Source organism: Hydra vulgaris, chromosome 15 (genome assembly GCF_038396675.1).
Source record: "Hydra vulgaris chromosome 15, alternate assembly HydraT2T_AEP".
NCBI classification, from domain to species: Eukaryota; Metazoa; Cnidaria; class Hydrozoa; order Anthoathecata; family Hydridae; genus Hydra; species Hydra vulgaris.
Window position 1 is genome coordinate 23,290,931 of NC_088934.1, and position 72,089 is coordinate 23,363,019.

General features: G+C 27.1%; 4 protein-coding genes across 5 annotated transcripts in view; 3 read left to right on the forward strand and 1 right to left on the reverse strand.

The window, feature by feature from the left end:
• LOC136072006 (dynein axonemal heavy chain 8-like) overlaps positions 1-15,801 on the forward strand; it is a 135,890-nt gene extending 120,089 nt beyond the window's left edge. For both annotated transcript variants that reach the window (XM_065819355.1, XM_065819356.1), the window contains 14 exons: positions 2,129-2,319; positions 2,757-2,878; positions 3,055-3,173; positions 3,281-3,557; positions 4,819-4,971; positions 12,865-13,020; positions 13,173-13,286; positions 13,492-13,593; positions 13,701-13,861; positions 13,957-14,113; positions 14,203-14,355; positions 14,443-14,502; positions 14,741-14,992; positions 15,458-15,801. In XM_065819355.1, the coding sequence (XP_065675427.1) occupies positions 2,129-2,319; positions 2,757-2,878; positions 3,055-3,173; positions 3,281-3,557; positions 4,819-4,971; positions 12,865-13,020; positions 13,173-13,286; positions 13,492-13,593; positions 13,701-13,861; positions 13,957-14,113; positions 14,203-14,355; positions 14,443-14,502; positions 14,741-14,992; positions 15,458-15,745 (2,305 nt within the window). In that variant the 3' untranslated portion in view covers positions 15,746-15,801. The remainder of the gene's footprint in view (positions 1-2,128; positions 2,320-2,756; positions 2,879-3,054; positions 3,174-3,280; positions 3,558-4,818; positions 4,972-12,864; positions 13,021-13,172; positions 13,287-13,491; positions 13,594-13,700; positions 13,862-13,956; positions 14,114-14,202; positions 14,356-14,442; positions 14,503-14,740; positions 14,993-15,457) is intronic.
• Positions 15,802-19,382: 3,581 nt separating this feature from the next.
• LOC136092392 (coiled-coil domain-containing protein 102B-like) lies at positions 19,383-26,842 on the reverse strand. The gene is made up of 5 exons (XM_065820535.1): positions 26,315-26,842; positions 26,058-26,172; positions 25,558-25,737; positions 25,345-25,473; positions 19,383-19,607 (listed from the first exon to the last, which is right to left on the reverse strand). Exons 1-5 carry the CDS (start codon positions 26,770-26,772, stop codon positions 19,521-19,523), a joined length of 969 nt encoding a protein of 322 aa, XP_065676607.1. The 5' UTR covers positions 26,773-26,842; the 3' UTR covers positions 19,383-19,520.
• A 17,911-nt stretch (positions 26,843-44,753) lies between these two features.
• LOC136092369 (glycoprotein-N-acetylgalactosamine 3-beta-galactosyltransferase 1-like) lies at positions 44,754-51,357 on the forward strand. The gene is made up of 2 exons (XM_065820457.1): positions 44,754-45,262; positions 50,026-51,357. The coding sequence occupies exons 1-2, from the start codon at positions 44,809-44,811 to the stop codon at positions 50,616-50,618; spliced, it is 1,047 nt and encodes a 348-aa protein (XP_065676529.1). The 5' UTR covers positions 44,754-44,808; the 3' UTR covers positions 50,619-51,357.
• Positions 51,358-54,456: 3,099 nt separating this feature from the next.
• The window catches only part of LOC136092370 (transmembrane protein 143-like), a 30,886-nt gene continuing 13,253 nt past the window's right edge, over positions 54,457-72,089 (forward strand). Inside the window, exons 1-2 of the mRNA XM_065820458.1 lie at positions 54,457-54,888; positions 66,889-67,663. Of these exons, the coding sequence (XP_065676530.1) occupies positions 54,550-54,888; positions 66,889-67,663 (1,114 nt within the window). The 5' untranslated portion in view covers positions 54,457-54,549. The remainder of the gene's footprint in view (positions 54,889-66,888; positions 67,664-72,089) is intronic.

The window sequence follows — 72,089 nt, forward strand, 5'->3', positions numbered from 1 at the left end:
AATATTTTTTGATAAAAGTATTCATAATTATGAAAGATTTTATTAAAACAAACTAAGAAACTAAAACATATATATATATATGTGTATGTATGCATGTATATATATATATATATATATATATATATATATATATATATATATATATATATATATATATATATATACATATATATATATATATATATATATATATATATATATATATATATATATATATATTTATTTATATATATACACACACACACACACACACACACACACACACACACACACACACACACACACACACACACACACACACACTGCCTCCAAAAAGTATTAGTGCACTCATATTTTTTTATCTCAGTGAACTTAAAATGAGTTTTATTCGAAAACAATGAAAGGCTGTTTGATAATTTTTTTTTAACTTATAAAGTAAAATAGAATTACTAATTGTCAAATGTATCAAAGTATTTCTTTATTATTATTATTTCAAATTTAATTAGAATACAATAAGAGTGATAAACAATATTAAAAATGTGTCCAAGAGTATTAGCGCTCTTACAATTTTTTTAAGATTCTAAAAAAATTTAATTTCCTATATATGACCACTTTTGTTTTTAAGGCATACCAAGACTGTACACAGCATAGAATATATAAGTTTTTAAATTAAATCTTGTGGTATGGTATTCCACAACACTTGCATTTGCGTTTTGAGCTGCACCAAGTTAGTAGGCTTGTTTTTTTGTAATTTGCAGTCCATCCAACTCCAAAGATTTTTAATAGGATTTAAATCAGGTGAGCAAATGGGCCAAGGCATCAGATTTAACCCTTTTTTCTACATGTATTGCTTAATTGAGCATGCTGTGTGGCAATTAGCATTATTTTATCGAAATTGTCAAGTGGAATCAGCTTTGAAAATGTCAATTGAAGGCTTTAAATAATCTTCTGATATCTCTCTCTATACCAATGTTGATTAAGACAATAAGTGTAAAATTGCTAGATCTAGCGATACAGCCCCAAATGCAAATTGAACTTCCTCCTCCTTGAACTCTTGACATGATAAAACAAGGATTATGTTTTTCATTTTTGTATCTCCTCATGACAGCCCTTTTCTTGTGATTAATAAGTTTAAAGTTTGACTCGTCCAAGAAAATTACTTTTATCCATTGCTCTAAAGTCCATGCAGCTCTCTCTTTGCACCAATTTCTTTGTTCGAGATAGTATTTGATGCTTAGTAGTGGCTTCATTGTTGCAAGGCATGAATTAAGTTGTTTTTTCTTCATCAGCTTGCTAATTCTTGATCAGCTAACTTGATGTTCACCCATTGCTGTATTCAGGTCTAAGGCAATTTTGGCTATGCGCATGTTCGAGTTGCATCTAGCAAGCATAATTGCTTTATTTTCATCCCTTTCTGACATTTTTTTGGGATGACCAGAGCAACCTTTGTCTTCAACTGTTCTAAATCCATTATAGTTTTTGAGCGTTGTTCTAATGCTGCGTTCACTGATCTTAAGTTGATGTCCGATTTCTCAATTGCTGAGACCACTTTTGTGCAGGCTTGCCACTTTATTCAGTTGATATGCTCTTTAAACCCATATTTTTGTTGTTGCAATTTTGAAGTTTTAACTGACTATATTTTATATATTTTCGTCACTTCAATTTATGCTTCTTATACTTTTTTATTGACTTTTTTTAATCAGCAGTGAGTAATTAACAAAAATTGACAAAAAAAAACTTTTGCATGCTTAATTTTACACATTTTTTCAAGTAGACATGAAACTTCTAATTAGTTCATCAAAAAAACAGACAGGTTGACAAATATTTGACATTGTAATTAAATTTAATCAGTTTTACCTTTAATTAAAAAAAAATCTATTTCGAAATTAAACGAAATTCAAATTCAAACTCTTATACAAATTCAAATTATTTAAAAACATATTATAATTGAATAACTTAAAATGAATATTTCCTCCATTCCCTATAATTTGGTACACAATAGAAGGCGAGAAGATCAACATTTCAACATTCAAAACTCATTATAGCCCAACTTTGGACATACAATGTTTTAGAATTAACCCATCGATACATATATACTGTTACTATTAAGTTAAAACAGGAAAAACTTCAACTCTGTTCACCATTTCAGATCTGAGAAATCCCCAATTCCTGCAAAGCGTATTTCAAATATTACTGAATTTCTTACATTTGAAGTTTACAAATTTGCTGTTCGTGGATTGTATGAAAAAGACAAGTTTATGTTTACTTTGTTGTTGTCATTGAAAATTGACATTGGAAAAGGAAGTGTTAAAACAGAAGAATTTTCTTGCTTTATTAAAGGTTTTTAATAGTTTTTATTATTTAAAGGTTTGTTAAACAAATTGTCTTGACTTATTTAATATAACTTATCAGTTATACTTACTTATATAACTTATCAGTTTTGCAGTCTTCTTAGATTTTTTAATTACAGTAGTTTTTTTATCACCTTTTTTTTTTTTCAAGTTTGTTTATTTAAAAAAGTTTGATGAAAGCATATTCTTTTTGTATATTAATTTTTTTTTTTTTAATTTTGTAAGTTTGTAAAGTTTTTTAGATAATATGTTTCACATTAGTTGCAAACTTTTTTAATACCAATGAATAATATTTTCTGAAACTGCTTAGGAGTATTAACTAATAAAAGTTTTAATCTTTTATGAAAAATTTATTTTGAAAACGTATGAAAAATAGTTATATGAGTTCTACATATAACTTTTTTTCGCCATATTTTTCATTAACAGGGGGTGCTGCCTTAGATTTAAAATCAGTTCAGCCTAAACCTTACAAGTGGATTTCTGATATGACCTGGCTTAATTTAGTACAACTTAGTAAGCTTCCAACATTTTCAGGGATCTTAGATCAGGTTAGAATAGGAAGATTTTATGAGTTAGCTATAAATAGTTTTTTTCTTTCTTTTCTAAAAGGCATGTTTTAGAACAAAAGTATAGTTATTAAGCTGTATGCTCATAGAAATAGTATAAAAAAATAAACAAACTCATTCTGTTTCAAAGTAAAAAACAAGTTTTGCTTTATAACAAGGTTTCACGAAATGAGTCAGCTTGGAAAAGTTGGTTGGATAAAGACAATCCTGAAGAACACCCTATACCAGATGGTTACCAGACTTCACTTGACACATTTAAAAAACTCTTACTAATACGGTTTGTTTTTTTGTATTAGTTTTGTCTTATTGCATTAGTTTATGAAATAATAATATATTATGAAGTAAAAATAGTTGTTTCATGGTTTCAGCTATCATTTTCTTTAGATCTTGGTGCCCAGACCGCACTTTATCACAAGCTCGCAACTATATTTCAGAATCAATGGGAGAAAAATATGCTGAAGGAGTCATATTTAATATTGAAACTTTATGGGAAGAAAGTGATATCAAAACACCTTTGATCTGTTTGCTATCAATGGGCTCTGATCCAACAAGTGCAATTGAAGGACTTGCAAAACGCTTTAATATAGAGTGCAGAGCAATATCCATGGGACAAGGTCAAGATGTACATGCAAGAAAGTTGCTCCAACAGTCTTCAGTCAGTGTATGTGTTTACTAATTCTCTTTGTGTATATATATAACAGGAGTCGAAATAAATGCCAGATAATGGCACCTTTCTGACAGTTTTTGAAATCTGTCTGAAGGGAGCAACCAACAATTGTTTATTTTTTCTGACAAAATCATTTCTCTTCTCTTGTGGGTCTTCAGAATGGTCCAAAGGGCAGCGGTGTATGGAACCTATTTTGACTCCTGCATTATGTGTATATGTATTACATATGTACTTAAGTATCATTTTTTCACATTATTATTAGCTTTGCATGTTATATAGCACACTGTATTGAGTACTCTTACTTGAAATGTTGACTTAATTTCTACAACATGTATGCACATACATTAATTGACTGTGTCTATCTAGGAAAAGACACAGTGGAGCGTACAAACATAATAGACACAGTGGAGTGTACAAACATAATAGACACAGTAAAGTGTATAAATATAATAGACACAGTGGAGTGTACAAACATTAACTAAGAGTTTTGATTTGGGCAGGCAATCTAATAATTTAAAGAAAAATTGTTCGTTTAAAATTTCTATTCTTTTTTTTTTGTGAACTTTTTAAAAAAAACGCAAAGTTTACAGTATATGGGAAAAGTTTAAGTCACATATATTTTTGTATGTAACATATATGTTTGTATAAATGTATTTTTTTTTTGTTTTGTTTTGTTTTATTAAATTTTAAAAATTTTCATAAATATACAAAAGTTTTGAAAATCGAATCACTAATATTATACATCTAAATGTATGCAAACAATAACAAAATAGTTAAGAGTATCAATAATAAGAGTATCATCATCATATTAATTAGTCTATGTAGCATAATTTTTAAATGTTTTTGATAACTTTATTATAAGTCCTATGATGGCTATAACAACTTAATTGTTGCAGCCATCATGGGAGTTGTAATATTGTGATTTTGGCACGAAATTAGAGGGGATTTGAAAACGTTCTTTTCTTATAAGTTCTATTGTATTTTACTTTAGGTTTAATAAGATTTAATATACCAAATATGTTAAAAAGTATTGTTAAAGAGTAAAATGATGAAAGCAAGATGAACATTTCATAACTAATTAAGGTGCATCATTAGATCTTAGAATTACTGTTCAACCATTGAATAAGAGAACCTACCTCTGTGCATTGGGATAAACATATTGTTACTGCAACCAAATTAAATTTTTTTCCACTGGTGCAAAATAATCAGTAAATAGATAAACAAATTATTTTTATTTCTTATTAACATTTTTTAGGGTGGTTGGGTGTTGTTGCAGAATTGTCATCTTGGTTTGGATTTTACAGATGAGTTGTTAGAATATATGCTCTCCATAGAAACAGCACATTCTACATTTAGATTATGGATAACAACAGAGGAGCATGCAAAGTTTCCTATTGGTCTTCTTCAGGTATCATTTTTTCATTTTTCATTTGAATCATAAATTGTTTAGAAAATAGAGAACACATAGATAGTATATAGAATATAGTATAGGGGAGAGTGCGGCACCATGAAACATTACAATTGTGGAAGCATTTTAGGAGTTGTGACAACCACTTTCATATAGTGAAACAGTTACTACTAGCTATATATGTTAGTTACAATTAGTTATATATTATATATTTACACACTAGTTACTACTAGTTATATATTATATATTTTGTCAAAACGTAGCTATGTTTTGACAAAAAAAATCATATCATTTGATGTCAACTTGATACAGTATTTGTAGGGAGCCCTAAAACTGAAGAATAGTACTTTTGAACTGAAGAATACTCCATTGTGTTATTAGCAATCCTAAAAATCATTTCTTTTAATATTTACACTCAATTTTTAGGAGACTCTACATAAGTAAAATACTAGGAGATCCAATTTCAATGCAAAACCTTTGTTTATTGACGCTTAAAAATGACATTTAAAACAATATATTATCTGGATTCCTAAAATGTGATTTGAACTATTGGATGGGTTTTTTGGGTTTTATTTATTAATTTGTTTGTCCAGAAGAAAAGACTCCTGTTTGCTACATCTCATATTGACTGGAATGTACAGAAATGGCGAACTGTCCTGTTCAGTGATGAATCGAAGTTCAACATCATTGGGAGCGATGGCATTTGCCGTGTACGTCGACCGGCCGGAAAATGCCTCGATTTACTTTACTGCCATAAGACCGTGAAGCATTGTGGAGGTAATGTAATGGTCTGAGGGTGTTTTTCTGCTAACGGTCTAGGTCCAATACATCGAAACGATGGAATAATGGACCGTTTCATGTATAAAAATATCCTGAAAGATGTTATGTTACCTCATGCTGAATGGAATATGCCAATAAAATGGGTTTTTCAGCAAGACAATGATCCGAAACACACTGCAAAAGTAGTCAAGCAGCGGTTTCAAGACAACCACCTATCGGTGATGGATTGGCCGCCTCAATCTCTCAATCTCAACCCTATCGAGAACCTGTGGGAGATCGTCAACCGCAGAATTAATCGTGTAGGTGTAGGTAATAAGGATCAACTGTTTGAACAAATCCAAAAAGCCTGGGCAGCGATTCCACAAAGTTTCATTGATCACCTGATCGAATCTATGCCTCGAAGATGCAAGGCTGTGATCGACAACAAAGGATTTGCCACGAAATATTGATAGCGAAATAAGCTTGGTCAACATTTTGTTGAGTTGCACTTGTTTTGTCCAGAAGGAAATCAACTTTTTTTAATTCTTTTTATTAATTTATTAATTTTCGTGTACAAATAATGAACTTTGTGATGAATAAAACTTGAAGAACTTTGTCTCTAAACAGTTACATAGTTATTTCTCTAAATTGAAAAAATGCAGCACTTTTATATAAAGAAACTAAATTAGCATTATTTGGTTGCACTCGTTTTGTCCGATACTGTATATATATATATATATATATATATATATATATATATATATTAGGGATATGACTTTTTTGCAACCTACTAGGCCTGTATCGTAATTCAATGAACTTTTATGTTAAAAGAACGAATAGATGTTTCATTTTGACATATTTTGAAAAAAGGTCACCCCAAAACCAAAAAATCGAATTTTCAATAGGTACACTTTTGTACAGTAAATGAATATTAAAGGCTGAAGATGTTGTAAGAGTCATACTCCTGTTGTTATTTTATTTATTTATGCAACATGTACTGTGATATAACAAAAAACATTATGTGATATATAATTATACAAGTATTACAAAATTAACAGTATCAAAGCGTCTAGTACAACAATATACATAACTGTCTGTGTCTATAGGCCTACTGTGTTTAGTACATGGGTCACATGATGCTCACGTCTCATAAAGAGTCTAGCGCTTATTACTTAGAATGAATCGAAGTTGCAGTTTGTCTTTCTTTCTGCAGGAAGCATACAGGTCTTGCATCACCTTGATTGCACGTTCAGCTATCTGATTACTTCGTGGTATGTCGATGACGGATGGCTCTTTCTTCCAGTGATTTTTGAATGACTGCAATGCCTTTTTGTAAGGCTTCAATACATCAGATAAATTCTTGAAGTCATTGTCATTGTACTTTTGACTACTAAACCAATGTTCTGCCCACTCATATGAAATGAACCTGCAAACCTTCTCCAAATTCTTTCTCGCTTCAGGCATAAGAATGAACGCCAGAATGGCGAGAATGGCTCTTGAGTTCCATCTGGCATTGCTCATATTAGGAATGTTCTGAAAGTGAATCAGAGGGAAGTTTCTTTGTTCTTCATAGAACCTAAACACTCTTGTTAAATGGTACAAAAACTTCATATCGTCTCTCCACCCTGATTTATCAAGAATTTCTACAGTTCCATTCACAAACTTATCCTTCAGTTCATCATACTTATTCAACAGTTCAGACACAAATGGGTATTCAATGTTTGGAGATTTGGTATCACCCCCAAGTTCTTTGTCCATCACCAGACGGAGAATCCTGTCTAGTACGTGATGCTGACAACCGATAAATTGTGGTATTGTGACACCCTTTAATTTAAACATACGTTGCAACTTCACAACAACTCCATTTCTCTTCCCAGTATTGACGTTTGTTGTATCAGTAATGATCATCTTAATTGAATTCCACAAATTGTATTCATCAATAAGTTTGGCAATTTTTTCAGCAACAGTTTCAGCTTTGCCATCTTTTAAACGCAGTGCATCAAGTTTCACGTCAGTTCTTTCATTCTGAAGTACAACTACCTGATATTCCTTATCATCTATTCGTTTGCCGTCAAAGTGTAAGGACCACTGTTCCATTTTAAGTTGTTGTATCATTTCTTTTTTTAATTTACCTGCCTCTTTGAATATGGACTTGTAAATTGCTGATTGACTTGGAGTTGGAATATCAATACCTTGTTGTGATAATACATTGCATATTTTAGCAGCTTTCTTTGTGGAAACTCCACTTGATGTAACCATACTTACAGCAAATTTACTTTTGTAGTGCTTTCTAGTTTTTTTCTGAGTGTCCTCATCATCGTCTTTATCACCGTCGTCGTCTTCATCATCTTCACTCTTACTTTTGCAGTTTTCAGATTCAGTACCACTGTCTGTGGTAGACAGGACTTGTGATGTGGAAGGTATTGCTGTTCCAGACTGGACTTTCCTTCTCTTGGAAGGGTGAATGGTTTCTTTACTTGCCACTTGTCCTGTTGAGTACCCCACCTGTCCTTTACTTTCTTTTTGTAGGTGGTATAGACGTTTATCTTCCGAGGATAACCACTGGCCATTCACTTTCGTGATGTCAAATAATGCATTGAGAACATCATATTTTCCACGCTTGACACATTCATCATAGACCTTCAGCACCTTCATAAGCTTTGCTCTTATCACTTGATCAGACACACGTGGAAAATTCAGTTTATTGTCCCACAATTTTGTAATTTCCTTAGAAATTTGGTCTATTCGTTCTTTTCTTCCTTTAACATATGCTCCGAGAAACTGGTATCTTCCTACGATCTGCAATTGAAGTGGTATTCTGGATTTTTCATCGAGTGAATGTTCTTCTACAGCCACGCTTCCTCTTCTTCTGTGTGACTCTTGAAATCTCACCAAATTTTTAGTCCAAGTCTTCTTGTTCTTTGTTACTGTGGTATGACTTTTCTTGTGAGACATCATATAATATTGTTACGACTTTACGGATAGCTGAGCGTAAATATCCGTTTAATAAAGTCGTTTAATTAATAAAATACTTTAACTGTATAGTAATCCAATTATAGTTCGATAATCCAGTCAATGTTGATAACAGTTCGATAATCCAGTCCGTATCCTAACGATAATGCTACAACTACTTATACTTCGTACACTTACAGCGTCTTTAGTTCGCTACAGTAGTTCCTTATTAGCTCAGTTACACGCAGAGTACTTCATAGAACTATTCACATTATCAACACTGAGCTCTGACAGCAGCTCGCTTATATAATTATTTAGAGCTTCCAGAATGTTCTACTAAGTTCTATAATCTTCTACAGTCTGTTACAGTCGTCTATATCACCGTGGTAACACAATGACGTCATCACATAACAATTCCAAGTATTTGCCGGCACACGGCCGTTTCGTTGCCATGGTAACGTGTGGCGTTATATTTATAAATTCATAACAAAATAATGAAATAAATAGAATTAAGCTGAGAATTAAGCTTAAGATTAAAACATCGGTCAAAAATGAATGTATAAAAATGGTAAATCAAATTTTTATTTTGGGGTGACCTTTTTTTGTTGCAGAAAGCTATTTGGGCCTTTTTTCATGATTTTAGGTAAAAGTTCATCGATTTATGATACAGGAAACATTTTATTTGAAAAAAAATTAAAAAGTCATATCCCTAATATATATAGATATATATATATATCCATATACATATATATATATATATATATATATATATATATATATATATATATATATATATATATATATATATATATATACATATATATATATATATATATAGAATTCATATATATATATATATATATATATATATATATATATATATATATATATAGAATTCATATATATATATATATATATATATATATATACATATATATATATATATATATATAGAATTCATATATATATATATATATATATATATATATATATATATATATAGAATTCATATATATATATATATATACATATATATATATATATATATAAAATTCATATATATATATATATATATATATATATATATATATATATATATATATATACATATATATATATATATATATATATATATACATATATATATATATATATATATATATATATAGAATTCATATATATATATATATATATATATATATATATATATATATATATATATATATATATATATATATATATATATATATATATATATAGAATTCAGTAATAATAACTCACTTGGTTCCTTGCAGTTATTATTATTATTTTTTTCACTTTTTATTTCTGTAATGAGTGTAACGTTAACTTTTTGCATTTTTGTAGACCAGTTTTATATACACACTGTATTATAGTATATAATACATTAGTTCTTTTGAAAAGTTTAATATGTTTTCTTTAATATAAGTTATTTTAATCTACTTCAGAAAGTTCATGTAATGTTAACCAAGTAAGAATACTACTCATATTGAAATATTTGATGAAACCTGAGCTTCTTGAAATAGTTGATGAAACTTTTTAACTTAATCTTAGTAGCAACAACATCACACAATTTGGAAAAAAATAACTAGCATACCCTTAAGCATTGTTGAGTTAATATGTTTTATGTCATATTCTATGTCATATCACTTAAATGCCAGGTTTTATGTCATATCACTTAAATGAAACCTTTTTTATTCAAGAGTATTTGTCTTATAACAATAGAAAAGAGTTTATTTTTTTTAATTTGTTTAAGTGCTAAGAATCATAAACAATGAAAGAGTAAAATTGTGGAGGGTATTTTCCCATTTAAGCATTTTAAACGCACGTCATAAAGAAAGATTTTAAATTTTAAATAATTTAAACAAAATTTAAAACAACAAAAATATTTTGAAGTATTAAAAATATTAATGCATATATGGTACAAAATCTTCCTGCTCTAGAGCAGTATGTTAAAGTTAATGCTAAATAAAATTCCTCCATTAAAACTAACTACAGAGTTGCTCTTGATGTTGAGTATACTTTTCTACTTGTTTAAATCTTCATGAAGACAGTTACATCAAGCCTAAAAAAAGAAATTTAAGACTCTTTTTAACTTATGTGTTTTAATTTAATGGGGTTCAAATCTAAATTCTTTTTTGTTTCAAATTCTTATAGGACTCCTATAGGAGTCCTATAAGAATTTTTAGGCTAAATACAGTAAAACTCGCACAAAATATTTGATTGATCATAAATTATAGTCATTATTTTTTGGTTCAAAATTATAGTATAAAAAAAAGTTATTGTATAAATTGATAAAAGTTAAAACATATTTTTTTAAATTGTTAAAAATTAAAAATGTTACTAAAAAAGCTTTGAAAAAGTTTATTCTATGGCAGGTTTTGACTGGCAAATAAAGAAATGGTTTTTTCTATCTATGCTTGTTGCAAAAAAGATTTTCAGGAGATGGTAAATCTGTTTCCATTGCAATTTCACAGCCATGACATGTAGTTGCTGAAATTGGTTGGTTAAGATGACATGTAGTTGCTAAAATTTGTTTCCATTGCAATTTCACAGCCATGACATGTAGTTGCTGAAATTTGGTTGGTTAAGATAGAAGCATTTAATTGTAGTTATTGTGAATGTTGCGCGTCTCAAATTTCATTATAAATTGTTTTATTTTGAAAGAAGGATTGTAACAATTTTATAAACCCCAAAAAATTTTTAATTCGATGCAATAATGAGTTACGTTATTGGAGATATAGTAAACATTAGAATTTCTGATAATTTTGAAATTAATAAGTTGCTGAAATTAGGCTGGTTAAGATAAAAACATTTATTAATTTAAAAAGGATTGTCAGATAGTTTTGCATTTCAAATTATAAATTTGCATCATGGCTCCACAGATGCATCTGTGGAGACATGATGCAAATGTATAATTTGAAATTAAATTATAATTTAATGACCATCCTACTTAAATTAATAAATGGTTTAATAGTTTAAGTAAAAAGATCAAAAAAGATCTAAATATCTTTAACTATCATTGTTATCATCATCATCATCATCATCATCATCATCATCATCATCATCATCATCATCATCATTGTTTTCATTATCTTGTGTAGCTTATGTAGTTTAGCTTCATAGACTACAAGATTTTATTATTTTCACATAATACACTAGACATATGTTCTGTATCATAGTACACTAGACATATGTAAACTAGACATAATACACTAGACATATGTTCTTATCATAATGCACTAGACATATGTTCTGTAAAGAATATTTTTAATCTTTAGTAAGGAGATTGCTAGACTTTTTTTTCTCTTATCTTTCTAGATTTATCAAGCAAAAGTCTCTTTTGCTTTGATATAATCTTTCAGCAATAAAAGTTTAGTAATTTCTGCAAATTCGACAATTTTACCAAGTTTGGGCCTGGTATAAAAAAGGTCAAACTAAGCTGGGCCTGTAACCTTGGTCGGTCATAATATGTAATTAATACAATTAAGTCTCCCTAAATTTTGTTGAATAAAGAACCTTGATACTGTATTAAATATGATATTACACTTGTCTTGATTTAACTCAGTTAGTAACCTGCTGGCTCAGTTAATTAGTCGATTTAATTATAACAGAGGTTAAAAAAAAGAGCAAAACTTAATAATAAAGAAATGCATAGAACATTAGCATACAACAAAATTTTTAATAGCAGTTCATTTACACTACATTTTTATTTGTGTAAAATGTAAAATCTGATGGTACATCTTGGTGTGCATGTACATGTTTTGTATGTTGATTGTATTATTATTATTTACGTAATGGAAACACAATATGTCCCCATAAATACTTTTTTTTTTTTGTTGTTGATATTTTTCTATTTTATTATAAAATATAAAGAATAACTTATGGAAGAATATAAAAATAATTAACAAAAAAATTAAATCTAATTATGAATGTTTATTAATAATTAATGAACTCTGCACCAACTCTAACCCATGTTTACATAAAACTTAAGTTGTTTTAAATGCAGGGAAACAGGCAAAAAAAAATTCTTCCTCAATAAAACATGTGTTTTTTTAAATGCAGTGAAACAAACAATAAACAAAAATGGTACTCAATAAAAGCTATTTACTTGTATATTTACTTGTTTAACAGTTTTATTCTCAATTTTGTTTTGCTTATAAGTGTTCGATTAAATTTACAAATCAACCTCCGCAAGGTATAAAAGCGGGATTGAAAAGAACATATGCAAATGTTTCTCAAGATCAACTTGACATATGTTCATTACCGCAATGGAAACCAATGTTGTTTGCTGTTGCATTTTTGCATACTGTTGTTCAGGTAATCTGATTTGTTAAAATATGAATTTTATTATGCAAATTTAAAAAAGCTAGTTTTGAAAAACGAGTCATTCATCGCTGTCCAATTTATCAGCGTAAAATGGAGAAAGTTTTAATAAATGGTTACATGATAATATGGTGTTTTTTTTTCAGGAGCGGCGCAAATTTGGTCCATTAGGCTGGAACATACCTTACGAGTTCAATCAGTCAGATCTTACTGCAACAGTTCAGTTTGTTCAGAATCATTTGGACGATTCGGATAGCAAGGTTTATTTTATTCTTTTGTTTGTTTGTTGTTTTTTTTTAAATAATTTTTTTTTGCTTATCGTTTTAAGTTTAACATTAGAGTTAAATATCAGTTAATTTTCTTTCAGATGGTTTCAAAATAAAACTTAAATAAGTTATTTTTCTTTATATTTACTTTATATAGTTTATATATTTACAATTATATGAAGTATTGTTTTTAATTTAGTCTATTTCATGGGAGACAGTTCGATATATGATTGGAGAAGTTCAATACGGTGGTCGTGTTACTGATGACTATGATAAACGATTACTGATTACATATGCAAAGGTTCCATTGCACAAAAGAGTTTTTTATAAAATTAATGATTTTGTTCAAGTTTTTTTTTTGTTTTTTTTTTGTTTTTTTTTTATAAAAAAGTGTTTTATAATTTGCAGGTTTGGTTTACTGACGAGTTGTTCAAAGAAGACTTTAGTTTCTTTAAAGGTTATAATATTCCTCGCGTGAATTCTATATTCGATTACAGAGAAAAAATCAACCTTTTTCCTAATATTGATTCACCAGAAGTTTATGGTCTTCATGCTAATGCTGATATAACGTATGATTTTATTGTCTTTACTGAAAATGTTTTTTTAGTGTTGATCTGTTATGATAATAACTTGATTTATGCAAAATTTACCATTTTCGTTATAGTTACCAGACAAATACCACACGTGAAACTCTAGAGACAATTCTAAACATTCAGCCAAAAGATAGTGGAACTGGCACTGGGGAAACAAGAGAACAAGTTGTCACAAAACAAGCAATAGAAATGCTTTCTAAACTCCCGTCCAATTACGTATCTTTTGAGGTAAAGAAAATGATAACATTTTGGTTCCAGTGTTAATACGTGTATTTTAAAACATTTGTTTTTGAGTCAATGTTTTTATATTTATTCAGGTTCGAGCTCGTCTCCAAAAAATGGGAGCCTTAACACCTTTAAATATTTTTTTGGGACAAGAAATTGATCGTATGCAAAGAGTTATAACTTTAGTTCGAAATACACTCACTGATTTACAACTTGCTATTGAAGGTACAATAATAATGAGCGAGGTACTAACTTTTTTTATCGAGTATCAAATGTTGTATTTTAGTTAAAGCGATTGAACCATTAAAATTATCTGCCTTTGTTTACTTTAGAATCTTCGAAATGCTTTAGATAACATGTTTGATGCACGCGTGCCAACTCTTTGGCAAAAGGTATTTTTTTCTGATACTGTAGTATTTTGATTTGAACTTGTCGTTTTGGTTAAGTGACATCCATTTTTAATAATAACGTTTAAGGGATGTTTAAGAGTATATTTATGATCGAACTCGCATGTTTAAGAGTAAATTAGTTTTTAATGAAAAGTTTTCATGCTTGAGCATTGATATGTATATTAAGCGTACTTTAACTAAACATAATTTAACTAAAGATTGAATGATAATATTTGTTAAGATATCTTGGCAATCATCTACTCTTGGATTTTGGTTCACTGAACTTATTGAGAGAAATCAGCAATTTTCGACTTGGATATTTAACGGGCGTCCAAAAGTTTTTTGGATGACCGGTTTCTTTAATCCTCCAGGCTTTCTTACTGCTATGAGACAAGAAGTTACGCGTATGCATAAAGGATGGGCTTTAGATTCCGTAATACTACACAACGATGTATTAAAACAAATGAAAGAGGAGATTACAGCTTCACCACAGGTAATTATATTCACCATTTTGACTATATTTTGATGCATTAGGGTAAACCTTTTTTTAAATTAGCGTTAACAATAAAAAATTGGTTAAATGGGTTTATTCAGATTTTAAAGGTTTACCAAAATAGTTCAATAGGAAAAGAAAATACGGTCTACTTCTGGCAACATATAAACCATATTATCTTTAAGAACACTTTTGGCGTTTCACTAATTTGAACTTCAGATTTAAATTAGTGAAACGCCAAAAGAGTCTTAAGTTCAACCTTTTTGATGTATTGGTAAACGGAAAATATCATGTTAAATGCTTTTTTTTTGACAGTGTTTAATTTTAAGTTCACTAGAGTTTCTTTTTTAAAAAACTAAAATTCCATCTAAGTTCTAAAACATATCATTGTCCGAATGGGATTCCCAATCTTCTGCAAATTAAAATGCAAGCATCAGTATTTACTTTTTATTTGTTTTTGTTTAGGAAGGAGTTTATGTTTATGGTTTATACTTAGAAGGTTCATCTTGGGATAGAAAAAATTGCAAACTCGTTGATTCTTCTCCAAAAACTCTCTTTACTGCTTTACCCGTCGTACATATCTACGCAATCAATAATACAAGTTTAAAAGATCCACGCTTATATATGTGCCCTGTATATAAAAAACCGAAACGCACTGATCTTACTTATATTACTGCGTTGAGTTTACGAACAACGCAAAATCCTGATTATTGGATTATGAGAGGCGTTGCTTTACTGTGCGACATCAAGTAAACTCAAGTTCTATTTATCATGTTTCGAAATAAAATTTCCAAAATGAATATAACAAATTATTGTTGTTGCTTTTATGCGTCTTTTACTATTGTTATTATCGTTATTATTACTATTTTTATGATTATTACTACTTTATTATTGTTATTATTATTATTATTATTATTATTATTATTATTATTATTATTATTATTATTATTATTATTACTAAAAGCATAAAACAAATTTAGCTTATGTTTTATGTATTTTGTCAAATACCTGAAACAAACAACCTTAAGTGCTTACAAACGTTCTTATCCTTGTTTGTAAAACATTTTACATTTGCATTCAGTTTAATTTACATTGTACAATATATTATCTATTTAAGCAGCCGTGGCGCAATGGTAGCGCACTTGCCTCAGAAACAAAGATCCGTTGGTTCAAGCCCCACCTCTGGGCAAGTTTAACGAGATCGATTGGGAAGGAGGCGTGAACTTCCTATTAAATGCTCATCCGCGGTGCTCTGTGATAAGACCGTAAGGGCATTTTGAAGGACTTAAAATAAAAGTTTAAAAAAAAAAAATCTATTTAGTAAAGAAGCAATCTGCTGATTCGATCTATAGATATATAGATCTGCATTGCTTCTCCAAACTTGTTCTTGTTGTTGGTTATAGAACAAATGCAATAATGGGTCTTGCATTATTCTTTGTATTACTGATATTTTTTCTGAAGTTTGATTAATTGAAGCTCTTTTTTGAATCTGAAACTCTTGTAGTACAAAAACTTGATGTCATCTCTCCAGTATGATGATATTTTGTACGAAACTAATTGATTTTTTTTTTCTAAGACAAACACTGGTTGATAAATAATGATGACCTTTAATAAGTTGCACTTACAAAAATCAACTTTTCTGGTTTGTTTTTCTCATTTGCTGGTATGTTTTTCTCATTTGATTTTAATTTTTTGCTATGCTTTTGCCATCAAAATGGAAAGACTAGACATTTCCATTTATTTTAATCTTAAATTTAGCAGCCTCTTAAACTTTGCATTGCGTAACTTGGAGTTTTATTGTGTGATAACTATTTGTTGATTTTAGCAGTTTTATTCGTTAATACTACTGTGAATGTCACCAAGTTGTTGCGGTTCTACTTTTAGTAAACTTAATGTTTGGAAAACAAGTAATCATTTCTTGATATTTATCATCTTCAGACTTGGTCTAATAAGGGCCGGTTTTAAATAATTTTTTTTTTATTTAACTTCCTTTAACAATTAACCTCATTCTCCACTCTTTAAAAGCTACCATGTTACAAACACAAATTAAATGTATGTTTAAGCGCATAAAGTTATGTTGATACCAGCTTGAAAATTTCAAAGTTTTACATTTAATACAGTAATGTAATTAAAAACACCAGAGCTGGATTACCCTGGGCTCTTGTACCTTGATGGTGTGGAGGCTGTGATTTAATAATAATTCATTTTTACTCATCTGTAGCAGGCAGCTAATTCTTGTTGTTGATACTAACTGTTTACATTATTCAACTTTTTTAGTAAAGCAGCAAAAAAATGTTTGTTTGATAAACTACTCAGGGTTTAAACTAAAACAGTACATAATAGTTGTTGAGCTACACAATAACTATTGTGTAATAAACTACAGTCGATTATTAACTGTTAACGTTATTAAATAACAATATACCTAAAACCATTGCTTAAAAAACTTTTAGTAGTAATCACTTTTAAATTTATAATTTTAAAAGTGATTAAAACTTAGTTGACAAACAAATGCTCGGATATGGTAAAACACCCATGCGATCAAGTCGTTGGCCGCTTTGGTCATTAAAAAACAAACAGAGCAAAAAGTAATTGCTGGAAAGTTCTGAAATCGTCTCTAAAAAAACTCTGATGTTCTGAAAAAATCTCTGAAAATTTGATGATCTTAACTTTAAAAATAAAGGCACAGAATTTTTTTCTTAAGTTGACCTTTATAATCCTTATCGTAAAATAGGAACTCACCCATATATATCAGTATTCGTAAGACTCAATTTTATTTGAAAAAACCCATTTATTAAGCAGGTTTTTACCTGACTTAACCATAGCCGTCTTAAGTAGTAGTAGTCCTTACTGTATACTATATTATAGTATTGTATATCTATCTATAGTATAGTATATCCCTCACTGTAGATAATTACCATTTTAATTTTTTTATAAATCATTATATACCTTATATACCAATATCTTTTTGCCTTTATTTAAATAACCTTTAAAACATTTAATTGAATAATAATTCTTTTCTTAATTAAATCATAAATAACGACATAAGTTTTTAACTTGAAGAAAAAGTCATTTAGTTTTCCTACCTAGGAATTTTTCTAATTACTTTACTGTTTTTTCTATACTGTAATTAAGGTAGTTTTATTATTGCAACATTATTTTCTAGTTTCTTTGCAACTTTATTGTTAGGATTGTTTTTACTTGAAAGGTAATTTGCGGCAATTGTTTCTAGTTTTGATCTCTTATGACCGTTTTCAACAAACATATCTATTATAAACTGAATCTCATTGTTAATGTATTTTTCGGAGCAGATTTTGGTGGCTCGTGATATGAAACCTTTAAAAACTCCAGTAAGAATTGCAGGGTTGATATTTGAGTCAGGTTTTATTTGTATGTTTATTATTGCTTCTTTACGGTGGAATTTGAAATCATAATGGTAATTATTAGTGTTAATTTTTTATAACTGAAAAAAATTTAGTTCTCTCTGATCATTTTCAGCCTCTGACGTGTACTGATTTTGGAGTCTTGTTGATTTAAGAAAATAAAAATATTGTTATACGTTTCAACTGATTCAAATCTGACATGGCTACCATCAACATACCTTCTATAAGATTTTGGTGAAAAATTGTTGATTTCCGCAATATGTAGAGCTCTTGTTTCCAACTTTTGTAAGAATGCCTCTGCAATAACAACCATCAGTGATAATCCAAATGGACCTGAGTTAGGTATGGTTCTAATTTCATTTTTATACAAAAAATAGTATTCACAAAAGCATAGCTCTATTAATTGATGAATGTCAGTAAGTATACTGTAATTCTATTACGAAAAATGCTAGATCATAAAGCTAAATCTTATTTCATTCTAAACTTAATATTATAACTTAATATTATAATATTATAACTTAAACTTAGGTATGATCATAAAATTATCTTTCTTTAATAAATTTTTGTAATATGTACCCAATAATAATAATTGTAACATTCTATACTTTTCCAAGCTAAAATTCACACTGCTACGCAAGAGCTTTACTCAACATCTGCTGTGACGTCAGATCAAGTTGTATCAAAGCTGATAGAAGTATAAGGGAAAAAGAAATAACAAGACCTAGCAAAATTACAGAGAATGACTAAACGCCTATATATATATATATATATATATATATATATATATATATATATATATATATATATATATATATATATATATATACAATATTATTATTATAATGTAATTATAATAATAATATTGTATATTTGTAATAAAATATAATTATAATATAAATATAACATTTCATTATTAATAAATATGTGTTTGTTATATTTAATATATATATTTTCTTTATTCTAAAAAAAGAAAAGGTATCTTAGCAAAGTTTTATGCTTTCAAATTCACTAAAAATTAAACACACTGATGTTATTTTCCGCATTAGTCTCTAATAGAGCTTTAGTTCTTATTTCATTCATGGAGTTTTATGTCTATTTTATATTTATTTATTCTTTAATATTTTAAATTCTTCTTTAATGTTTCAAATCTATAATTCGTCTTGCATTCTTTCGTTTTGGTGTATTATTTTTTCAAGCGCTTTAGTCAAATTCCATAGCCGGATATCTGTTTCAACCTGTAAAAAAGTAAGATCGTTATCTATTTTTTTTAAAAAGTTTAATTTTACTGTTTTGATTTCAATAGTAATTGCCCCTTTCACCACCCACATATACACATGAACACATACGCGTGCCCGCACAAAAAAATTGTAAAGGATGATTGAACTTTACAACAAATTATTAATGATAAAATTTGTTTTACCTCTAAAAAAACTCACAAAAAAAAAGATTTTTTAAGAAAAAATTTGTTCATGTCTCTTTAACCTAAGGGTAACTTAAGGGTAACATAATTTTAAAATTCTTGCTAAGATAATTTTGTATACGTTAATCAATTTTCAACTTTTTTTTTTAATTTTCTTGTATTTATATTTGACAACATTTTTAATCACAAGTTTTTAATGAAAATATTATAAACGGATTATTATGGGCTTAGCGGTAAGACTGTTTTGTCTACTTCTTGCTCCCACCATTTGTATATTTTAAAAATATGAAAGTTATAATTATTTTTAACGGCAAATTTATAAAATTGAAAAAAAAAGAAATATGTATTAAGTAGTAGAGACAGGGCTAAATGGCAGCAGAGGCAAGTTGACGAATTGGATTTATCCTCAGAGATTTTCACCAGAAAGTGCCAGAAATTACATGGAATCTTCCTAAATAAGCATTTAATCTTTTAATGTATATTTTAAAGATTCGCGCATGCGTAAAGGAGAAATTGGGATTCATGTTTTTTTTTGAACAATAAACTTTTAGACAATCACCAATCAAGACACAATATCAATGTGATATCAGAATGATGTCAAAACTTTTTCCAGCTATGATATCATTATGATATCATTAATATGAAGTGATATCATAACTTTGGGAAATAAACTTAATTTATAGCATAATTTTATATATTAGTTATAAAGCACGACAAAAGTTAAGTTTTTCTTTTTCAATGTCCAAATAGTAAGTTTTGGTTTATGAATTCATATTATGATATCATTATGATATCAAGAATTTGTCATGCTATGATGTGAAATAAAGTTTCTTTCAATCGTACTAGTTTACCGGAAAACGTAGAAACGGAATGATATGCGAAAAAGTTTTAAAAAATGGTAAGACCAAGTAAATGAAACTTCAAACCTCTTAGTAAAGTTATTATTATTCCATTGTAAATACTAAAGTATTTACTATGGAAAAAATATAAATTAATTTATTTTTTTTAATTTATAAATTAATATACATTTTTTAATTTATAAATTAATTTTTTTTTAATTTATAACAATAATTTTATATTTTACGAAAATTAAAAATTTTCAGGGGGCTTTTTTTATCTAGAAAAAAAGTGGGTTACTGTTTTGGATTATTACAAAGCTATTATTTGTACCAGCAATACTAAATTTTTAGCTTAAAAGTATTGCAAAAATAAATAATAAAAAAGTTTCTATAAATTTTTCTCTTTTTTATAATACACCCCAACTTATTCCAAGGAGAAGTTGACGTTTTTTTTTGTTTTTTTTTTTGAGGGCCTGGATGGGCTTCAAGAAAGTTTTTTTATAGTGAGTACAACTTGAAAGTTACCTAAATTTATACTTGTTAAGACTACACTTTTATATTTACAAAAAAAATGTGCCATTAAGGGTACAGAGGTCTCCCTTAGGCGCCCCTAAAATCTACCATGACCAAGTTTTCCTGTGCATGGTCCATTTATTGAACGCTAAAAGTATATCTATGGAGTTTATAAATGAAAAGCCTGAAAATGTATTAGTTGAAATGTTACGCAATATTAAATTGAATGTATTTGCTTTACAAACCCTTTATTTCTATAACAATAGAAAAAAGTGTGGAAAAAAAATTAAATTACGTAACTGGTAATTTAAATTTACATTTTTTTGAAATATTACGTACATTCCAACATTAGGAAGTTTTATAATGGCTAATTTTAAAATAAAGCAGATAATTTTTAATAAAATACATTAATATCTTTGGATATCACTAACACCTTTGGTTTATTCGGGTCAGAAAAATGCTGATATTTTTTAACAGACTACAATTTCTGCTGCATCTACTAGTGTTTTCTCAAACTTTGAGTCATTTCTGGTATTCATGAAAAACTTCTTTGTGCCATCCAGGTGATTTTTGGCGCCATCTAATTCTTTTGTCTGAAGTTGCTTACTAGTTACATGTTACTAGTTACGTTGATCAAAAACAACACGTCACACCGCATAAACAGATAAATCACAAACTTAAAACTAAAAATGATTTTTGAAATAGCCTGTGTATCTGTATGGATAATGTATTGCCAGATGCTTCTGTTAAGTTTGTGTTGTAATCTCTTTCAGATTATTGCTTATATCATTGCTTATTATTTTTATATATGGCATATTAAAAACTATATAAAAGGTTTACAGCAAAGTATGTAATCCTAAAATGAACAAGTTTTCCAGTGCATAGCCGAACGCCAAAAAATCTCAGCGGAGTTTATAAATAAAAAACCAAAAATATTTGAATAATCTTAATTTTAGATTGTTTTAAAGAATTCAAAAACTACTCTGTTATTCGGAACCCGTTAGGGAACCAACCAACATTTTTTTAAAATGAGTTATTATTTGGAAAAATGGCTAATTATAATTATCTATAATATTATTCTACTAATAGTCAGATTAGCGACTGTGATTTGTTAATAATTACATATTGCAAAACTGAAATACGTTTAGTTTTAAAATTTTTTTCTTAATCATTTCAAAATATTGTAAATGTTGGTTTGTTCCCTTATGCATAACTGGGTCCATTTAATGTACATACTTTTAATATTTACCATATTCTTATTTTTATACACAAATTTAAAAAACTCATTGCATTTAAAGTATATTCATTGTATTTAAAGTATACTCATTGTATTTAAAATATACTTATTGTATTTAAAATATACTTATTGTATTTAAAGTCATAGTATTTTGTTAATACTTTTCAATAAAAAAATTTTAGGACTTAAATTTATATCGTTTATAAATATTAATCAAATAACGTAAAGTATTTCTTTAATTTATTAAATTAAAACTTAATATTTTATTAAAAAATTAAAAAAGAAAACAAAACAATGATTGTATATTTTGAATTTCTTAGAACTGACGCTACACTGAGAAAACTCGACTAAATGTTTCAACAATTAAAGATGATAAAAGATTTTTTTTGTTTTTTGCTGTATTTTGCTCTTCGAAACTTTTTACTCTCAAATGAAATTTGTAGCAAAATTTTATACGTGTTACCATTTTTAATGTGCCTTAATGATTTTACTAAAAAACAAAGTTAATTAACCCATCTATTTTTTGCATTAGAAAAAAAAAAATTTTCTGTATTTAAAAATTCTTATCTGAAAAAACTGAAACGAATTTATAAAGAAACATTAAAATTAATGTATTAGATCACATTTTAGCTTGTAAGAATAAAGGAAATTCTAGTTTTGATTTCTCAAATTAATTTAAAACATATAACATACATACTATCAAAAATTTTCATCTGGTCTTTCACGCTTCTTTTTAGCATCAGGTTCAAATGACTTAGATCTTGTTTTCGGTTTTTACTTTCTTTATTATTTTTTTTTTCTTCTTTCTCCTTTTTATTATTTTTCTTTTCTTCGTCTTCTTTTTTATATATTTCTATTTCCAAAACTTCGTCACTCGTTAAGTTTCTATAATTAACGTTCTTATATTTTCTATTTGTTATTTGTTTTATTGGTTTTGAAGTTTAAGTACATACTGAATTAAAGTTAAAGAAACTGAAACTGTTGTTTTATTATTAAATGTCGAAAAAAGTTGCTCCTTCATAACTAAAGAATTCAGAACATAATCAGAACTAATGACTCTTTGCAGTGACTCTATACATTCCTGTATTTTCAAGACGTTATGAAGAACAGTTGTTCTTTATCAATGTATACTCAAGATGATTCAACATGAAAAAATCAACGTAAAAATATTTAATTAATAAAATAAACCATTTTTTTATACTGACAACCTGTATGATTGCTTTTGCACGAACAAATAGTTCATTACTGATAATGTTTTTGCTAATTAAAACTGTGTTCAAAAAAGTAGAAATTTCAAAACATTTAGAAGTTAATTGTGCATCTGAATTGGAAACAGATTCATAATCATTATCTACTCCAATACACCATTTAAGATGAACATTCTTCACTAAATATTAAAAATGTTCATCTTAATCGGTGTATTGGAGTAGTTAATGATTCTGAATTAACTATTTTGTAATAACTCAATCTTTTATTAGTTTAAACAATTTTATAAACTCTATATCATTAGTCTTCTTGCAACCAATTTCTCTTTTCCAATTATTAACTTTTTTTTACATTCTAATTTGGCTGGTCCAAATTAGGATGGTTATTGTTTTTTTGTTTTTTTTTGCATTCGGATTTTTTTACTTATATGAGTTTTAATCAATTTCTTCTATAAAATAATTTGTGCTTAATGTTTGTGCATAAATATTTGATTGACGTTTTCATTTCATGTTTCTTCCTCATACTTTTTTCTTTCAAAATAACCTGCGTTTTTAACAAAGTACCATCAATTTCAAAGCAATAGCAGACAGTATTTTTTTCTTAAGGTTTTAGAATTAATTTTATAAAATGTTTTCATACTTTTCCTATAGAAAAGAACTATTTTCATACTCGGATTCAATTCAAAATTTGTCTTATCGATATTGTAAAAACCATCGGGACAATCAACGAGATGAAGCAAACCGTTCTTTTTCAAAGTATTGTAAAAACTTCAAATTGTTTACTGGAACTATTTGCTGTTGCTCTACTCATACATTCAGGGGTACAAAGAATTATTTCAGGCTTTCTGATAAGGAATGGTTTTACACAATAATCAGTTAGAAGTCCATTTTTAAACTGCGGAAAATCTAAAGATTTTCGAAGTTTCCGTACGTCTGAAACAGCCTTAAACAAATCATCTTTTTTTCAGTATCGCCCAAATTAGATAACATAAGAAGCCATTCAACCAACTGTTCTTTTTCAAATTCAGTTTTAACACATTTTTAAGACCATTCTTCTTCAGACTCTCTCGTTTATTTCTTTAAATGCCAACTAATCATTCGCTTTGGTATATCTTTTTGGAGGCAGCATAAACTGGTTTCTTCGGAAATATTTTACAAGGCCTCCTATATAGAAACAGCTTTTTACTTTTTAAGTTTTTAAGATACAGAGGCAATTATTGCTTCTTCTTCATCAAAAACATCGCAATTATTGCTTCTTCTTCATCAAAACATTGCAATTTTCCATGCTTACATTATAATAATAGCTTTGAAAAACTTTTATGAAAAGTTTTTGACTAAAATGCCACAAAAAACAAACTTATTTTACCACAAAAAAACAGATTTATTGTTATTTTTTATTTACATTATTTTAAAGCCGTTTATTAGTTGAATAATCATAATATTCCCATTTACCAACCAAAAAAATTAAACGATAGTTATGTATTCTCAAATATTAGTCATTATCGTCTAAGATTATATCCATTAAAAGTAGAATGAAAAATTGAATCACCTCAAATTAAAAGATAGTTTTAGTGTCCCGTTCATTTTTTTAATAAAAGTTGGGACTGTTAAATGTTCTGACCATATTACTATTTAAAATTTGAAAAGTAAATTTATTTTACTTACCTCCATGTAAAAGTATATTTTTATATTTATAAACAGAAGTGTAAATAATAATAAAGATATAAGTAACTAAATATTTAGCTTAAATTTTTTTACTTGTTGTTTTTTTTTCATTTGGAAATTTTGCTTATCTGAGTTTTGATCAATCTCTTCAAAATGATTTGTGCTCAATGTTTCTGCATTGAATGTTTGATTGACGTTTTCATTGCATTTTTCTTCCTCTTCCTTTAAAATCAAGATAAAATAAAGAAAGAAAAATTTTCAGACTTTTCAGTAACATTTGGAGTTAATGTCAAATTATGATCTTACTTTAATAAAATGGCTAAACAATTGCCACGTATTAATTAAATCATCTTCACTTTGCTTTCTTTTAAACCATTCATTGGAGTTTTCTCTTTGTGACCATTTGTTAAAAGCACCTTCTTGTAATAGCCTGTTTGAATGGTCATAAAGATTGTCTTTTTGAAACAATTTATGACATATTTTGTCCTGTAAGAAATAAATATTATTTATTTATAAATATTATTTTTCATTTTATTTTTTATCTATAAGATAAAATAAAAATGAAGATGAAAAATAGATAAAGATAAGATGAGATAATAATTTAAAAAGTAAAAAAAGTATTTCTATGAGTTTAAAATTAAATTAAAATTTATTTTAGGTTAAAAATAGTTTTGATTTTATGTAAATTGTTTGTATTCTTTTAAAATCTGAAATATTTTTATTTTATGTTGTAACAGATTTATCTCATGTTACAATAAGTTTATCTCGTGTTGCTACGAGTTTATCTCATGTTGCAACAAGTTTACCTTATGTTGCAAAAAGCTTTTGTTAACCACATTAAAACTAGTTTGATTTTTTTGCTTTTCGTAATGTACCATTTTGAGGATTTGTCTGCATAGAGTTCTTAAACTTTCATTTTCACTAAAAGTTAAAAAAATATAAACTAATTAATAGACTTTTTTAAGCATTTTTGATTTCAGAATTTTAAATTATCAACTTTTATTAAAATGTGAAAATAAAGTTGTTATGGCAACCTTTTATCATTTTACTAAATAGTACCTACTTTTTAATCGAACTGTACTGATCGCAGTAAGCTAATAACAAAGTCTTTATTTTTTGGAATTTAAGATTATTTCTATAATCATCTGTATATTCTATCGGAAGCTCTTTTTTTTGAGATATTTCTGTTGACAAATTACTTTGTAGTTTATTATACATTATTTCAGATTTTTTGTTTTCAAAAGACTCTTCTATAAACGCTATTGTTTTTAAAAGCTTCACTTTTTCAAGCTCTTTTTTTAATAAATTGTTTGCTTCTTTTAACTTAGTGCACTCTAACAAAATAACGTCGTGATTCGTCCGAAAGTTTTTGATTTCACCACGCAATTGGTTTCGTTGATTTCTCATTACCATCCACCTTTTTCTCCATATTCCAGCACAGTTGCTCCACCATGCGTTAGCTTTTTGCAATTGCAAAAGTTTCGATGTTAAGAAAATTTTTTCTCTGTTGTCATTTTCCATGTTGCTTCAAAATTTCTTAAGTGGAAGCTTTTATGTTTTTAAAAAAAACACAAATCGAAATTGTTGTTACTTAGAAAGAAATTAAAAATTTATATTTTATAATAATCTCTAAATTTTTCATTTATAATAATAAGTATTTATAAATTATTTATCTAAACTATTTGTGGATACCGATATTATTAAATATATGAATAAGTTTAAAATTTTCTATTGTTTTTTGAGTAAATAAATAAGTTGAAAAATTTTAATAAATTATTTAAGAAAGTTATAACTTTATTTAAAATATCTTTGATTTGTATTGATTACAAAGAACTGTAAAGTTATTTTTTGTATTGATTAAGTATGAAATTGTCAATCAAACTATAAAGTTGTCGTTAAAAATAATGTCTGACAAAAGATTTTTTTTTGTTAGTTTGTAAAACAAACAAGAGTAAAAAAATCCAAATAAGAGGCCGACTGAATAAAAGATACAATTCCTTTTACTCAGCGTTTTTGGAGTAATTGCTCGATTTTGCTCAAATTTTTATTCACATAAAGACGTGAATAAAAATTTGAGCAAAATCGCTTCATCGATATCTAATAAATTAGTTTCAATATCTTTATTTCCACAATTACATTAATGGAAATTTTTAGATCATTGGCAATAGGGACAAGTTTACAAATATTGCCAGAAAACTTATTGTTTAAAATTGTTTTCCCGTCAATAACTGACATTAAGTGCCTCAAAGATAGTTCAGTTATGTGCAAGGCACAAACTAAACAAATATGTTTGGTTTAAAGTTTTTTTTCTGAAAATGAATAATATCTCCTTTCCAGCCATAAAATTTTTTATTTAAATATATGCATAGCATTTAACATCAAATATTTGCCTGTATTTATTAAAGAACATTTACCTGAATTAACATTGGTAGAATCATAACTAATAGCGATTAGAGTTGATTCTATACCATTTTTCATAATCAATTTATAAATAGGTTCTGCTATGCGCTCTGTTGGGGTAAAAAAACTCAGATCTGTTTTCTTTGGCATGCTTAAAATGGGACAGATATAAATCACCTGTCTCTGTACAAACCGAATAATGGTCTTCTTATACAAGTCTGTGGTGAAATTTTCCAATTTTTCTAATCAAAGAAAGTTTGATTAGAAATGCTGGAAAATAATTGATCTTCATCTTTTTTTTACCATGTTATCGTTTTCAGATTTTAATGTTTAATTTTTTCCACTTCAATTTAGCGAGTTCATTTTTCTTGTGATCTGTCACAGTTATTTGATACACCATATCTTAATGATGCTAATGCAACTTCTTTCATATTTAGTGACAATAAACAAAAATATATATATGCTTTTTGTGACTTCTTTTTTTCAGCTTTCTTCCATTTAAAAAATTTTTTCTTGTCTGTTTGCTTCTTTAAAATCTTGAGCACACATTTGCATACAACTTTTTGTTTCAAATTTTTCTCTTTGAGATTTTAGTTAATGAAATCTCAAAGAGAGAAACTGTTTGGTTCTGGGAATTTTGTTTTCTCTCATGCATTGACAATAAGTATGAACTTTAAAAATGCAAGAACTACAACTTAGCTTCTCACTAGAGTAGAGTTAAACTTAGATATGATCTCAGAGTTACTCCTGAAGTTAACTCTCAGAGTTACTCCTGAAGTTAACTCTCAGAGTTACTCCTGAAGTTAACTCTCAGAGTTACTCCTGAAGTTAACAACATCTCCGTACTCTAGTTATTTTATTTATACTTTGTCCGTCATTTTTAAGAGGAATTTCAATGTTCGTTTTTAACTGTTTTGTTTTCATTTTAATAAAAATTTAATAATATCTCCTAATGTTGGTAACTCAGAGTCTAAAAATTCACTTGCAAAATCAATCATAATACTTAAATTGCAACATTGACTATTTTTACGTGTTCGTTTAGCCATCAATAAAGATCTCAAAGTTTACTCTAGTTTATAAACAATATTTGTCGTAAATTTAAAGTGTCAGCTAAAATGCAGCATTTCAAATACATCATCTTATGAATGATGTTTCATTATTAAATAAATTAAAGTTTAATCTTTTTGTAACAACGCACGGTGGGTCAGAAGCCGGCATTCATTTAAATATGTCTATTATACGAAAATAATATTTTTTATGATAATAAATTAAGTTTACATAGTAATAACTGACTGCAAAATATAGGAGTTCCGTAAGCAATGTAATGTTAAAAATTATTCTTAATTTTTTTTAAATATTGCAGTGATATTTTTACATTCATTCTATTTTACAAGGTAAGAAAAGCCTATGCCATGTTTTTTGTATATGCATATAAACGTATAATTGATCATCAAAATGTCCTTATAAAAAAATGTAACTGTTTTTTTTTTATGCCTAACTGTACAGACCATTTTTCAAATTATAAAAACTTTCTATTTTGTTGTTTGTGCAGAAATAGTAGCATATGAAGCAATGTAAGAGATGGTGATATAAGAGGTGATGTTTTCAAAACTTGATGCATAGTACAAGCATCAAATATTTTGCCAGTTTTTGTCTGGACTAAGCAATGATTTTATTATGTGATAATTATCTTTTTTATAAACTGGCTGGATTGTTATGTCATTAATATCATTTTTTATGCCCAGCCGGACTATATCATATTTATACTTGCCCCAACCCAAACCCTCAGTCAACGTAGCAGAATTCACTTGCATGTTTTACCTAAATAAGTCAATGTAGCAGCAACCTCTTACATTTCTCCCTAAAACAGTATGTTATCTGGTCTCCGTTTTTTGAAAAATCAAAACCTCACTTCGAGTCATAGTATCTTATGCTTGACAACTAAGTTGTCAACATTTGGAATCAGTTGCCTTTCGATGTTATTAACGCCGATAATATCAACATCTTTAAGAGAAAAATTAACTCAATCAATTTTGGAAAAGTTATTTCGGTGTTGACTGCATATCTTATTGTTTAGTTGTATATAAATTATTTATTTAATTTACGCTGTTACATAATTTATTTATTTTGGGGCACGCTGTTAGTGTCCATCAATATGAACCTGCGTGTCCTTTCGAACATGTATTATTTGTTCTAATAAATACAATCTAATTTAATCTAATTAATACATATAAAAAAAACTTTAAAATATATTGTTATAGTTTTTAATCATAGCTTTTTTTTGTTTTGATTTATTATGAGTTTTTGGCTGGAAATTTGCCATTTTTTTTGTTTTTTTTTGTTTTTGTTTACATTTCTTAATCGCTGTCCAGCTTGAAATAAACAATAACAAAAATAAAAATATAAACTTACAATGATATAAAATATAACAAATATAAACAAGGTATCTAAAAGAAGGTTGCAAAGATCTTGTCGTCAGAACGTTAAATAAGCATTTAACTAAGATAAGATGAAAAAATAATAAACTTTTACAAAATTGCAAAATAAATAATCTGTGTCTGAAGAAAGATCAAGAGGATCTTCTCATCAGAATTTTATACTAGAGTAAACCGACATATGAATTAAAAAGTATAATAACAATAAATAAAATAAGTAGGAATAAACTTCTATAAACATAAACATGTATAATAAACAATAAAAAAAGTAGATCAAAATATATTTTTAACTTTTACTACTAATAATAACTCAATATATTATCTAATGAAAAAATGAAGTTTTTCAGTTTTTTTAAAAAAAGGCAAAAAGTAATAGGTACTTCAAAATTAAAATTCGGCAAAACAATTTTATTTCAAAGGTTGGCGCTCAATAGGTAATACAAAATTGATTAAAGTTTGTGTGACAAAAAGGCTCATTTAAAAAGTTATTTTTTAAAATACATTTACTGATTGGTTTAAAAGAGAAAAGATCTTTGAAGACAGCTAGGGATAAGTTATTTATCCACATATATACAAAACATAAAATATTAAATACATTTAACTCATATATATTCAGAACTCTCATTTCAATAAAATAATGCTTCGAATGAGAGAAGTGATTTTCAAAATTTTGATTATACGGACTGCGCGTTTCTGACAGGGATAAAGATGTTGCAACTTGCTTTTTTCTGTATATATAAATTAAAAAAATGAGAGGTCTAAGAAGTTAACCTTGTGGGACTCCACAATTTATATTAAGAAAAGTGGGTTGATAATCATTGTTAAATGGTACAAATTGTTTTCGGTTAGATAGAAAACTTTTAAGTCATTTTAAAACTTTATTTTTTATTCCGTAGTATTTGAGTTTATAAATCAAAATATGGTGATCGATCGTATCAAAAGCTTTTGATAGGTTAATAAAATTTCCTAGTGTATATTGTAATTTTTCGAATGATTTTGAGATTTCATGTACAAATTGGATAATTGCATGTTCAGTTGAGTTATCTTTCTTGAAACCAAATTGATTGATGTAAAGTAGATTATTATCATGAAAATATTTGTATATTCTGTTGAACATAGTTATTGCTAGAATTTTCGAAAATGTGGAGAGAGCAAAGATAAGGCGATAATTACTGATTTAAGATTTGTCCCCTTCTTTAAAAATAGGAATAATTTTTGCAATTTTTAATTGTTCTGGGGATACTTCTTGATGGATAGGTGCATTAAAGATTTCAAAAAGAATAACTTTAAGTTGTTCAAAACAATCTATAACCACACTTCCATTAATTTGATCTGTTCCAATCGCTTTATTTTTTTTAACAGATTTTAAAGCTCTTTCAAACTTATCAAACATTAATTCGGAAGATAACTCATCTGAACAAATGCAATTATCCAGGGGTTCTAGATAATCAGTAAACAAAGATTTGGTCTTAAGGACTTTTTCAGATAGTGTTGGTTCTATATGAGTGAAATGTTTTTTAAATTCTTGAGCCATAGTTTTTCGTTCATATAAACTTTTGTTATCGACTCTAATGATTTGTGGTAGGAAACCAGAGCATGATTTTTTTTGCCAATAATTTCTTTCATTACTTGCCACGTGTGCTTTGTATCGTTTTTAAATGTATTGAACAATTGGGAGTAATAATTTTTCTTCAGGTTTTTGCAAATTTTTTCAAATAGGTTTTTGTAGTTCTCATAAATTTTTTTGCTTGAAGCAGTTTTTGTTTTTAAAAAATTTATATAGAACTTTTGTTTTATTCTGGATGATTTTTTAAAATTATTAGTAATCCTAGGTGTATTGATATTCTTAGTTTTATTGTTTTTTTCTATTATTGGGAAATTAAATTCATAAACAGAAAAAAATGTTTTGAAAAAAGTTTCATAAATATTATTTGCGTTATCATTAAAATTTATGTTTTTTCAATGCATTAATTAAAGTTGGTCTTTAAATTATTTAGTATCATTCTCATTATAAATGCGTTTTCTTATTACTTTTTTGGTATAAATGTTTCTTTCTGGTTTTTGTTTTATTAAGTTTCAGGAATAGAGGAAAATGATCTGATATGTCAGTTTTTATGATACCTATTTGTATATTATTATTGAAAATATCAGTAGTTATAATATTATCTATATGAGTTGCTGTGTTTATTGTTACTCTAGTGGGTCGATTTATTAAAGAACTGACTCTGTTTCAAAAATTGCATCATAAAAATTCTTAGTTTTATGGTCGTCATTATAGAGAAAACTGTTCATATTTAAGTTTCCGACTATATAGTTTTCTTTTTTATCATTGATTCTTTTTTTATTGATTTGTTGTAAAAACATACTCAGGTTTTCGCTCACATCGTCAGGTGGCCGATAACAACAGCTCAGTAAAATATTTTTAGTTTGATTGTTTGTAGTTTCAATAGTTATCAATAATTTCTTTATCGTAGTCAGAAACGCTTAAATCATTCTTAAAACAATACTTAGCTTAAGTTTTTTTATTACTACGCATAGTAAAAATAAAATTATCTACCCTCTAGTGTTACTAAATTATTGCAAGAATCTAGAATAGTAGACTTTAGGAAAAAATAACTTCAAATAATATTCTTGTTGTTAAATTTATCGCTTGTTTTTTTAAAACTGAGTTTTTTTGTGCAACGCGAGATATTACAGCAGAATATAGTAAAAATAACAATTTTTGTAAACTTTTAAGATAAGTTTTTGAGCTAAAGTGTCTAGGCGTCTAATAAGGGGTATTTGGAATCGAGAATTTGTTTGAAAATTTTTGAGTTTTTGAGTTAATTGGAATAACCGCTCAAAAGTGGTGGCAAACCGCGTATACCATATTTTTTACTCAAAACCTCTGTTTTAAGGTCAAAATTTCAAAACCTAAAAATCGAATTTTTTTTTTTCGTATTACATTTACATAAGGGCCAACACATTTATAATTCATATATAAAATGATATACATTATATATATATATATATATATATATATATATATATATATATATATATATATATATATATATATATATATCACAACAAAGAGTACAGTACTGCATGCAAAATTATATATATATATATATATATATATATATATATATATATATATATATATATATATATATACATATATATATATATATATATACATATATCACAACAAAGAGTACAGTACTGCATGCAAAATTCTTCAAGAACCGTATTGTATTTCAATAATATAACTTGCGCTAAACATTACCCGATGCAGCGTCTACTAACATGTTTAAAAATGTTGTAAGGCTGTATGAGCATTTTGTAAGGCTATATATAACATGTTGTAAGGCTGTAAGAACATCAGAGATAAAAAAATAATAAAACTCTTTTATAATATGTTCTTAAGGTATGATACTTGTGTGGCAGAAGTGCACGAAAACTGTCATAATAGAAATGCATGATGCAGCTGATCTTCGTTAGTAACTTTTAATTTATATATAAATATATTATTTTGCTCTTGACGGTAACTGTTTATTTCTGTATTGCAACTTTATCAGCAACGGCTCTAGCGTGCCATTTTTCAGTTTTGTTTATACTTTATATACACTATCATCTTAAAAACTTTCCATTATACCTTTTCCAATTTACTAAGTACCAAGACTGGGTAAACCATAATTTAAGTCCAATCACTTTGTATCTAAATTTGAAGCATTTTTTAAGTTATTTATGTTTTTATGTCAAAAATCATCCGCTGGACAACAATGCGTTGAGTTTATCATAGTTTAAAAAATTGAATCTATAAGCTTAAACTCATGACAAGCATGAACGTTCTTTTTAAAATAAAATCTTACTGGTTAACAATAGCTGTTGATAAAAAAATTTTGTTTCTCAAAAGTTTTTTGCTTTTCTTATTATAAAATCAACTAAGTTTTAACGGTTTGATGCAAGTTCCTGATAACGCTAACGTAGCTGACCAAAGAGCGCCACTTATACAAGGTGATGGATCAAGGTAACTTATGATTTGAGTTATGAAAAAAATTGAATTTGTCCAAATTTCGTGAAGTTTGGACAATAAAAAAATTTTCATTAAAAAAATGTTTTATTTTATTAAATTATTGACAACAACAAACAAACTATTCGACTTGCAAAAGCAACCAGTGGGCATCCATTTACAATCACTATGGGTAAATATTTACTTACTTACACACTTAAATAATTTTTACATAAATATTAAAAGAAAGTTTTGAATTCAAATAAATGAGACTAAATTTTCAGGTATTATATTGTTGACCACAAACTTTTTGAAGAAAGTTTATTATAAACATATGACATTTTATGTTTTGAATTCAGGTTGAAGTAGTAATAAACCACCTTCAAACGTTCCTAATTTGATCACTCAATCATTTGTCAACATACTAGTAAATAAAGCAACGGGTTAAATAAACTGGTCAGAAACATCAAGCAGCATGATGTTAGAGCGCAAAATAATTTAAATTTAATTAAGCATGGTTTTGCTGGTCTAGTCTCTTCTTTGGTTTTTATGGTTTGATTATTTTCATGTCATCATGCAAACAGTGTTTTCATCAATGAAAGACTCATTTGAAGAATTGAAATAAACGAAAATTAAACTCTTATTATTTAAATTCATAAAATAACAATTAAGGAAAGTTTATAGATTAAAAATATTAAATGATTAATAAGTCAATAAAGTTTTCACTCTCTCCACCTTCCTCCCTAAATGATAAAACGAGATTAATCTTGGAAAAAATGAAATTAAAAAACATCAAACAATTAACGTTCTTAAGCTTTTTTGAATGACAGAAAGAGAATATTTGTAAATAAAAAAATTTTTTGTAGACTAAAAAACCATTTGTATTTTAATACTTAACTTTTGTTGATGACAAATCAGGCCGAACTAAGTATGAAATTTTATCTTAATTTTTCACTAAATTAATTCAAAATGTAAATAAATTGGGACAATCATTTTACATGACATAAAAAATTACAACTTCCACACCAAGTTCAGAAGCAAAAAAAAGTCTTGGATTGAAATCTTGAATTAATTTCTGCCTCAACAGTTAATGAACAACTACAAAACCTCAATAAAGATGTGTTATATTATCTCAAGAGTTTTATCATCTCGTTAGTTATCATCATCTCTCGTTAGTTATCATCATCTCTTGTTAGTTATCATCATCTCTCGTTAGTTATCATCATCTCTCATTAGTTATCATCATCTCTCGTTAGTTATCATCATCTCTCGTTAGTTATCATCATCTCTCGTTAGTTATCATCATCTTTCGTTAGTTATCATTATCTCTCATTAGTTATCATCATCTCTCGTTAGTTATCATCATCTCTCGTTAGTTATCATCATCTCTCGTTAGTTATCATCATCTCTCGTTAGTTATCATCATCTCTCGTTAGTTACCATCATCTCTCGTTAGTTATCATCATCTCTTGTTAGTTATCATCATCTCTTGTTAGTTATCATCATCTTGTAAGCTTTGTTATCTCATAAGAGGTTAAAAGTTATTGATAACAAGCCGCTAAAACAAGTATCGTAATTATAAATCAAGTTAAGATTATATATCAAGAAAAATCTAATATGTAACCAGGGCCTTTGCCCGGGTCAAAAATTTAGAACTGCGGCCCTAGTTCAAACTTTAAAGTTTTTTAACGCAGAAACTATCAATTACATTGTATTTCTGCTTTACTATTAATTCTCTGGATTGAGAAACGGTTCATAATTCAAAACTTACATTTAAATCAAAATATTAGCTTTAAAACCAATAAACGAAAAGTCAATCAACAAAATCTTCGAGAAAGGTAAATAAGAGGCCTAAAATATTGATGACATCTTCGAAGCTCATCTTTTTTGGAAAATCTTCTTCAATCGAAATTATCAAAATATTAGTAACGCAATCCTGGCCCATGGTTGAATGGAGAGAGCTTTTTGCAATCTTCAGTTTGCTAAATGATCGTTCACTTTCAGCAACTGACACAAGGATAGTGTTGAAAACCCGGAGCATGATTCAAATGTACGGAAAAAGACGTTCTCGAAGGTTTGATTGAATAGCTGTAGTAGATTTCCTTGCTTAAAAACTGTTTTATATTTTGTTAAAACGGCAAACTTCTTCAATGAGATCTCCTTTGTTCACAATTCTTAAATAAAACCGTGCAAGTTCGCAAGCTTTATATTGAACGGAAAGATCATCATTATTTAACCAGATTAATGAAAACATATTGCCAACCATATTGCTTGCCTCAAATCTTGAATCAATCTGCTGGATCAGACTATCAAAATCAAAGCATTTCTGGCATTGATCATACAAACAACACATCTATGAGAAGATTGATTTTCTTCAGGTAAACTGGTATTTTCAAGATCCTCAAACTCGTTTTTTTCAGATCGCATGTTCAGACCAAGGCAAATCAGAATAGATGGAAAAAAATAGATGCAAAAAACAGGGTAGCATTTCTTACAATGCTTTGAAATCAGAGTCTTTCTTTATACAGCCGGATCTTTTCAATTGTTAGATAATTTCGTTGATCTTGCCGGACAGATTGGTTGTTTACCAGTAGTTGTAGTACATACACAGCGTATTTGAAGATGTGCTGTTGCAAAAGGTGGATAAACTGCTAAAATCCTCGATGACAGTTACCCATATTAGCTTTGAGGTGTCTACTCAATGTTTCAGCATTGTTGTTGGTTTTATGGTCAAGTTGAATAAACACTGAAGCCTTCAGGTTTAATGAGATTAAATCAGAATCTCTCGAAATTTCTTTTGAAAGAAATAAGTTCTGTTTTTACTTCTCCACTGAATTGGGCTACAACACTTGATTCACAGGCTTCTTGAATCTTGTCAGCAGGAAGTAGGCATGAACCCATTACTTTTCTGACCCACTTTTTGACAAGAGATAAATGCCAAAAAAATGAAATCTGAAAAATGTTTCAAATGTATTATTTGTATTAATCTCTCACACACACTCACTCACTCACTCACTCACTCACTCACTCACTCTCTCTCTCTCTCTCTCTCTCTCTCTCTTGCTTGTATGACGTGAATTTCATGTCTTACACGCAAACAAAAATAGATTTTACAATCTCTCTTGCAAAAGAAAATGATTAAAATACCTGTATGCATTAATTTTGCTTTCCTTCCCCGTTATTTTCAGTGAATGTATTAAAATAATTAAATAAATAAATAAAAATAATATTGAATGAACTTTATAATAAATAACCTAGAAAAGCTAAATTCCTTGTCAAGAAAAGAGTCAAATTTAAAATTCACAAAAAGTTGTCCTTAATTTAGCTGTTTCAGAATTTATTCATTTTTGAAGCTCTGAATTTATATCAGTGGAGCTGGTAAGATGAATATGTGCCTCTTTCCAATCAGCATAGAAATTTTTGGTGCAATAGGCTGGATTGATGCTGCTTCACACAATCTATGAGTTTTCTCCTTTGATCCCTAGCTCCTCAGTTCTAATGAAGAAGGGAAAATTCCCCGCTTTTGAGTACTACTTTCGTACCCAAGAGAGAGCAAAGGAAACAGTTGAGAACCTTGGTAGTCGAGCTCCAAAACAAAAAATCTCTCAATTTTTTCCTCATTAGACAAAGATGGATAAAACCCATTTGAATGGAAAGATTTTTTCCTTAGAACCACGGACTAACCTCGTTGCTTAAAAAAATGTGAAGAGGGGCCCTTTAAAATGCTTATCTCTTGATATATTTGACTCAAAACAACTCACCACAAAGAGGGTTAAGTATTGATTATTACCAAGTTAGGTTGAGCATCACATTCTCCCCTGTTGGATAAAGTTCCTCCTTCTGACTCTGATGAGTCACTTTGAAATTCATTTATCTCAGCTTCAGGTGAACTGTTTGAGGTCCCCACTGTTTCTTTGAATCACACATGTTAAGTGCAGCCGGTGATCTTGAAAAAGGAGAGCTCATTGATTCCTCTTAGCCCTCGCGGACTGAATTGGATTCATGGTCATTATTATAGGGATCCTTAAGGAAGGCAGGAGGTTAATTGGAAGGCTTAAGCGAGTCTTTGGAAAAGAGGCAATTTGGTCTGTGTAATGGTTATAAATCCTGTCTCTTCTAAAATCTGCCTATTTTTAATTCCTACTGCTGCTTTTTTAGTAGCTTTAGCACGGTTTTGAGCACTGGTAGATTTCTTTCAACAAATATTTCAGAAACATCTAAAATGTCTTGTAATTTATAATTTGTTTATAAACAAAGGTTTTAATGTCATATTTCCGCATTTATACAGATCGGAAATTTTACTCAAAAACACAAACTTTTTTATAGAATATTTTGATAAAAGAACATAAATTAGTTCTGTTTTACTTATGGTTTTGGCGTTGGAGTATTTGCAAAAGTCACTGTACTTGTGTATTTGTTTTCTTTCATTTAAAAACTATTCTATTGCCTTATTTTTTATTGTTGCAGATATGTTTAAAATATTTTTATTTCTAGCTAATATTTTCTATTCAATACGTTAAAATACGTCCGTTATATAAACAGTTTAAATCAAAAATCATAATAATTTTTTAATTTTTTTTAGGTGTCCCAAGTCATTACGGTCTTATCACAGAGCATCTCATTCCCTCATAGCTAACCAATCTCACAAAACTTGCCCACACATAGCTTTGAACCATCTATCTCATACTTCTGAGGCATTTTGAAAATTTTAAATATTGGTAGCGCACTTGCCTCACTTTAGCAAGTTTAACCAACGCATCGAATTGAAAATCATCTATCAACAACTTAATAATATATCAAATACTTAATAACTGGCCGGGCAAGACGGCTTATTTGCCAAAAAAATGCGACGCTATGATTTCTCTCTGTACTTCAACAGTCAAATACTACTTAAAAAAGTAGCGCTTTTATTGTGAAATTGTCAACAAATGCCTTGTTTGCTTTAACTTCTTTTACAACCGCGTTGCTCACCCATGGAACGCGCTACCTAATAATGTTGACAGTGCTATCATCGTTTACTAGGATGTTGACTTTTTGGTTTCTCCAGTTTCCTGTATAAAAATATCCTATATATTGAAAGTAACTGAAAAGTGGTTTTATTTAATTTTTGAAAAAGTCACCCACCATGACCCTTGATTACACACTGACTCTCATATACCAGTGAATTTTTTTTCTTCAAAATCATATCAACCTGGGTCTCAAAAGAACCAGAATTTCATAGAGATTTCAGAAATAATAATGGTTTCAAATAAAAATGAATTTTCTAAATTTAAAATACAAAAAAACAACAGTTTTTAATTAAAAATTGAAAAGGTCGTTCTTAATAACATTTTGTTTGCAATATTTAAAATAAAAAAAGTTTCAGAAGAAAAGGTTTTGAATTTTGAATCTTTCAAACCAATGCTTATCTGTTTTTTATACAGGAAACTGGAAATACCAAAAATTTACAAAAAAGTCAACACCCTAGTGTCGACTGCTTCAAACCGAAATTTGATCAGATACCATTATAATTAGCACAGCGCATTGTCTTCCGTGCAATCGAGCACGAGTTAACATGGCTTATTGTTCATGAGCTTACAGAATACATTCAATTTTGTTTAATTCAACTTCAGCTGAATCCTATTTTTCTGTAAAAAATAGTTTATAATTAATTATAACGATAAAATTTAAATTTTTTTTTTTTTTATTCTTGTGCATTTTTATTCCGAATACCAAAGTTTTAACCTCAAATAAAAAAAACTAAGCAGATCTATTTATTGCTTTTCCCCCTTTTGAAAGCTCTAGGTACCATATTTATTTTATAAAGTATTTTTAACAAACATTTTTCTAAAAGGTGTATAAGAAATATTAGCGCAGAGTGCGAGGGGCCAGCATAGCTTAAGCTGTCGACGAGAAAACTTAAGTTGTCCTGTAAAATACGTTGGAAATGCCCAAAGTAATCTTTAACCAGATTTATCTTCATTCAATAAAACTAACTTCATTATTTGCAACAAAAAAAAGATTCAAAGGTTGAACTGTTTTATCTTGTCAGAAATTGTTAAACAGTTATTTATTCAAACACGTTTTTTCTCAATATTAGAAACAAGGTAACATATGATATGAAGATATTTTGTTCTATTTACTTAATTAAAATTTAATCAAATATTTAAAATTTAATTAGCCGTTGTCATAGTAATATGTGTTGTAAAAGTGTAAATATTTATTACAAAGCTTACAATGAAAACTCAGAGTATGAAAAAGTTCATCATTCTGACTTTTTATCTTTCAATTTTAAATAGTAAATTCATATTGTGTTGAACAAATTTAAATCAGTGTAAAAAAAAACTTTTCGAAATTCACCGTTTTTCTTAAATAAATGCTTGATGAAGAATAAAAATTTAAAAAAATTATTTAACTTAATGTTGCATTTTTAACATTAAACTGCAATTAAGTTGTGAGTAAAAACAACTCCATGGATTAAAAAAAAAATGTTTTCTAATCTATGTATGTTATATAATTCGTTAATTATTAAAAATAGAGAAAAAAATAAAGTACAAACATTTATTTTTGTTGTTTTTCTTTTAACTAAAAACATTTGTAAACTGTGTGAAAATTCTTTAATCTAGAAACAAAGTGATTGCAAAAAATGTCCTCTCGGAGCCCACATATAAACTGTTTCATAAGATATAATCTTTTTTAATTTCATTGGTTAAAGTTCCACTGTCCGGTAAATTAAATTTTTAAGTGGTCGATACGTGCTTGACATTCGAGATAGTGGCGGATACAGAACTTGTTGATGTTTCAGATATGATACTTCCAGGCATTATGAAAAATTCATATTTAAATATATTCATGGTTAATGTTAAACAAAAATGCTTTAAAAAAAATTGCGGTTATTAGAGTCTAAGAACAAAAATTCCCCAAACAATATATACCTCATATTTTAGGGCAATTAGTTAATAAAATATTTTAATTTAAACTTTTATACATCAACAGATTTCAAATATCATCTAGCTATATTTTAGTGTTTAAAAGTTATAACCCCAAAGTTTCCACTCCTGTCAAACCATGCAAAGTTTCCCTCTCAAACCATGCAAAGTTTCCACCCCTCTCAAACCATGCAAAGTTTCCACCCCTCTCAAAATAATGCAAATTTGATTTGCGTAAACGCGTAAATTGGGTTGCGTTATTATATAAGTTTTTTCGACTCAAAGGAGTTTAAGTCCCAACAATATCAGTATATGAAAGAACTTCTTTAATATATAGCTTAGATCTTTCTAAAAATAAATATTAGGTTAAATTTTTTACATATTGTAATTACATACACATTAGAATAGAACTTAAAAAACTTTGAATGTTTGAATGCGGCATATATATGTATATCATGCATATATTGGTTGACATTTATAGTTGAAAAAAACGCTTTTAAAAGTTTACATTTAAATTATATACTTTTTTCTTAAGAGGCTTGAGACGTACTTTTGTCAAAACTGAAGTTACCAACACTTAATGATGTGGATATCTTTAAACGCACTTTGCTACCTAATGAATTGAGCAGTGATGAAAAGCAAACTTCATCCCCTGTAAATAGTATTATCAAAGATACTGTTGGTTCTCTACTTGAAATATCCCAGTTTAATGCTGAAAATCGTCATTCTGTGTATGTTTGAACTAAATAGGTTTGAAAACCATAATTATTGCCATCAGTTTTCTGATCCTAAAGATCTTGCCTTAAAGGGAACAAATTGTTTTGATATATTTTGGTGTCCTCTTGAAATTAGAAATGCAAACAACCTAGTATTCTGAACTAATCGAATTTCGCCAAGCCTATTAATCTAAAGAAAGTAGTGAAAGCTAGACACAATGTGAAAAAGTATTTTATACCAACTCTTAGTAAACTGGCTGAAAATGCATGTATGGTTTTTTTCTATTCTTTATTAGAAGCTACCGGCACTAGACCATTGTTTGAAATTGTTATATCACTTTGTGGGCTTACAGACTCATACATAGTCTGTGCAGACGTAGGTATAACAACAGCTCTGAAATCAGTAAAAAAAGTTTTTTAAACTGTACGAAAGAAAACAAGAATACTTCTTGATTCTCCTTCTTTAAGTGGTGGTAACACTAATAATGGACCAATGGCAGATCTTTCTTTTTGTCCAAAAGAGAAAAAGTCAATCTGTTTGGTAATTTGTAAGACAGCGGACCAAGAAATTTCTCTGGCTTGTTATATAAGTTCAACATACTCCTTAGCATTAATTACTATGCTGATGCTAACAAAAAAGCTGATCCTGATAAAGTTAAAGAAGTTAGTTATGTTCTGATTATATACATAAACATACATTTACATGGGCAATGGATTATTCCCTGATTGCACCAAATGTGCGCATATTTCTGGAAACTGTTTGTGATTAGAGATTAGTCACCTATTACTAGGTACTCTGAGCAGTCAGGAGAAAGTTGGAATAAATACATTAAGGGTTTTAAATCAGAAACAAGTTGTAAGGCAAGACAGATGTCATTACAAATAAATACAAACGACATGTACTGCAGACCGATGGTAGGAACACATCTAATACACGAGATTAACATTGGATCTAAATCCAATGTTAATCTCGTGTATATAACTCAACGTTGATTCAATGTATATGAATCAACGTTGATTTATTACCTAACATTGTTTACATATATAAGGTTATATATATAAGATAGTAAAAACAATCAACGTTGATTCAAGGAGTACAATCTAACGTTTCGTGTGTGAAATCATATAGTTTAAATAAAATCCTCCGTGATTATTGAAATAACAAACAACATTCAAAACTAACATTTTTTTAAAGGTCGCTATTTTTCTTTTGCTATTTCTAGTTTTTTTTTCTTTCCTACATGTATGTATATTATAAACTATAATATACATATATATAGATAAGAAAAAATTAGAAATAGCATAAGAAAAATATTATATTTATAATTTATAATAAAATTTAATTCCGATAAATATTAAATGCAACGTTGAGCCAGCTAAAAATGCAACATTGAATCAATGTAAAAGTAAAACACTACGCCAACTTAAAATACGTTCTATATTAAGTTGTCAGTTATTGTGCCAACTTTGGTTTTTTGTTTATAGCGACGTTGCATTTGTAACCAAAATAATATTAAAAAAACCTTAGCGACAACTCGCAACATTATTCCAGCGTTTTACCAACATAAGTGTGATAGCTCAGAATTGTTTTGCATGCCTTCAAACTATTTTGAAAATTTGACAGGAAAGTGAATGAGTCCTTTTTTATAGCTTCATTACAAAACAGAAGGTTTTTTAAATAATGCTATATAACTTTAAAAGTCAACCTTTACACAGAGGCGTCCCGAGGGGGGGGGGAGTGTAGAGGATGTCTAGCTCCCTACTTAAATTACTAGTCGGCATATTGGATACTGGAGTCGGCAAAATTTGATCTATAGTTAGCAGTCGGCAAATGTTAGCTAACGAGAACCTTTTTTTTTTTTTTTGCTAGACGTCTAAAAATAGATACGTTACCCCCCCCCCCTACTTACCCCCTACCCCGCCATTAAAATCTCTTCGGGACAGCTCTGCCTTTACAGAACTAGACTTATTTGTTTATATATTTATTTTCTTAATTAGACGCATTATTAACGTTGCTTTTTGAGACAACTTTGTTTTGATTTCGTCACTTTTATTATTTGCATTGAGCCATAATAATCTGTAGTGAGCCATAAGCTAAAAAACTGTAGAATTTAATTTATTACAATCAACTTTTTTTTTTCCATAGATTTATTAATATTATTTATTTAAAAGTTGTGTCATTTCATTAGTCTGAGATTATTTTCTCTTTTTTTTTGGTTTTATAAAAAAACTCAAAAATGATAAAACTTATGGCTTTTTTTATTCGTTTTCACATATTTCTATCTAATATTTATAATATAAACAATAATCTAATGATAAAACTGACTACTGGTTTACTAAACCTAACCTACTGGAAAATGCAAAACCTATTAAAGTTTATAAATGTTATAAAAAGTAATTACTGTTAAAATTATAATAAAAAGTATAAATTCACTTGAAAATTTATTTGGAATATACTAATATAAAATAAGCGCGACCAGCTGTTCCGAAGAGTACGGCTATGGTTTGAAGTTATGGTAACGGGCGTGGTTAAAATTCGGATTTTTTTTTTAAATTAAATAAAAAACTTTACTATTTATACACACACAGATATATATATATATATATATATATATATATATATATATATATATATATATATATATATATATATATAATATATATATATATAATATATATATATATTATATATACATGTATATATTATATACATGTATATATAATATATATATATATATATATATATATATATATATATATATATATATATATATATATATATATATTATATACATGTATGTATATATTATATACATGTATATATTAAATATATATTTATATATATATTATATATATATAAATATATATTATATAAATATATATATATATATATATATATATATATATATATATATATATATATATATATATATATATATATATATATATATATATATATATATATACATTTATGTATGTATGTATGTATGTATGTATGTATGTATGTATGTCGAGAGTTACAGGTGTTAAATTACAATTGTGTAGATGTTATATAAAAAATATTTTTAGGAATTATGTTAAAATAATAACAATTTTCTAAAAAAATGACAACATTTCCACAAGAGTTCTATTTGTCTTTTTTGCTAGGAGGATCATGTGGTGTTTTACTTATGGTAGTTATCTCTGAAATAAATTTGAGTTTTGACAATAATACAAAAATAAAAAGTTTTAATTCTGAAAATGCATGCTTAACACCAGACAAAATGACTAGTAAAGAATTTTATACTTCAGATGAACATTCCAGATTTATTGGAAAGTTTGATGAACCAATCTTGGTTAATGATATGATTAGTTTGCATCAAAAAAGTGGAGATGCTGTTGCTAATGCTTTATCAGAGAAAGTCAGAGTGCTTTGCTGGGTTATGACACAACCTCCAACAATTGCCTCTAAGGCTAAAGCTGTTAAAAATACATGGGGAAAACATTGCAACTTGTTAGTGTTTATGAGTTCTGTTGAAGATAAAATATTTCCAGTTGTTGGTTTAAATGTTCCAGAAGGTTTGCAACTTAATTTTATAGTAATGAAGTTTTGAACCTATAATGTAAAAAAAAAAAAATATTCTTTTTGTATGCATTTTATCAAAACATTCTTATTATAAATAAACATGAATATTAAAAAAAAAAATAATTTTTTAAGTTTTTCTAAAACTGTCAATATATTATATAAATGTTTTTTTTTGGTTGCATTTTCAAGTTGACTTTTTTTTAGTAGTAAATAAATATGTATAGCTCATGGACATAAAAAACTTATTTTTTAGTTTAAGCATAACAACAAATTATCCCAAGTCATGTTTTTTTTATTTTGAACATTAAAAGCATGATTTTAAATTTTAAGGTTCTAGTTTTCTATTTTTAATATTTGAGTGGGCCAAAATTGACTAGTCAGAATTTGTTTTCAAGATCTTGAATTATTACTTTTGACAAATCTAGCCTTATCTTAAATTTTATCTCTTCACACTATGTTGGAATTAGTTAATGTCACTTAATAATGTTTGATAGAAAATATCAATATTACCCTAAATATCAATTTGTTTATCTTATTATTCTTTTGACATTGAACTGTCAAAAGAATAGCAGATAGAACTCCGTGCAGCATATTCAAGGCAGTTTATTGGTGCAATGTCAGTCCAAAAGATAATTGTAATTTTTCTACTGCACTTGGAAACAAATTATACCAATATGAAATGAGAGTGAGAGGAATTGACAAAGAAAAGGATTCACAAGATTGTCATAAGAAGATAGCTAACAAATTTTAACTTGGAGTAAAAGTTTGGATGAAGACTTCTGATACCAGATGCAGTTCTTAATTTAAGATTGGAACAATTATAGAGATTAGCTAGGAGCAAACAGTAGAAGTGAACGAAATTGTCCAGCATATACATGGCCTGATACTGGTAAGAGTTAACGATGATTTAGATAAGGGTCCAGAAGATGATGATGAACTGTATGTTATAGTGCCAAAAGGCGACACAAACCAGATGTTGATGTTGCAAAGGAGTATGTGAGAAAGAAAGGCACTTAAATGTTATAGTCTGTTAGCTCAAGTTGTCCTGATGACCCAGTGGGAGTGTAATAAACAAAGTTAATGTTTGTATAGGAAGTCATTTGCAATAGAAAGTGAATTTTTTATAGCAAATGACTAATTAGAATAGCAATATAATTGGTTGCGAATAATTGTATTTATATAAATTAAGTTGAATTTCACAAAGAGATATTAGTGTTTTATCCATAAATTATTGATATAGTTGCATAATTGATAAAAGTTGTTTTTTATGTGTAACTACCAGCTTAAATTGTCTAAAAATGTTTTAAAATAAATTGACTAATAACAACTAAAAACAAAATTTATTTAAGATTGTATAACCTTATTCACTTTTTTATTTAAAATGTGTATGTCATATATATCAATATGTCATATGAAAGTAGTTCTCAATTTTTTTAACAGTTTATAAAGAGCCACAGTTGCAATCAAATAGCTCATCTAACTTGTCTATTGAATCTAATAACCACACTCCTCCTGTGATCCATAGAAACAGGGTAATCCATTGTTAGACATTTAAATCACTGCTGGATCTATTGCTAAAAGTTTTTCCTACTTAAACTGTTTCGTGAACTTTAACTCAAACAAAATTCAGTTAACTGCTCATAAGTGTTGCAATATTGTTAAAAATTGTAAAAAAATCTCTAATAATATTATTCAAGATAATCTTTTAGCTGTTTGACATGTTTCTTAACTAACAAAACTTTGCTGACATTCTTAACCACTGAGGTAACTAGCTATTGGATATTCTTTGATCACCCAACTTAATTAAATTTTCTAAAATAGAAGTTATACCGTGGATTTTCTTTCCTTGAAAATAAACTTTTTCATCAAACTTCTTTATATGTCAAACTATTCGGATTCTACAACAGTAAGCTCTGTTGCATTATACAATGCACCACACAACGAGTGTATATAACAACATAAACACTTTACTAAGGTTTTTAATTCTCATATTAGTTTGAACACCCACTTTACTTTCAGTCATACAGCTACACCATCAAAGTTAACATTTACATTTTTAGCATATATTTAGTTTCCTGTGGTTGATTTTTTTGATGCAGATTCATTTACATTTTTAGACATTCTCATACTGCAGAAGTATTTAATGGCAAAGTTGTTTGAAAGTATAATAAATAAATACTAATAAGCAAGTACAACAAATAAATAAAATTTAAAACAAGATATAAATGAAAAAAGTTAGTTTTTTAAAATTTTTGTGAAGAGAGGTTAATGGAAACATTACACTTAGGGAACAGGGTCAGATTTACCTATAGGTCAACTAAGCTGCAGTCTAGGGTCCCACAATCTTTATAATCCCCAAAATTTATAAATCTGATTTATATAAATGTGACTTTAACAACTTATATTATAAGTATTATAATAGATTTTTTTTATTATTATTACACTGACAATGTTTTCAATTAGAAAATTATTTCAAATTTAATTTTTTTAAATCTTTTATTAAAAATCAAAAGAAAAAACAAACAAACAAAGAAAACTTTCAGTCATACAGCTACACCATCAAAGTTAACATTTACATTTTTAGCATATATTTAGTTTCCTGTGGTTGATTTTTTTGATGCAGATTCATTTACATTTTTAGACATTCTCATACTGCAGAAGTATTTAATGGCAAAGTTGTTTGAAAGTATAATAAATAAATACTAATAAGCAAGTACAACAAATAAATAAAATTTAAAACAAGATATAAATGAAAAAAGTTAGTTTTTTAAAATTTTTGTGAAGAGAGGTTAATGGAAACATTACACTTAGGGAACAGGGTCAGATTTACCTATAGGTCAACTAAGCTGCAGTCTAGGGTCCCACAATCTTTATAATCCCCAAAATTTATAAATCTGATTTATATAAATGTGACTTTAACAACTTATATTATAAGTATTATAATAGATTTTTTTTATTATTATTACACTGACAATGTTTTCAATTAGAAAATTATTTCAAATTTAATTTTTTTAAATCTTTTATTAAAAATCAAAAGAAAAAACAAACAAACAAAGAAAATCAACATGAAGTGCCTAATTTGATTGATAGAAACAACATTATGATGTTAAGTAATTTAGTTCAAACTATTTTGTAAAATTGCCTAGTAACAAGTGCTGGTTTTAATTACTCTAATAGAATTTAAATGAAAACTTTATATTAATGTCAAATGTAGAGCGTGAGAATGAAAAAAACTTTTTTTTTTCTAACTTCTTATGACACGATAACTTTAAATTTTCAAAAAAAAAAAATAGTATCGCTGAAGTCTTTTTTTACTTAGGGGAACTAATCAAGGAGATGTATCACATTAACAAATTTTTTTAATTTAAACATAAGTTTTTTTTTAGTTTGTATATTTTTTTTTAGTATAATGAAGAGAGTTTATGAAAGTGGCGCTCAAAAGCATAAAAGAAAAGCAAAGAAGGACCAAAAAGCCAAAAATATTTATAAACTTGATCCATTTAAAAAAAAAGTGGAACACAAAAAAGTAACCACATCAACTTCTTTGTATTTGACAGCTTTAGAGGAGGAACAAACAATTTCTGAATATGAAATTGAAATGTCTGCATCGAGATTAGGAGTATCATGGAATTCATTTGATAATGTCAATGTTTTAGAAACATAAATAAACTTGTAATGAAATAGTGGTAACAATATTGGATTATGGTGTTGCCTATCTAATGAAGATATTTCATTTTGGGTGGAGCATGGACCAGAAAATGTTCAACACCTAAATGACAATTTTCAAGTATCAAAACAACATTACAAAAAACATGATTCTGCTCTTAATCATTTTTTGATTGGAGAAAGAACAAATGGAGAGAAATACAATTTTGAATGATTAACATATTTACCTTCAAAAAGAAGTGATTTTTGCCTTGTGTGTAAAGTTTTATGTGAAAAATCAAAATATTCATTATTCCTAATATAATAATTTTTATTATAAAAGTTTTGTTACAAAGAATTATTTAATGCTAAATGTACACAAAAACCTGTTTTTAGATCTCTGTTGATTCCATCCCCTGTGTATTGCACACAAACCAACTTTCTGTTTCTTGACAGAATCTGCTTGAGCACATCTTGTCTTTGATAAAGGTTTTACCAATTTTTCAGATATTTTTTGTAGAACATCTTTTCTTAGTCAAAGGTAAAAAAAAAACAAATCTGCTGTAAAACAGTTCGTAGATTCTATGCAATATACAATGTCTGTTTGCATGTCTGTTTGCATGTCTGTTTTTTTAAAATAATTTTCTACATTCACTTTTACTTTCCACTTATGTTAGAACCATTATCATATGATTGAGATCATATGATAAAAAGGTCTAATCCAGCTTTATTTACTAAAAAATTGACTGTTTTGTCAGCAAATTTGTGCCAGTGTGAGCCTTAATATTGATAAAATATAAAAAATTTTCTATAGGCTCCATTGTGTTACTAGTATGTACAATTCTAATGTAGTCTTTCATTACATGTCTAAAATATTCTGATGTGTGATATGGATATGTTCACAGTTTTGTAGGTTTGATTTTAAGGATACTCAGTATTGGAAAAAAAAAAAGAAAACCAAGAAAATGTCCATTTTTTACTAATTTTTTTTTTATCTTTTGATTTGAATGTGAATTGTTCAAAATATTCCTAATATAATTTTTTTTTTATTTATTATAAAAGTTTTGTTAGGAAGAATTAACTAATGCACAATCATAAAATATGTTTTTAGGTCGGGAAAATCTATGGTTAAAAACTAGAGCTGCATGGAAATACGTTTATGACAAGCATTATAATGATGCTGATTGGTTTATTAAAGCTGACGATGATTCTTTCATTATTGTTGAAAATTTAAGATACTTTGTTTCCCGATATAATACATCTGATCCTCACTTTTTTGGGAGACACTTTGTTCCTTATGGTGGGTATAATAGTGGTGGTGCTGGATATATTTTCAGCAAAGAAACACTAAAGCGTTTTAACCAGATACTTAAAAATCCACACTTATGTAAATTGAAATCAGGAGCCGAGGATGTAGAAGTAGGTGTTTGTTTGGCTGCTGTAAATGTTTACCCTGGTGACACAAGAGATGAGCTAGGGCGTGAAACCTTTCATCCATTTTCACCTGAACATCATTTAATACCTGGCTATATAGATCAGGGTAACTGGTTGCATCAATATAACAAATATAAAGTAATAACTGGACCAGATTGTTGCTCAGATCATACAATTGCTTTTCATTATGTTAGTCCTAATGAAATGTATATTCTAGATTATTTTATTTATCATTTGCATGTTTTTGGTGTTCATCATGTGCATGATTAATATATAATAAATATATAGTAAATATATCTTATATATATATATATATATATATATATATATATATATATATATATATATATATATATATATATATATATATATATATATATATATATATATATATCATATATCATATATCATATATCATATATATGTAATATTTTTTGTGTAGATGATTTATTTTGAACTTATATTTTTAATTTAAAAATTTCTTTATGAGATAATATATATTATATAATTTATAAGATAGTATACATAAATATTAATATATTAATTAATTAGATTTTTATTATATAAAAATTATAAGTTACAAATTCTATAACTTGTTTATGTTGATTTTTTATTTTATATATATATATATATATATATATATATATATATATATATATATATATCTGACTTTTTTTGGGAAAGATTAGTTTTAAGAGTATTTTACTACATAATATTTAAAAATTTTAATATAAAAAAAATACACACACACAAATATATGTGTGTGTGTGTGTGTGTGTGTGTGTGTGTGTGTGTGTGTGTGTGTGTGTGTGTGTGTGTGTGTGTGTGTGTGTTATTTTTATTGATATTTTTATTTTTACATTGGATAATAATATATGAGTTAATTAAATTTTAATTATAGATAAATTTTAACAATTTGCAAAATCTGTAACTTATTTATGTTGATTTTTTATTTTATATATTATATATATTGCTGACAATTTTTTGAGAAAGAATATTTTTAGGAGTATTTTATTGCATGCTATTTAAAAACCGTAATATAAAATTTGAAGTTAAATATAAATTAAAAGAGATTTTTTAAATTATTTTTTTTTCTTATAAAATTTTTAACAATTCATAATCAATTCAAACTCTTTATAAAGAAAATTTTTAAATTCAAAAAATATCACTTTTTTTTCATATTAAAGTTTGCTAGAAGTGCCACAAGTGTAAAATGTTAGCTATTTATATATAAATATAGAAAATTATATATAAATTTATATATATATATATATATATATATATATATATATATATATATATATATATATATATATATATATGTGTGTGTGTATATATATATATATATATATATATATATATATATATATATATATATATATATATATATATATATATATATATATATATATATATATATATATATATATATATATGTTTATCTTCTCCTTATACTTTTTCACATGCTTGTTAGGGATCATTCATAAATTACGCAACACCAAATTTATTTTTAAAGAAGTAGAAGATCTTAAGGTCTTTTACACAGCAGTTTTTATTAAACTTAACAAGCTATGTTAGTTTTTATTTAATTTAAGGCTCTGCGAAGGAAAACTTTTGACCTTTTTTGTTTTGTTTATTAACAACTATAACGTTGCATAGTTTACGGATGATCCCTTAAATAGTTTATATTGCTCTATTTATGTTGCTTTATACATTTTTTAAAGATTTTGTTTTAAATTCTTTTTTTTTGTTTGTTCTTGTTGTTGATTTTTTATACTAAAACAAATGAAAAATAAAGAAATATAAGAATAATAGGAAAAATATTTAAAAAAAAAAAAAAACTATTTATAAAGAAATTTTAAAAACCAAAGTTTTTAAAGTTGTTAATTTTGTAGTGGTTTTGTTGTTAATGTATCAAATGTTTTTAATGATCCTGAAATAATCCTTTTGTGATTTAAAAGTGATTGATATAATGTAAAAGTTTTTTTTTTTTCAATAGATCATTAATGTATACATATTAAATTTTGTTATTTTTAAAAAAAATGTAATTTTGTGATGGAGCAGTCAATCTGTCTTATGTCAATTGACAATCATATATCAGCTATATCTTTTATTAGATAAATTTAAAACATGTTAAAAATACTAATATGTATATATATATATAAAATAATAATTTTAATACAAAAACAAAAATAAATTGAATTAGCTATGGTGTTGAAAAAATAGAAGTGTAAAAGTTGTTAAATCAACGTGTGTTCTATTTTCTGTGCTTGTACTTAGATATTATTTTCTTGATTTTAAAAAATCATTATAGTTGACGGTTGTTGACAACTTAAAGTTTTATTACCAAATTGTATTATATATATATATATATATATATATATATATATATATATATATATATATATATATATATATATATATATATATATATAATATATGCATATATATATATATATATATATATATTTATTTATTTTTAACATGTTGTAGTAGTATATTTAAGTAATTTGTAGTATATACTGGTAACTTTATTCATTCCAGAAATAAAGTAAATTCATTAAATACATTATGTTGCAGTAAATTCAGAATCATGATTATCCTGTTACTGTTAACATGTAATCCTATACAACCATGTATTCTTTGTTGCACCTGCTTTTCTAGATAAAAGTTAGAAGTCGATTCTGACTTTATATACCCCCTGCCTTGAGCTATTGATAATATGTAATCCAATACCACCTCCATGTATTCTTTGTAGAACCTGTTTTTCTAGATAAATGTTAGGAGAAGTCAATTCTGACTTAAAATAACTCCTGCTTTGAGCTTTTGGTTGAGTAAAGGTTAGAAGTGGTATCTCAACAAAAATATTTTTCCTGGGTGAATTTTAACTGCATGTGGCTACTGATTGGTAGAAAGCCTCAAAGACAAAAACCTGGAGGCAGAAAATTTATGTTGACCAGTTATGCACCCTTTTTGCTCAAATAGGATCTTATAGTTGTAAACCTGTGTTGCATTTGTTTCTCCTAATAAGATTATAGCTCTAAAATTTAATTTAATTTTTTAGATGCTGGCTGTTAGTAAGGTAGTAAGCTGGAAGGCTTCTCAAACTATAGTAGATTTATAAGATATTGATTCCAAACAGTTGGTAGGAAGGTCTCCTAAATTTTTTGGTAGCTCTCAGAAATGCTTATTCCATAAATAACTGTAAAATATCTGAGTACTAACTGAGACATGTTGAGCATGAAATGTTGTTAGTGCTTTTTGTGTGCAATGTTAAGACTACATAGCTTGAGGCATGCATTTTTTGGTGAATTTTTTAATCCAAACAAAACTCAATTATTTACTGCTAGTAATTACACAGACCATCAAAAAAAAGGAGATTTTTTTCCATTGCCGAGCAAGAAATATGTTTTTCTGATAATATTTTTAATTCAAATTTCAGATATGCTCTACTTTTTCTTTCATCACATAAAGCTTCAAAGATGTTTTTGTTCAAGTCTCTAATATTTTGGGTGAACAGCATTATTCAAATAACTTTTTTGTCAGCAATAATGCCAAAAAAAGTTGCTGTTACACTGATAAATTGAAATGCAGACCATATATATAATCCATGAAAAAGTGAATATTTAATTCAATACTCTGAAGGTCTTATTATACTCTTCTTTATTTTTGTGACCCATTGATCATGGAATCTTGCTATCTTGCATTGGAATTTAAAAAGCAAATTTATTGTAATCATGCATGTAGTAAAAATTAAATTTTTACTACTTATCTGAAAATTGTGGTAACACATAAAACTCAGAGTTGCAATATTAAATTATATTATAAATATTAGCATTTAACTAATTCCTGGTACTGTGGGTAACAGTAACATACATACTATATAGCTTTAGTTTACCTATGGAGCACTCTTTTAAGTATACAATATTATACATGATAATATAAATATATATTCTTTATTCATATATATTCACTTATGTATGTATATGTGTGTATGTGTGTGTAATGTTAATGCACAAGAAGTATGATATATAAATATGTCATATTTCTTGTGCATTAACATGTTTACATTTTATATGTTATCAGATTAAACAAAACTAAATAAAAATATTTACTGTTGAAAACAATATTTTAACTTTTAGATCTTGTCATATTGTTTTTACAATAATAAAAGTTAATGGCTTAATATTGTACATCGGTCATGTTTCAATATTTTAAAGTTCCGACCACACTAGTTAAAAATATTCATATAGAACAGCTGAAAAAGACTTCAGTGCGTCTATTTTCATATTCCAAAGTATCATTTGGCTTAAGTAATGAAAAGTCTAAAGATTTTTTAGAAGATCATAAGCAAATTGCAGTTACAAAGCACATTCCAGTTACACAAAAGACATTACTAAACAAAATCATTAATGAAATAAATATGCAGCATTGCAAAAAAGAAAATATGCAAGATTGCAAAACAGAGATTTTAGAATTTGCTAAACATCTTGAATATACTTGTTTAAAAGATTCTTTGATGGGACTTTCTGAACTTCAGGTATTTTTTTTGTTGTTGTTCATTTCATCTGAAAGGCCAATTCTTAAATATTTCCATTAGTTATACTAACTAATGGAAATATTTAAGAATTTTTTTTTTTTCTCAAATAAAATAAGGATTTTAAGAAAAAATTCTATTAAAAGTTTTCATGGCTGATAAAATTAAAACATTTAAATTTCAGTTCATGTAAAAGGAAAACTCAAAGCATTTTTTGACAAAATAATGTCCATGACTACAATATATAAATCATTGGTTTATGTCATTATTATGTCATTCTGCATGAGGTGAAAAGTAGTTGTAAATTGAAAGTCATAGTATTTAATGCATAAATTATTTTAAACCTGAAAACCTGTCTAAAATAAATATAAAATATACATTTGTCATTTTATATTTATTTTTCTAAATGTTCCAATATACTGTATAAAATAGTCCTAATTTTTTTTATTTTAAATATTATCAATCTGATGATTAGATTACAAAATTGATATACGGATTATTTTTTATCCATCATATTTTTTTTTCTAACATAGGATTTTTTTTGAAATAAGGAGTTTGTTATATATAGACCCATAGGAAAAATTTTCAGAATCATCTTTTAGGCATCCCAAGATATACTTCTTTTTGTATGGGGCATCAAAAAACTTTTAAAAGTCTTACACCATTTTGAAATTACATTTTTAAAGAGAAGCTTAAATTTTTAAGTGTTTTAGGATTCATTTTTGAGTTCCACTCCCTAAAAAATAGTTAGGTACAAATTTTAAACACTATTCAGCAAGTATTGCATAAGTTAAAGCTAATTGTGTTATGTAATTAGCTTAAAAAATAAATGGCGCTGAAAAAAATAATCAAAAAGAGTTGGGACTGGGTATCGATATCTCTAAAACTATAAGGAGTCAGGCACTAAAATTTGGAGTGAAGTTTTTTTTCATTAATATAAGCTTGTATTCTGAAAATTATCAAAATCTGAGATGGCATGATGCAGAAAATTTTTTTTTGGATATATATATACACATATATATATATATATATATATATATATATATATATATATATATATATATATATATATATATATATATATATGTATGTATATATATATATATATATATGTATATGTATATATATATGTATATATATATATATATGTATATTTATATATATATATATATATATATATATATATATATATATATATATATATATATATATATATATATATATATTAGTAGAAAATCACTTAACAAAAATTTTTTTTCATTTTACACTGTGTTTCATCAACAAAGATTCATCAGAAATGAATGATCAAATTAATAAAACTTCAATTTATACAAAAATTAAATTACAGGAAGTCGCAAATGTCTTAACTGTAAATTTTCACACATTTGTGGAATTTGCTGACACTATTATAAAAAGAATTCTTTAAAAATGATTACTTAAGCTTTTTTAAAATTGTTTTTTTTAAAAAGGGTATTTAATGTAAATATTATTTGAACTCATTTATATTTATAGTTTTTTAGGAGAAACTTATTATCCTGCCTACATTTAGAAATTAATTCAGATTTTTTGTTTAATAAGCATTCTTGATTTGCATGTGTAATTATTTCAAATTTTTCTTGTAGGCATAGTATGCATTTTTTGGAAATATTGTTATATGCAGGCGATGTTTTAAGGACAGACCAATTCAGTATAAAATCATCAATATTTTTTCTTTTAATTCCCATATTTATTTTGACAGCATGGTATCTTTTGAATACCTTTTATTTTTGAAAGATTGCTTATGGTTGGCAAAACGTTTTTTCCATTCACCCTCTGTTATGCCAATATATTGTTTATCAGGTACATTCTTAGAGGAAACAACACATTTATATACCACATTTTTTGATAAACAACTTCCACTTGTTGGACAATTGTTTTTTTGTTTACAATTACAATTTTCTGTAGTTTTTTCATTTAGGATTTCTTTTTTGTTTAACAAAGCATTATTGTGACCTTTTATAATTCTTTCCATATTTTTTGTGTAACTGTAGCTAACTTTAATTGTATTTCGATTAAAAATTTTATTTAATTCATTAGAGGGTGGGAAATGCTTATCGACCAATTTTAAAAACACTTTTCCTATGTTAGTGGAAACATTTTTGGTATATGAGGGGTTTTTTTTAGGGTCAAATTTCCAAAACCACATTTTTTCAGGGCATCTTCAAATATTCGTTCAGAGGAATTGAATACATTTTCATTAGAGGAGTTTTGGTTTAGTCTATTATTAATTGAAATCAGGATTTGTTTTAGAATTTGGGGTGGATGATTTGAGTTAATATTAATATACAATAATTCATCATTTGGTTTTTTGAAAGGCTTATATGTATTTTCAGAGAGGTTAAATGTGACATCAAGAAAATTCAAAATTTTTAAATTTATGTTTATTTCAATTTGAAAGCCAATATTTTTAAAAATTTTTATAATATCTTTTCTAATTTTATCGAGCTGTAGACCAGATTTTCTACGCATTACTATTAAACCATCGTCGCGATAAAGGCCTAAATCTTTTATATTGATTATTTTACTTAACAAATCTAAAATATATAGTCCAACAAATTCACAAATTTCTGCTCTGTCTCAACTGCCCATAGTTACATCAAAGCAATCATGTATGTTTTTCTTTTTCCATGTTTCCTTATTAAAATAAGGTTTTTCTACAATGTTTTATTATACAGATTGTGTCATCAGGAATAACTGTGTGGCTTTTTGCAAATTTAATTGTCTTATCTAAAATATCTGACGTTATTGATGGGGTAAAAATCATTAATGTCAAATTGAATAAATGTACACTCATTTTTATTTTCGATTATGGAGAACCAATTTATAACATCAGTGGTATTTTTCCACTGTTGCAAATTTAATTTATTTCTAAGAATATTATTAATTTTGTCCAATTTAATTTTGCTTACATGTCCAATCTCACTTTTTGAGGGAACCAATAACCCACAAAGAAGTTTGTTTTGAAAATTTGGTTTATGTTCTTTTAATATTACGAAGGCTTGGGCAGGGGCAGTTGATTCGATTATGTTATCCAGGTTTATTTTTTTAGCAATACTTTGTGCTTCTAAATTAATTCTAAAATAATGAATATATATATATATATATATATATATATATATATATATATATATATATATATATAAAAACTCACTATAATATATTATAGTTCTCATTTGTCAACAGGTGACAAATGAGAATGAAAAATTATTTGAAGCTAACCTAAACCTACTCTGACTCTTTTGTTTTGAATGTTAGCATTATTTTTAAAACCTAATCTTACCATGCTTTTTGTAAATAAAGACACATAAAGAATTTAGTCCAGATCTAATTAACAGAGGGGTTTTAATAAATGGGGGCAGGGAGGAGGGATTTTTTTATGTTACAATATAAGTATTTTTATAAAAAGTACAAGAAGATTGTTGATTTATCCTTGTTTTTTGCAAATGCCTGGTGCTAATTGTTCCAGTTTTGGCTGTTAATGACAAGACTCACACTTTTCCTAAGTACAAAATTTATATCATTGATAGTCTCTTGTTTAGTATTCCTATGTTTTTTATGGATTATACTAGACAATCATGAAATATACTTGCATTTAAAAGGATCAATGTTTAAAACAACTGTTTTCAAGATGTCAGAAGTAAGTTAATTTGTTCTTATGAATATCTTCTTCATGTTATACCTAAAAAATTTGAATTATTAAATAGTCATTTTTTACCAAACAAAACATATCTAAATTTTTTTTTTAATGTATTGCTTAAAGATGTCATCCTGGTTTTAATTATATCAAAAAATGATAGCACAGTCACATCATTTATGCAGTTATTTTTGGATGAGCAACAAAAATACTAAAACACTTTAAAATGGGGAATTCATTATCACCCAATGATTATTTGCTATGGTTTAGGTCTTGTTTCAATGTTTCCTGCAGCTTTTAAGGAAATTCATTTCAATGAAAAAACAAGTCCTAATTCGTCATTTTAATAAGTCAAAAGTGTTTGAGAGGCTACAAAAATTAAAAATTAAGTTTAAAGAATTTTAAAAGATTTTTTGATTAAGAACAATTCGTGCTTTTATTTGATAAAATAAAAATTCAGGAAAATTTGGTTTTGGAGTAAATATTCTTGTTTATCAAATTTATTGACCTTGGTAACACTAAATTTATTGACTTATAGTTTAAATACCACAAACAAGCGAAGAGCTGTTTTTTTATCACAAACTGTGTATCTAACCCCTTTACTCTAAGTGTATATGTATATATATATATATGTATATATGTATATATATATATATATATATATATATATATATATATATATATATATATATATATATATATATATATATGATTTTTAAAAAATCTCGCAGATAAAACTTAAACTCTTGTAAGAGTTTAGTGTAAAAGTGTGATCTTGCTAGTCATATTTCGGCTCACTTAACCAAGTCTAAAAACACAGTCTCAGTTTTAGTTTTTGAAAAAATACAGTTCACAGAAAAAGAAAAAAATTTAATTAAAGGGTCATATCTTTATTATTAAATCATTAAAGGGTTCATAAATTTTTTTCTTAGTCAATGCTATGTCTTCCTATATAGGAAGACAGCATTGCCTAAGAAAAAGATTTATTACTAAATATTTTCAATTTATTTTTTCATAATGGCATTTTTATAAGAAACTGATTTTATATTTAATAAACCAGTTAGTCCAATCTATTTAAAAACAATTGTATGCGAACTATTTTTTTTTTTTTTTCCTTTTTTTTTTGCAATAAAAAAAAAAGGAAAAAAATTAAAATAGTTTGCATATTTTAATGCCTTTAAAAATGCATTGCAGTTTATTTTGCAATTATTGGTTTATTTTTGAAATGACTTTTTCATCTTAACTACAATGATAATGCTTTTCGTTTATAAATAACTTTGCAAACTTGACATATTGTCTTTAATGTTGTAGTAATAATACACAGTATTTCACACCAAGGATTTAAAGGAATCTGTGTTTAAAAAGAAAAAAAATTTTAGTGAAAAAAATTATTTTTTTCACAAGTTTTTTTTTTATTATAACTTTTTATTATAGTTATGTAATATTTATATTCACATTAATAATACTAAAATTCTGCTTTACCAAAAACAAAATATTTCTTAAAGTATAAAATAACTTATATTATAAAGTCAACAAGTTTAAGCCATTTGTACTGTTAAAATATTATTTCAAGCACTATAAATAATCATTATCTTTTACGTAAAATAAATAAACAATCACATTTTGTAAGCAAAAAAAGTCAATCTGAAATTCAAACTTTCTTTTTGATTCAATGTAGTTTAAACAAAATTTTTTAATTTTTCTCATCAATAGTGGTTAATATTTATGAAAAACTTTTTTTGTGAGAGCCATAAATTGCTCCCATAAACGAGAGCAAGGTCTATATATATATATATATATATATATATATATATATATATATATATATATATATATATATATATATATATATATATATGTATGTATATATATATATGTATATATATATATATATATATATATATATATATATATATATATATATATTTTATTATTATCCTTAAAAAGATCCTTGCCGACTCTTGCCATCCTATAACCACTAAATTAGCTCACATCAACAGCAAAAACCGAAACAGATTCGCATTTGCTCTGAACTCTTCAAAGACCACCACCTATCAACAATCTTTTAAGTGAGATATGGCAAACAATAGATAGCATCTCAAATGATGAGATATAGCAACTCTTTAGCAACAATGAGATATATGGTACTATTGGATTGGTACCAGTAAAATTGCCATTATGCATTTGGGTGGGTTGAAAATTACTTTTTTTAAATTTGTCTGTTATGACCCCTGATTTGATCTGTATAATAAAATAACATTGAGTTATTTTATTATACAGATCAAATTTTTTGAATAAAAAATATTTTTAGGGGTCCCAACTGAATCTTGAATATTTAACGGGTTCCTAATATTATCTGAGAAAAAATTTCTTCAAAAGTATGTCAACCTGGTGCTCAAAAGAAATTATAATTTTATAAAAATTTAAAATAATATAAAATAAAAAATACATATTTTATAAAAATTTAAATATGAATATAATAAAATATAACATATTAATTAGAGATGGGCCGATTCCGATTCTCCCGATTTCACTGATTCTCAAGGAATCATAAGAATCACGATTCTCAACTTTTTTTAATGATTCCGATTCTTTTTTAAAAGACTTTTTAAGGACCTCACTTCTTTTATTATTACTTCCTTGATAATTTAAGTTAATATATACACTCTTTGCCGTTGAGATTTTTTTTTGTTTAATTTATGTTAAATCTTCACTTTCGCATTTAATATCATTGTTGAAGTTAAGTAACTGTGAAAGAAAACCTTAACAACAGTAAGCGTTGAAAATAAAAGTAAAAGTTTATAGTCTAAATTTCAATTGATTTATTTTTTTCAATTTTAATCAGTTTACCGTCGGTAAGTATTATCATAAAAGTCTTATTTGCTTGTTTTATTATAACAATTATTATTGTTAGTATTACTATTTTGTATTATTATAAATGCTGTTTTAATTTCAGAATATAAACATATATATATATATATATATATATATATATATATATATATATATATATATATATATATATATATATATATATATATGCAATATGCAACTTTTGCAAAACTGTTATATCCAGGGGTGGTGGCAGAGTTTGTCAGTCATACACAACATCGAACATGCTAAAGCATTTAAAAACCTTTCATAAATCTGAAATCAAAAATCAGAAACATGATAAAGCTAGCATTATCGATTTTAATATATGCAAGGATAGCTCTACCACAGGACCATCTTGTAAATCCAGTCCTAACCCTGCTTTTGAAACTTCTATGCCAAGGGAACTTTGATCTACTACACTTGCATCCGCATTTACAAGTCTCAAAAAAAGTTCTTGGCAAAAAAAGCTAATCATGTTAGTAAAACTACCGACATGTGGAGCTCAACAGCCAATGTTGATTACATGAGCCTAACAGCACATTTTCTCACAGAAGATATGAAACAAATTCACATTTGTCTTGACATGGTACCTTTTCCTTATGAGTCCCACACCGCAACCAATCTTGTTAACTTTATGAATGAATCACTTGAGCATTGGGGACTACTTGAAAAACTCAATGTAGTAGTAAGAGATAATGCCAGAAATATTGTTTCTGCTATGGAAGTTGGGAAGTTTTCAAATATTCCTTGTCTTGCCCATACACTTCAGTTGGTTATGAAAGACGGCTGCCTTGACAATGAACGCATATCTTTTCTAACTGCTACCTGTAGAAGAATAGTAGGGCACTTTAAACATTAGGTTAAGTCATACAAACTTTTGAGACAATCTCAGGAGATTCTGGGACTGCCTAAACACAGCATTATTCAAGATGAGCCAACTAGATGGAATAGCACGTTCCACATGCTGAACCGTTTAATTGAACAAAAAGATGCGATTCTGTTGGTAATGCCACATTTCCCAAAAGCTACTCGACAAAACAAGTAGTTGTCAACTGGAGAATGGGATAGTTTGGTTCCTCTTGTTGCTGCTTTAAAAGTGTTTGATGAGGTCACGCTTACTGCAAGTTCATTGAAAGCGACCACATCAGAAGTTATCCCAATAATAAATGCAGTTAACATGTCAGTTGATCGCATTAAGGATTATGGAAATTTTAAAGAATCTCTGCGAGAACGAACCTATATATTCTTTTGCAACAATACTAGATCCCAGATTTAAAAACAAGATTTTTAGGAGCAGGAAGATGGCTGAGAAAGCTGTTACTTTATTAATTGGCGAGTTAAATGCATTGGACATAGACAAGGGTCATGAAATTAAAGCTGCTGAAAATCAAGAACCTACCACACCTGCTCCAGGTGCTGTCTGGTCATTATATAACCAATTAATCAACACAAGTTCTGTACTAAGTATTGTGCTTCTATATTAGTATTGTACTTTAAATATTGCAAGCCTATAAATTGTTTTAATGTTTTAGATTTATACTGCGCATTGCACAATGTCAGATGAAGTAGCAGTATACTTTAAAGAACCTTTACTTGCAAGTCACGAGGACGTCTTTGAATACTGGAGGAAATCCAAATTTCTTAACATGAAAAAACTAGCACAGAAATATTTAGGGACGCCTCTATGTACAGCGTTTTCAGGGCGGTTGTTTAGTTCTGTGGGTCTTATCTGCAACCGGAAAAGAAGCCGGTTAACTCCGGAAAGAGTGCAAATGGTTGTGTTTTTGAACAAGAACCTCCCGTTTCTTAACTATCAGTACTAATGGTACTAATATCATATGTAAAAGCTGATTGAAAAGACAACATTCTGTGTATCTGATCCCTTTTACCATTACTTATGACTATATTATTTGTTTCCTAATAATAAAAAGTTCCATACAAACATATATATTGTTTAATTTTATGTTACTTGTTTAGTTGCTCTTATTTCACAGGGCCGACGACATGGTTTTCAAAATAGAGGGGGGACACTCCCTTATTTCGAAAAAAAAGTCTATTTATAGGTCAATTTTTTTTAAAAAGGGGCACGCCCCTGGGCCTTGGTGTCTTTGGTCCTGTTTCACCTGTACCAAAATAACTAATTTTGGTGTTTTCACTTTTAAAATCTGCATAAGTATTAAATTAACATGATATAATGGTTAAATTAATAATTTAACTACCAGTTTTGATTAAAATAATAAGAATTGCAATAGAATGGGAATCGGTAAAGAATTGGAATCGCAACAGAAAATCGGAATTGGTATTTTTCAGAATCGGCCTATCTCTAATATTAATCATATAAATAACACAGTCTTGTTTTATTAAATAGAAAAAACCTAGGGGTGTAACTGGAGATATAATATATATATATATATATATATATATATATATATATATATATATATATATATATATATATATATATATATATATATATATATATATATATATACATATATATTGTATAATGTTTTTTCTATAATAATGTTGTATTTTTTAATGTTGTATTAAAAGTTGTATTTTTTTTCATTTTAATATTTGCTAAATAATATATATATATAAAATAAAAACTTTTAAGCTGAAGACGCTGGTCACAACAATCCAGCAAAAAATTCTTTTTAAAAATAAATTTAGTATCGAGAGAAATTCGTATTTATTGATGTTTATAAAATGATAATTTACATACTCTCATACATGATGTCTAAATTCAATATATATATATATATATGTGTGTGTGTGTGTATATATATATATATATATATATATATATATATATATATATATATATATATATATATGTATATATATATATATATGTATATATATATTTATGTTTGTGTGTATATATACATATATAAATTAGGGCCCTGCGAATCGATTCGATCCGCGAATCAAATTTCGATTCGATATTCGAAAAAAATGATTCAAGTTTTTCGAATCATTTTTTTATTTAAATTACTTTATGTTTTCATACAAACGGCGTTAAAAAGTTTTCAAAATATCAATATTTATGTTATCAGAAAATTCAGCGGTAGAGTAATTTTGGAACGTAAACATACTTTTTATTAAAATTAGTTGTCGATTAGGGATTTAAACAGAGCGGAATGCAAATTAGTAACGCAAAAGTTAGCTTTTATTTTTTGCGTTGCTAATGTTTGACTTCGCTTTCACTAAAGTAATTTTAAATTTGATACTTTTTGTTTGTGCTACATCAAGCTATTTTCGCATCAATCTGTAGAATGACTTCTAAAAAATTGGCAGTTAAAGAATTCTTTGAAAAAAAAGGAGTATTCTGGAAATGCAAACAAGAAAATTGCAACAAAAAGTATTCTGTTCAGAAAACTGGAACTTTATCTCATCTATGGAACCATTTAAAGCTTGGTGCTTATTCAAGGGCAATATCATCCACCACACCGGACCACTTTATCTCAAAATTTATGTGATACGGTCGATGATTTATATATTAACTTCCAACAAAGTTTAAAAAGCCAGTTTATCTCCGAACCTAGCATCACTTTTGATCACTCTAAAGCCGACAATGGCGATAACTTTCTTGTTTCTACTTGTCACTTTATTTCATCCTCTTGGGTTTTAGAATCATGCTGTTTATCAGTTGTAAATCTGGAAGTAATAAATGCTTGTCACAAAGCTACTTCCACTGAAGAAATTTTAAGAAATGTGCTGTCAAAATTTGACTTGACTTCAGATAATATTTTCCGAGCTACAACCGATACTACTCCTAGTATGCCATGCACACTTAAACTTCTTGGGATTGATTGGCTAGGCTGTTGTGCTCATAAACTCCAACTTTGTGTGAAATCAGCTATACACAACCAACCAATTCTTGTTACATTAATTAGCAAGGCTCATAAAATAGAAGGATTTTTTCACTCATCATCAGTTGGATAGGCAGCTCTCAAAAAGTATCAGATTTCTCAAGGAAAACCGGAGTCAAAGCCTCCAATGGATGTGGGAACGCGCTTTAACAGCACTTCTAACTTATTGGAATGGATTTTAAAAAATCATGGTTCTATGGAAACTGCTCTAGTTGACTGTTCACAAAAAAAAAACTGTATGAAAGTGCCACCGACTTGTCTAACTGAAACACAAGTGCAATTAATAACAACAGTCACTCCTATTTTAAATGCAGTATCTGAAGCCACTACTATACTAAGTGCGGAAAAAAGCGTAAGCATTAGTTTAGTTTATCCGTGCATTACAACTTTGAAAAATTATCTTCGCTTAATGGATAAAAGAGAGATAGGTAAATTTGTTGACGATCTTACTACGCAGTTGGAAATGAGGTTTGATTTAAGTGAAGACATTTTTCTTACCGCTACTTTCTTAGACCCTTCGATTTAAATCAGAAATGTTTACTTTGGCAGAGATACAAGTCATAAAATCTTATTTAATGACATCTGAAAAAAACATGATTTAAATATTAACATGATTCCCGCTGAAATTCAACTTGAAGTAGCAAATTTGTCATCTGAAGCAAATGGAATTTTTGATGAAATGTTTGAACATATCACTAAAAATCGTACTCTACCAGAGAAAAGAACTTTAGATCAGCGATTAAATTTTGAAACCACTGCATACAACGAAGAGAAAACGATGGGACGTTCAGATTGTTCTATTCTCTACTGGAAAAACAAACATAACATTTTCCCTTTATTATCCAAAGTTGCAACTGATTCCTATGCTGTTCAAGCTACAAATTGTTTGTCTGAAAGAGTTAACTCTGTGGGAGGAGGAAAGATCAACAGTAAACGCAATAGTCTTTCCGAGCAAAATGCGGAACGGTTAATTTGCGCTTGAAGTAACAAAAAGAGTTTGTTCAAATAACATTCAAATTTTGTAATATTTTGTATAGTATACATAAAAATAAAGATAAAAAAAACTTAAATTTCTTTCAACTAGTGATTTGATTCGATTCGTGAATCAAGACCTGCTTTGATTCGAGATTCGATTATAAACTAAAAATGCCAATTCGCAGGGCCTTAATATATACATATATATATATATATATATATATATATATATATATATATATATATATATATATATATATATATATATATATATATATATATATATATATATATATATATATATATATATTTATATAAATTAATAAAAAAACTAATTTATTATTGTTCTGTTCTTTAAAAAATTGAGCACTCTATTTGTAGAATACACTAACAAAATTTATATATATATATATATATATATATATATATATATATATATATATATATATGTATAAAATTGTATATATATATATATATATATATAAATATATATATATATATATATATATATATATAAAATTATATATATATGTAAAATTAAATATTTATATATAAAATTGTATACATATATAATCAAATGTTATATATTATAACTATTTTATCTAGCAATTGTATGTATCTCTAAATCCTGATAAAGAAGTATCAGAGTTTCATGTTGGGAAAAAACAACACTTGGATAATGAGTTCATTTTATTACAAAAAGTTGCTTTACTTTTACAAATGGCTAAGTTCCAAGAATTAACACATGATCAAATACCATATACTCTTGGTAAACACCCGGTTTCTGAGGGTGTTCTTATTCATATTGATTTAAATCAGTATGATGTTCTTCGAATTTGGATTTTGGGTGAAGAAGAACAGTCTTTAATTCATGGATGGAGAGACACAATGAAATATTTTATTATGAACATGTTCAAAAAGCAGCCAAAAGCCATTTCAATATATAATCGTGTAGTAATTGCAGTTCGGCTTAAAAAGCAAAAAAAACTACTTTTTAAATCTTTCAAGGATTTACCACATTCCAGTATAGAGCATGTTCTACCTGAAGGCAGTATTACCATGTCGATAAACGATAAAAAGTTTATTACAACATTTGCATCAGCTTGTGGTTTGAGTATTCTTATTAATTTATGTACTATCTTTATAGACTATAATGCTAAATGGACTTTTATTGTTGGAAGTCTATCTGGATTGTTAGCTTTACATACTTGGAATTTATATGTAAAAAAAAGAATTCAATACTTGAATAATACATCAAAAATACTTTATTATAAAACATTAGCAACTAATAAAAATATATTGCACTTAATAACAGATTCTGCTGTTAGTGAAATTTTAAAATCTACTTTTTTATGTTACACATTTATCCAAAACATGAAAGGTTAGTTTTTCAAATGGTTAACTTTTATTATATGCATCTTTAACTATTTATTATACGTATCTTTAATTTTTCCTATAAAATGTAAACATGTTTTTTTTTTAAAACAAAATTAATTTAGAAGACAGGTAAAAGTTTAAAAACTTAAAAAATTTATTTTTTTAATAGATAGATTGCCTGCCCAAATCAAAACCCTCAGTCAATGTAGCGGCACTCCTTGCATGCTTTACCTATTTGTTGGTCCATGTAGCAGTATGTTCTACCTATTTGTCAGTTAATGTATATACATAGTCAGTTAACGTATATACACTCCTTGTCTCCTATTTTTCTGTCAATGTATTCACACTCCGCTGTACTAATCCGTAGATAAATTAGTTGATAAAAAAAAAAAGAAAAACAAATAAATTAAATAATAAACACAGTAAAAAAAAAAAAATATTCTGAATGATTTTATTTGTGAAACAAGCAAACAACATTCTTTTCCTTTCAACATTCTTTTGCATTGCGTTGCATAAGTTGCATTTTTGTTGTTTTTTAAAAAACAATAAAATTTAATTACTTTGGTCAATTAATTCAATGGTTTTTACATAAAGTTTACTTGATTTTTTCATCTTTCAACATAAATAGTTGTTAAGAGCCTTATTTCAAACTACTATTTTTGGGGAAAATATCTGACTCAACTAAAAAAAGACTGAATTCAATTGTTAAAAGATATTGCCATTCTGCATATGTTAAATTAATATTTACCTCACTAAAAATTTTTAAATTCTTTTCTTTTAAAGATCCTATTCCTTTAGAGATCAAATCGTTTGTGGCCTATAAATTTGTATATGCAGGATGTAACTTCTGTTATATAAGCGAAACTACTCACCATCTTAAGACGTGGATATCTGAACATTACAAGAGGGACAAAATGTCTATAAGCATCTCCATGCTAATGAAAATTGTTTAATTAAGTCCATTATATTTATACACCATTTCCTGTTGACATGTTTTGATGTTGCAGATGTTACTGACATTTTTGATAATGCAGATGTTACTTTAAATTTTGCTGAAGCATTTTCTATTAAGTGAGCATGAATGAATCTGTCGGCTGTAATGGAGGATTTGGATTAATCTTTTGAATAATTCTTTTGTACAGTTAATTATAGTGTATATAGTGATGTTCTTTTTAAATCTACATAACTAAATAGCATTACTTCTCTACTTAATGAAATCCATTTTATATGGTATAGATTTAAGAATATTTGGAAGATGGCTGAATTAAAGTTAATATAAATGAGATAATCACGTGGTCTAAAAAGAATTGTAGGATAGGTTGAACAAAACCTCAAAGAAGTTTACAATTTTTAAATTAGTTTTGTTTGGTATATCTAGCTTGAAGTCTTTAAAAAGATTGGTGAGTTTTTTCTTCATCGCTGCTTATTGTGGTGTGTATGTGTATTATTGTGGTGTGTATGTGTATTATTGTGGTCTGTGTGTGTATTATTGTGGTCTGTTAATATTATTATAACAGCAAAGGCCATCATCTCTATATAAACCATTATTATTTAGTCTGTATTCTTTGCTAATGGTGCATAGTACTTAGGTTTATTGGTAAAATTATCTTTGTTTTCTTTTATGATAATAAATGTATTCATTGTTGAGGTTCCAACTCAATTGTTAATGTACAAATTTTTTGCTAACACTTTAGCTTTTATGACAGATCCAAAAAGAAACTGGAAATTTTAATACAATAAACAGGAATTCTTTTACCACAGTGTCCTTAATTGTTAAGAAAAATGATTGCTTCCTATATTGCTATTGGGCGTTTCCATTTCTGTGCGTAATTTTTTATTTTTCTTTGTTATAGCAATTAAAAGTTGGGATCTGAAGCAGTGTGCTATTACGATTTTCTTCAAAAACATTTATAAAAAAAATATTTTTGTCATATTTTAGGCTACCTAAATAAATTTAATATATATATTTTGATCATTTTTTTTTTTTTTTTTTGCATAATATTATCGCTACAGTTTGAAAATAAAAACAATTTTCAAAATGTTATACTTTAGCTAGAAATAATTGATGACTGCCATTTCTCATCAAAAATATATTAAATATAAGTCGTAGAAGTACTAAGTAAAATAATCACAAGTAATTTATTTTCTTAAAAATACATGAAATTAACAAATTTACAACATCCATGTTTGACTTCCGTGTATAATCATTTATGAACTTCATTTAAACAATTGCTGTGACTCTATGATACATAGTGTAATCTTGTAACTTTCTGGAAAGCTTTACTAAATTTTAAAACATTATTTTTTTAAAAATATATAATGCTGAAACTTATATTTTCCGAGGAATTAAAGTTCATTTATCTAGTAACTAAAATTTTTTTCTGTTCTGTGCGTGATTCCGCTTCAAACTTAATTTATTCTTTGTTAACATTACTAATGTGTACCATTTTTTGCTTATTATTATTTTGCTAAATATAATAGAATTAAAGAGAGCAAATTGGAGATTGCCAGTTTTATCATAATGAAAATGATAGACAAAACATATACAAGTTTCGTTTGAAATTTGAAATGCCCTATAATTATATTTAAAAAATAAATGTAACTTTGTTAAACCTCGCAAGTGTTAAATGGAAGTTAAACATTAAAATAGTTTTTTATGTTTTATAATGATGTTATTTACTATAATCATTTATTATTTCATTATTATTTCGTTATTTCATTTGAAAAAAAAATAAGTCTTATAAAAGTATACATTTCAAAGATTTTAATGTTGCAAATTATAGCTGCATTATTAACTCAAACATTTTATAGTTATTTCAATTTATCGAAGAATTTGAATTTTTTTACAATTTTAATGAAATAACATTTTTTAGTTAACCTTTAATAAAAGTCAATTTTGTGTACATGATTTTTTAATATTTTAATTTAGTCTTGAGTATGTGATTTTATACTATTTTAATTTGTTGCTATACCTTCGACTTTTTACCGATTTAACATTTATACCGATTTATGGGTACATTTTTGATAAAAGCTTAACCCTACTGCAGAACTCAAAGAGTAAAACAGAGGCAACTAGCTCCACTATATATATGTGTGTGTATATATATATATATATATATATATATATATATATATATATATATATATATATATATATATATATATATATATATATATATACACACTGCCGCTCACGGAAGTTAGGACAAAAAATATTTTTTCAAAAGAACAATATTAAAATGTAATTACGTTATAAAATTATTTACTTATATTAGTAAAATTTATGTTTATATAAAAATAAATCAAGTTAAATAAAATTTGTATCAAAAAAATTCTAAATTAAGTTATTTTAATGTGAATATATTAAAATAACTAACATTTAAAATAACATAAATTGTACTCACAAGTAAAAGTCTTATCATTTTAAATAAATAGAGAACGCAGAAACATATTAAAGGTCACATATGAACCTGTATTTTACATTATCAACTCAAATCTTTTAAGTTTGTCATTTAACAAGTATTTCTATTGTTTACTGTGTTTTTGCAGATATTTTGTGTATTTTGTGTTAGTGTTTTAAAAATTTCAAGTGCAGAAGTTCAAAGGTAAAATTAAAAATTATTTTTTAGTGTAAATTCAAAATATTGAAAAAAATATGCCTTAAGGTAAGCCAATAAGTGTTGAAAAAAGGACAGCAATACTCACTTTGCTTCAAGAAGGCTATACAGTTAGAAAAATAGCTGAAAAATTAAATCTGAGTAAATCAACAATTAGCTATACGATTCGTCGATATCGAGAATCTGGAAGTTTGGAAGACAGAAATCGTCCAGGTCCTTCTCGCATAACAACAAAAACTGATGACCGACATATAAAAATCATCAGTAAGCGTAATCGAATGTTAACTGCTCCACAAATAACAGCTATTTTCAACTGTGATCGAGAAAAAAAAGTTTTTGTCAGTACAATCTAAAGAAGATTACAAAAAGCTAATTTGCATGGTCATGTTGCTATCCGAAAACCATATCTACGAAAAGTTAATCGACAGAAGAGATTCCGTTGGGCACAGCTCCACAAAAATTGGACGATGGATGAATGGAAACAAGTACTCTGGACTGATGAGTCAAAATTTGAAGTTTTTGGAAATAAGCGAAGAGTTTACGTTAGAAGATCTGCTGAAGAAAAAATGCTAACTCAATGTCTGGTTCCAACAGTAAAATATGGTGAAGGCTCTGTGATAGTTTGGGGTTGTTTCTCTCTGAATGGAGTGGGATATTTGCATAAAATCAATGGTATAATGAGAGCAGAACATTATAGAGATATCCTGGAAACAAGTGCAATCCCTTCGGGACTTTGGTTAATCGGAGATAATTTTATTCTGATGCATGATAATGACCCTAAACATACTGCATTTTTATGTAGAAATTATTTAG

Bases quoted from the DNA above. Each gene is read 5' to 3' on its own strand.
- LOC136092392 (XM_065820535.1), bottom strand. From the start codon at position 26,772: ATGGAAAATGACAACAGAGAAAAAATTTTCTTAACATCGAAACTTTTG. The intron at 25,474-25,557 runs GTAAGATCATAA...TTGATTTTAAAG, and splicing joins TGTTTAGCCATTTTATTAAA to GAAGAGGAAGAAAAATGCAA. The intron at 19,608-25,344 runs GTAAAAAAATTT...ACTTTTTTACAG, and splicing joins AAATGAAAAAAAAACAACAA to GTTGAAACAGATATCCGGCT.
- LOC136092369 (XM_065820457.1), top strand. From the start codon at position 44,809: ATGACAACATTTCCACAAGAGTTCTATTTGTCTTTTTTGCTAGGAGGA. The intron at 45,263-50,025 runs GTTTGCAACTTA...ATATGTTTTTAG, and splicing joins TGGTTTAAATGTTCCAGAAG to GTCGGGAAAATCTATGGTTA.